The sequence below is a fragment of the Delphinapterus leucas genome, chromosome 10 (genome assembly GCF_059928025.1).
Source record: "Delphinapterus leucas isolate spDelLeu-1000000601 "Yukka" chromosome 10, BTC_Dleu_Yukka2, whole genome shotgun sequence".
NCBI lineage: Eukaryota > Metazoa > Chordata > Mammalia > Artiodactyla > Monodontidae > Delphinapterus > Delphinapterus leucas.
Genome location: NC_143138.1, coordinates 101,543,492 through 101,615,330, shown reverse-complemented (window position 1 = coordinate 101,615,330; position 71,839 = coordinate 101,543,492). Strand labels below are relative to the sequence as shown.

General features: G+C 48.5%; 1 long non-coding RNA gene across 1 annotated transcript; it reads left to right on the top strand.

The window, feature by feature from the left end:
- The first annotated feature begins 34,161 nt into the window (after positions 1-34,161).
- On the top strand, positions 34,162-67,000 carry LOC111168808 (uncharacterized). The gene is made up of 3 exons (XR_016394770.1): positions 34,162-34,343; positions 63,518-63,597; positions 64,445-67,000. It is a non-coding gene; the product is annotated as an uncharacterized LOC111168808 (long non-coding RNA).
- The last annotated feature ends 4,839 nt before the right edge of the window (positions 67,001-71,839 follow it).

Sequence of the window (71,839 nt, the reverse complement as noted above, 5' to 3'; positions counted from 1 at the left end):
AAATAAAGTTTTATTGGAACCCAGTCTTGCCCGTTCGTCTACGTAGTGTCTGTGGCTGCTTGCAGGCTGCAGTGGCAGAGCAGCATAGTTGTGGCAGAGGCCACCTGGCCCACAAAGCCTTTAGGTATTTTGATACTTGCTCTCTGGCCCTTTACAGGGTAGTTTGCTGACTGCTGGTCTAGTTGCTGCTGTCAGAGGTTATTCTGGCTACTGTGTGGGTAGCATCCTGGACTAGAGCTATGAAGCTACTGCAGGACACAGAGGACAGTGAGCCTTTCCCTTAGCATCTCTGGGTGCACACAGCTCTGAAGACAGAGAGCGTGTGCGGGGCGTGCTGCCTGGTGCACAGTGGCCAGCCGAGCTGATGCTGCTTCGCCTGGTGAACTTGGCAAGGAGTTCATCGCTGCTTGTGGGCCCTCCACCCAAACCATAACTGCCTGTCTTTTGTCTGCGGCACCTTGTCACCAGTTTGGGGCTTAGAGACAGTGCAGGCCAAGCAGCTGTTTCCTATTACCTGCTCGTCCCATTTCAGCAGCCTGTTGTGACTGCCAAGTGTGCCCACACCACTCCCAACAGACAGCAAGAGATACTGTGAGAAAGGGATCTCATTTCCAAATTTTAGGGCGATTGGTTTTGTTTTGTTTCTTGAGAAAAACATTAAATAAGTAAGATAGTTGAATACTGTGTGAGAAACCTAAACATCTAGGTTTTTTGTACCATGGGATCTTATTTTCATTCCTTTGGTTGTAACTGATAAATATTCACAGAATAATTGAGTTAGTACACTTTTTAACAAGAAAAACCCTTTGTGTTACCTAAAGAAATGGTGAAGATGAGGGCAGGGACAAGAAGAGAAGATTCGGGGTGACAGATCAGCTGTCCCCAAATAGCTGTCTGTAGGTGGGAGGTCAAATTTATTTGAACAGGCATTTATTGAGTTTCTGCTCTGTGCCAACCACTGCTGGGTGCTGGAGAATCTGAGGTCCCTATGTCTGGAGCTTCACCGTCTGGTAACAAATATAACAGTGACAATATGACAAGATAACAAAAGTAAAGCACTTAATAATAGTTCTTACATTCCCACAACATCCCTCTAACATAGGTATTATCACTGCAATTTTAATTGAGACTTGAAGAGTAAATGTCAGAGTTGGGATATGAAACCATATCTTTTTGTCATTAGAGCTTTTTGCTGCCCTCCCGATTGGAAGAACTAAACCAATCAGTGTAAGTTCCAGCAAGGTAAGTTTCAGCTCAGGAACAAAAGGGGCTACTTTGGAAGGTGATGAGCTGTGTGTCAAGGGCAGTGTGTAAGTAGGGGCTTACGGAGGCCTGGCTAGATCAAGAGCCTCAAAGAATGTTGTCAGAAATTAGTCTCTCTAGGGCTTCCCTGGTGGTGCAGTGCTTAAGAATCCACCTGCCAATACAGGGGACACAGGTTCGAGCCCTGGTCTGGGAGGATCCCACGTGCTGCGGAGCAAATAGGCCCGTGCACCACAACTACTGAGCCTGCGCTCTAGAGCCCACGAGCCACAGCTACTGAAGCCCGCATGCCGCAACTAATGAAGCCCACGTGCCTAGAGCCTGTGCTCCGCAAGAGGAGAGCCCACCGCAGTGAGAGGCTCACACACCGGGATGAAGAACAGCCCCCGCTCGCCACAACTAGAGAAAGCCCACGTGTAGCAACGAAGACCCAACACAGCCAAAAATAAATAAATAAAATTAATAAATTTATTTAAAAAAAAAGAAATTAGTCGCTCTCTATGCCTTGGCTCCGCTTTCCTCTGGTTTGGCTTCCAAAACAGGTAGGTCCTTCAGCTTCAGGCTAACATTCTGTCTGCTTGGTAGCCTCAACACAAAGAGGACACCTGTTCTCAGTAGTTCCAGCAAAAGCCCCAGGATTAACTCTGACTGGACTGGCATCTCTGAACCAATCTCTGTGGCTGTGAATGTGGGACTCTCATTGAGTCAACTCTCCCAACCACATGGACTGAGGGCAGCTCTCGCCCCCATCTCCTGAGCTCCCCCAGTGCCGCTCCTCCCAGTGATACAAAAGCACGGGCTCTTCGGGGTCTTTGGATGGAAGGTCATGATATCTAGCATAGTGGAAGGAGGGTGGAATTGGAGTTCAACAGGCTTGGCTGGTCACTTACAGTGTGACCTTGAGTAAACACGCTCCTCTCTCTGGGCCTCATCTGTAAACTGGGTGTTCGTAGCCCCTTCCTTCCTGGCCACAGGCAAGAGTAAACTGGTGCTTATGTAGTGCCTGGCCCAGGAAACGATGCCCAACATCCCCAGGGAGGGATTTACGCGAGAGGGGATGTGGAAGAGCCTGGGCTATTCTCAGGACGAGGATGCAGGGTGAGTAAAGTGTCGGTGGGTTGCCAGCGATTCGGCCAGGTTGACAGCCATGAGGCCAGGTCTGGCTGCACAGTGGATGCTAGGTCTCCACACTGAGCTCCCGGGAGAGGAGCCGCTCGGACGAGGCTGTTTCTAAAGACCCAGCCAAGCCTATTTCCCTCTCCAGCTTCTCAACCTCCAGCCAAATCACCAGAAAACAATGTTCCCAGAATGAACTGGCTCAGCTCCTTGCAGAAATGCTGCCAGAAAAGGACAATTAGCTCTGGGCCCTTGGCTTTTGTAGGGGTCTGCGTTAGACCCAACTGAGGGGGAGGAAACACACATTCATGGTCTTCTTCCTGGCACTGTCAGGAGAAAGGCGGGTCACTGTGGCTGCAAGCCCGAGGCCACCTGCATGTGAACCTGGCTCTGCCCACCACCAGCCGCGTGACCACAGGCAGGATCTCACTTTAGAACGGGGCAATGGTGGTAAAAACGGCATCTACCTCAAAGGTTTGTTGTAAGGATTACACAGGTCATATATTAGCTCCAGCCATTATAGGTCAAAAATTGGGCTCTATCAGCAATTTCATATGGTTCAAGCTAAAGTTCTTGACGCAGAGTAGGTGTTAACTATGGGCACATGCTATCTGTGGCCCTCACGACAGTCTTACCAGGAGGGCGCTGTTGCACGTGTGCTATGGGCGAGGGGGTAGCCAAGCAGTGCGGCCACCGTCCCGGAGCCTGTGTCCTGTGCGGCCAGCAGGAAACCGAGCATCTGAGAGAGACATTCCCTCCTGGGTCCTGCAGAGGTGACCTTGGCCTGAGACCCTGTCTGATGATTGTTCTTGGCTTACACGTTGCAGGCTCCTGCAGCAGCATTGAAGGCATGATCCTTTGTTCTCATCGGAGTCCCTTATCTGAGGATCCAGGTGATCAATTTCTCTTAGAAGTCAGTGCCAGGAAAAGAAATCTGTCTCGCCTAATAAACTGGTACATTTCCTTTTATCAGAGAACCCTAGGAGGGCAGAGCGAATACCTGGGCTGGGTTTCCAGAGATGGTGAATTTTTATTATTCTCTTTATTATACCTACCATGGAAGATCATTAATTATGTACCAAGACATCACACTAAGTGCACCACATGAACGTTCTCTTTGCTACTCAAAGTGTGGTCCTTGGACCAGCAGCAACGGCATCACCTGGGAGCTTGCCAGAAATACAGAATCTCTGGCTCCTCCTGAGAAGTGCTAAATCCAAATCTGTATTTTAACAAGATGGCCAGGTGACTCATAGGTACATTTAATGATTGAGGCATCCTGCTTTGTGGCATTTAATCCCCACCCCATTCAGGAAGTACAGACTGTTTTACCCCTGTTTTACAGCTAAGTAGTCGGGGGGTTCTGACTGATTCCGGAGTCTGCATTCTTGCCACTGTACTGCCCAGCCCTTGAAAAGTACGAGGAAACATCTAGCAAAGCCCTAGAGGTGGGTAAGTCTGAGAACCTTGGAACAGCCAGGTTGTTGACGGTGTTTCTTGGCCATCTTAAAGCTCTGGGCGCCTTTCCCAGAGATTCAAGGAACTTAGATCTGGCAGAACTCCTTAGGTGCTCACATTCGGGTGACAGCCGGCAGCACCAGAACCAAACCCTAGTGTAAAGGGGAAGAGGCTTTGGCGTCAAATCAAAACCCACTGCTGAGCATCCTCAGGCCTGTCGATATAACCTCACTGAGCCTCAGTTTCCTCACTCGTAAATGGGGTCAAGTGTATCCACTGAGTCAAATTATTGGAAAGATAAAACAATCTTATGACACTAAATTCCTTCATCCAGCACATGACAAGCTTGGTATGATAAATGTTAGCTAAAATGAATGAGTGAGTGATAAATGAATAAACACACACACACCCACACACAGGAGCCCTCTTCTTCATAGCATGGAGTTCCCACACTAGGCACAAGTAATTTGAAACCAACATAAGTGCTGAATTTTCCCCATGAAGTGGAAACTGGGCAGCCACGTGTTGAGGTGAAAAATATGATCCTGCTCTTGAGTCTGGTGGGTGGGTGGAGCCCAGCCCCATGGACCCTTTCTCGTCCCAGGACATGTTTCTACTGTCTTTGCCTGGTTTGGTATCAGGGTAATACTAGCTTTAAAGAATGAATTGGGATGTCTTCCCTCCTTGTGGTGATCAGCTTTATGTGTCGGCGTGGGCTAGACTGCAGTCCCCGTTATTCAATCAAACACGAGGTGTTGCTGTGGAGGTACTGTTCAGATGTGGTTAACATTCATAACCAGATGACTTTAAGTAAGTCATTTAGATCATCTACGACAGCCTGCTTCAATCAGTTGAAAGGCCTTAAGAGCAGAACTGAGGTTTCCTTGAAAGAGAAGAAATTCTGCCTTTGGGCAGCAGCTTCGGTTCATGCCCAAGAGTCCTGATAGCCTGCCCTGTGGCATTCAGACTTGCCTAGATGGCCCCCACAATCGTGTAAGCCAATTCCTTGCAATAAATCCATATATTTTTATTCTGCTGTTTCTGTTTCTCTGGTTGAACCCTGACTGATACAGACTTTGATACCAGAGTCTGCGTTGCAACAACATGGGTGGACCTTGAGGGCATTATGTTAAGTGAAATAAGCCAAACAGAGAAAGACAAACACCATATTATCTCACTTACATGTAGACCATCAATGGACATTTAGGCTGTTTCCACGTCTTGGCTGCTGTAAAGCTGCAAAGAACATAGGTGTGCATATGTCTCTGTGAAGGTGATTTCCTTTCCTTTAGATATGTACTCAGAAATGTAATTGCTGGATAATATGGTAGCTCTATTTTTCATTTTTTGAGGAACCTCCATACTGTTTTCCATAGTGGCTGCAACAATTTACATTCCCACCAACAGAGCACAAGTATTCCATTTTCTCCACATCCTCTCCAACATTTGTTATCTCTTCCTTTTGATGACAGCCATTGTACCAGGTGTGAGGTGATATGTCATTGTAGCTTTGATTTGCATTTCCCTGATGATTAGTGATGTTGAACATCTTTTCATGTACCTGTTGCCCATCTGAATGTCTTCTTTGGAATAATGTCTATTCAGGTCCTCTGCCCATTTTCTAATCAGATTGCCCATATTTTGCTATTGAGTTGTATGAGTTCTTTATATAGTTTGCATATTAACCCTTTATCAGATATATGATTTGCAAATACTTCCTCCCATTTTGTAGGTTGCTTTTTCGTTTTGTTAATGGTTTCCTTTGCTGTGCAGAAGCTTTTTAGTTTGATATAGCCCCACTTGTTTATTTTTGCTTTTGGTGTCAAATCCAAAAACTCATTTCCAAGACTGATGTCAAGGAGTTCACCCATATGTTTTCTCATAGGATTTTTATAGTTTCAGGTCTTATGTTCAAGTTTTTAATCCATTTTGTGTTGATTTTTGTGTATGGTATAGGATAGTGGTCCAGGCTCATTCTTTTGTATGTGGCCGTCCAGTTTTCTCAACACCGTTTATTGAAGAGACTGTCCTTTCCCCATTGTATATACTTTGCTCCTTTGTCATAAATTAGTTGACCATATATGCATAGGTTTATTCCTAGGCTCTCTATTCTGTTCTGTTGATCTGTGTGTCTGTTTTTATGCCAATATCATACTGTTTTCACTTCTGTAGCTTTGTAATATACTTTGAAATCAGGAGGTGTGATGTAGATTTTCTCTTTTTAATATCATTGTTGTGTGCTACTTATTAATTTATTCTTTCTGTTTGCTTTGGGTTTATTTTGTTCTTTTCCTAAGTTCTTGATATGAAAGCTTAAATAATTGATATTTTTATAACTTATGCATTTAATAAACTTTAACCTTTTATAACCTATGCTATAAATGTCTTTCTCAGCACTGTTAGCTGTCTCCCATAAATTTTGATGTATTGTATTTTTTCATTCAGTTCAATGTGTGTTTATTTCCTTTGAGACTTCCTATTTAACCCATGGATATGGGTTATCTTCTATATCCTTGCTGGTTTTCCATTAACTTCTAGCAATTGTTGACAGAGAAGAGTTGAAGTCTCCCACTATTATTATGGATTTGTCTATCTCTCCTTTCAGTTCTGGCAGTTTTTGCTTTACATATTTTGCAGCTCTTGTTTGGCGCATACACATTTAGGATTGCTATGTCTTCATAGTGGATTGACTCTTTTATCATACAGTGTTCCACTTTGTCTCTGGTAATTTCCTTTTCTCTGGGGTCTACTTTACTGGATATTAATATGGACACTCCTGCTTTGGTTTAAGTAATGTTTGTATGATATAACTTTTTCCATTCTTTTACTTTCACCCTGTCTATATCATTATATTTGAAGTTAGTTTCTTATAGATATCTTAGGGTTGGTTCCTGTTTTTCAAATTACTCTGCCAATCTTTGTTAATTGGTATAGTAAGGCCAATAAGTAATTTTCTGTTTATTCTCTCTGTTTTCAATTTTTTGGTTTGCTTTTTCCTGACTGCCTGTGGGTTACTTGAGCATTTTTTAGAATTCCATTTTGATTTATCAGTAGTGTTTCTGAGTATATCTCTTCGTATAGATTTTTTTTTTTTAGTGGTTGTTCTAAGTATCAAACTGTACAAACCTAACTTATCAGCCTACTGAAGTCATCATTTTACCAGTTGAAGTACAGCAAGCTTAGCACACTTTATGACCCTTTACCCTCACCTATTTATAATATAACTGCCTTAAATGTTTCTTCTACATACATGTAGAACCATGGCAGCCAGTGTTTTAATATTTGCTTCAACCATCAAGCATAATGTAGGAAACTCACAAGGAGAAGGAAAGTCTTACCCATATTTTTGCTTACTTGTTCTTTGTCTTTTCCCTGACGTTCCAAAGTTTCTTCTTTTGTCATTTCCTTTTTGTTTAGAGAACTTCCTTTAGCTATTCTTTTAGAGTAAGTATGCTGGTGACACATTCTCTTAGCTTTCCTGCACCTGAGAATGTCTTGATTTTGTTATAGGATTCTGAGCTGTCAAGTTATTTTCTTTCAGCCCTTGAAAAATACGGTGTCATTTCTGTCTGGCTTCCATGGTTTCTGTTGAGAAATCTGCTGTCATTCAAATTCCTTTTCCTCTATAGGTATAAAGTAGTTTTTCTCTGACTACTTTCAAGATATTTTTCTTTGATTTTAGTTTTCATAATTTTTTTTTAGTTTTCATAAATTTAATTGTGATATGTCTTATTGTGGATGCTTTGGAATTATCCTGTTTGATATTCACTAAGTTTCTTAAATCTATGGGTTTATTTCTCTTGCCAAACTTGGGAAATTTTCAGTCGTTCATTCTTTTTTCTCTTCCAGCTTTATTGAATTATAATTGATACACAAAAAAGTTCAAAAAATTAGTGTGTATAAGTTGGTGAGTTTGGATATATGTAATACAATCGTGTTACTATCACCACAATCAAGGTAATAAACATATTTATCACTTCCAGAAGTTTCCCATGTCCCTTTTTGTCAATTTGTTTCTTTACTTGTCTGTTTCGTGGTAGCAACTCAACATAAGATCTACCCTCTTAAATCTTTAAACGCACAATACCACATTATTTCTCCTAGTGCTTTTTCAGCCCCATCCTCTTTCTCTTCTCCTCTGGGACTCTGATAACACAAACTTAGATCTTTTTTTATAGTTCCCCAGATCCCTGGGGCTCTGTTCTACCACTCCCCGCCCCCACCAGTCTATTTTCCCTCTGTTGTTCAAATTGGGTAATTTCTATTGTTCTGTTTTCCAGTTCACTCATTCTTTCCTCTGTCCTCTCCATTCTGCTGTTGCGTCCATCTTCTCAGCATTTTTTTAGGTTATTGTTTTGAATTTATATCTTAAAGTTCTAAAATTTCCATTTGGTTCTTCTTTATATCCTCAGTTTCTTTGCTGAGGCTTTCTATTTCATTTATTTCAAGTTTACTCATAATTGCTTTTTGAAGCATTTTTAATAATGGCTGTCTTAAAATCTTTGTCAGATAACTCTACCATCTCTGCCGTCTTGGTGTTGGCATCTACTGGTTTTCCTTTATTCATTCAACTTGGAAACATCCTGATTCTTGATATAAAGAGTGGTTTTCTATTGAAACCTGGACATTTTTGTATTATCTAAACCTTCTGTAGATCTGTCTTTCTTTGACACCATTTCCACAGGGGAAGGTCGGGGGGCAGCTCTTCATTCCTGATGGGAAGATATGGAAGTCCAGGTTTTCTGCTTAGCCTTCGCTGACACCCAGGTTGGGAGGGGTCCTCATTGCTGCTGACTCTGTGTGAGGGCCCTGGCTCCCCATGTGGTCTCTATTGATGGAAGCAGCTTCATTACTGCAGGGAAATGGTGAGAGTCCTGACCCTCCACTAGACCTTTCCTGGTACAGTTTCTCTGATGTTTAGCTGGGGTAGAACTGTTATTGTCTAAAGGTTTTCTGTCTTGCTAAGCTGCTTTTTTCCTGGTCATTTGGCTAGAGAGAGCAAGCTTTTGTTGGGGCTTTTTCGTTTGTACCCATTAGTATTTCCAAGTCACCAGCTTCTTCTATTCCAAGTGTCTTCTCAGGACATTTTGATCCCTCTGAGCTTGGGAGGTCTGTGCCCACATTACTTGGGGGTACTGTATCAACACTGCAAGGCAGCCTGGATGAGCAGACTGCATGGGCTTCATGGGTGCTGTCTGCCTCAGGGGGTCTCCTGAACATGGAGAGAGATGACCATGATTTGTACAGGAATACAACATGAATGATAGAAAAAAAAAAGAGTAATTTGTACTTTCTTCAGGTATGTTTTTGATGTTTAAAGAGTGATTTTTTTCATGTATCCAAACTTTATTATTTTTTCTTGGTATTATTATGAAGAGCTCTCAGTCACTATAGGAAAAATGAGAAACTAATGTTAAGGAAAGAGAAAAAGTTAACCTAAATCCCACCACCAGAGAGGACTGTTAAATTTTTGGTGTATGTCCTTGCAGTCTTTTTTTTTTTAATATACATACACACAAGTATAAATCTATATGCATCTATTTTTAAAATGAAATAGAATCATTGTGTTGTTTTTTTAGTTTCATATTTTGAAATAATTTCAAACTAACAAAAAGTTGTAAGAATAATTCAAAGAACTTCCATACCCCCTTCACCCAGATCCACTTGTTGGTTACATGTTGACCCATTTCCTTTATCCTTTCTTCCCTCCCTCCCTCCCTCTTCCTTTCTTTCTTCTTTCTTTCTTCCTTCCTTCCTTCCTTTCTTTCTCTCTTTCTGTCTCTGTATACACATATGTATATATTATATAGCACATATTATATATTTAGTATACATTACTTACATTAGATATTATATATTGCTATATTATGAATTGCCATATACAATTTCGTGTTTTCTTAACCATTTGAGAGTAAATCACAGACATGATGCCCTTTACCCCTAAATACTTCACTGTCTGTTTTCTAAGAATAAGGACATTCATTTGCATAACTACGGTACGATTAACAGTGATACAATATTATTATCTAATCTACAAACATTGTTTACAACATTGTTTACAACATTTACATTTACAACATTTACAACATTGTTGTCTCCATAATATTTGTTTAGCAATGTTTTTTCTGGCCCAGTATCCAATCTGGAATCACGCATTGTATTTAGTTTTCATTTCTCTTTAGTTTCCTTTAATCTGGAACAGTTCCTCAGACTGTGGCTTGCTTGACTTGAGGCGTACAGGCCAGGTATTTCACAAAGTGTCCCCCAATTTGGGTTTGTCTGGTGTTTCCTCCTGATTGACTCAGATAATGCCTTTTAGCAGAAATACCTCCGTAGTGATGTTGTGTCTTTCTCTATACATCTTATCAAGAGGCGCTTGATGTTAATTTGTCCCATTATTGGTGATGTTAACTTTTATCTCTTGGTTAAAATGGTGTCTTCCAGGTTCCTCCACTGTGAAGCTACTATTTTCCCCTTTTTAAACGGTAGATAATTTGTGCAGTGAGAGTACCCACTCATAATGTAAATATCCCCTACCTCATCAAATGTTCACCCACAAGTTTAGCATCCATTGATGATGCTTGTGCAAATCAGTTGTTACTGTGATGGATGCAAAAGGTTATTTTCTCATTTGATGAATCCACTCTGCATTTATTAGTTGGCATTCTGTTAAAAGGATGTGATTTCTTTTTATGTGCTGTTTTCACTTAGAAAATTTTGATGCCTGTTTCAATATCACAGTGCAGTTCTGGCACCTAGAGTTATTGCAGATTCCACAGGTTAAGGGCACAGCCATCAACAAGGCTGCCCTCACTTCAGATGCCAGCCACAATTTGGGGGTCCCCAGGTCACTATTCTGACCAACTAGCTGCACAGTTGGGAGGTTCTTACGACTCCCTCATGTTTGATACTTTGCTAGAATGACTCCCATAACTCAGGAAAGTGCTATACTTGTGATTACAGTTGACTATAAAGGACCTAGATCAGGACCAGCCAAACGGAGAGACACGCAGAGCGAGATCTGGGAGCATTTTCTCCCTACAAGTCTTTAGGGGCGTCTGCTTGGTGCCAGGTCCTACGCTGAGTTGGGAGGGACCTGCTGCCTGGCCATGAGAGGGAGGGAAGACCACCCAGGCAGAGGGAATGGCCTTGCAAAGATGCAGAGTCACAAGCAACGTGGTGATGTGCCCAGCAGGATCGGAACATTGTGTGTAAGGCTGGGGGACGGTGTTGTGTAGATCTGAGGCTGTGCTGTTGGGCTGTGCACTGAAGTTTGCACCTTGTCCTTTGGACCTTGGGGGAGCAGAGCCTGTGGTAGGAAATGAGCACAGGAAAGGTAGGAAATTTGTGCACCTGGTGGAGGGTGGATTGCAGGGAGAGGCTAGAGACTGCGGGAGGTTTTTAAAGAAAAGGTGGGAGATGATGAAGATACACGCTGAGGTGGGAGATGTGGGCATGGGGAGCAGGGGTAGATCAGTGTGAGGAGCGATGTTCCAGGAGAGGCATCAAGCACCACGATGCGAAGTCTGAGCACCCTTTCCTGGCTCTGGGTTCTGCCGGTGAGAAGCCATCTCATTGGTATCAGTCTTAGAGACCAGTGTGCCTCCTCCTCCCATCTTATTACCTGGTTGCCAGTTTCCCCAAACAGGATAAGCCTAGAGAAATCCATACAAAGCCACATTGTAATTAAACTTCTAAAAACAAAAAAAACAAGCAAAATCTTGAAATTCGGTCAGATGCGATGTAGCTGATTTACAGAGTTAATAACTCCACCAGTGCACACAGAGCAGCACACCCTTCATTAATGCGCTATTTTTGCCAAGTTTTTGGTATCAAAGTTATGCTGGTTTCATAAAAGGAATTTGGAAGCTTTCCTTTTTTACACGCTGAAATGCTTTAAATAGCATTAGAGTTATCGTTTCTCTAAGGATTTGGTTGAATTCACTTATGGGCCTGGTTATTTCTTTTTTTTTTTTTCCTTTTTTATGACATCTTTATTAAGTTGTTCCTATGAAACTATCAACACAGCAGACATTCCCGTAACCCCCAAAAGTTTCCTTGTGCCCCTTTGCAATCCATCCCTCCTCCACCCCTGTCACCAGGCAACCCTGACCTGCTTTCTGCTATTCTAGATTAGTTTGCATCTTCTAGAATTTATGTAAATGGAACCTTATGTACTCTTTCTTTACCTGGCTTCCTTCACTCAGCAGAATTATTTTGAAATTTACCCATGTTGTGTGTATCAATAGTTCATCCATTTATATTGCTGAGCAGAACCCCATGGGATGGATACACCACTGTTTGTCTGTACATTCACCAGTTGAGAGACATTTGAGTTGTTTCCAGTTTGGAGCTATTATAAATAAAGCTGCTGTAAACATTCGTGCCCAAGTCTTTGTGTGGACATATGGTTTTTTTCTCTTGGATAAATACCTAGGAGTGGAAAGATTGGGCCATATGGTAGGTGTATATTTAACTTTTTAAGAAACTGTCAAACTGTTTTCCAGAGCGGCCATTCCATTTTACATTCCCACCAGCAGTGCTTGAGGGTTGCAGTTTCTGCACACCCTCGCCAACACTAGGTGCGGCCAGTCCTCCTATGAGTTTCTGAGTTGTTGTGATTTGACAACTTCCTCAGTTTCTTCTGAGGCTGGGTTGCCTAGATGACAGAGTTGGAGGCAAAGCTTAGGTATTGCTGTTTCACTGCAGGGCGGGCTGGGGAGTACAGACAGAGGGAAACGAGCAGGGAAGCAGAAAGGAGAGAACGCAAACACAGGTGTGCCTTGCTGAGCTGCTCACAGCTGTGCGAGAAAGAGCAGGAGGTCACTGAGCCACGGGATATCTCCAGAGGAGGCGTGTGGAACCGGAACACCTCGGAGGAGGAGCAGATGAGAGAGGAAGGGAGAGGAATTTATCGCTGACGCTTTTCTTCCTTTTTTTTTTTTTAATTAATTAATTTATTTATTTTGGGCTGCATTGGGTGTTGGTTGCTGCGCGCGGGCTTTCTCTAGTTGCGGCGAGCGGGGGCTACTCTTCCTTGTGGTGCGCAGGCTTCTCATTGCAGTGGCTTCTCTAGTTGCGGATCATGGGCTCTAGGTGCGCCGGCTTAGTAGTTGTAGCTCGTGGGCTCTAGAGCACAGGCTCAGTAGTTGTGAAGCACAGGCTTAGTTGCTCCACGGCATGTGGGATCCTCCTGGACCAGGGATGGAAACCATGTCCCCTGCATTGTTGGCAGGCAAATTCTTAACCATTGCGCCACCAAGGAAGTCCCATCACTGACACTTTTCCATCTCCCATCTTTCACGGGTCCAGATTTACCCCATGGCGCCGTAACTCCCATGAAAGTGTTGTGTGGCCCCTTTGGACAGCTTCTGGGGAAGCCAGATCCAACAACCCAGGGCACAGTGCTTCATCTGAGTCTGCAAACTAGAGCCTCTGCATGTCCAGTCGGGTTGGACCAGGGCGTGTGGTTCCTGCCGTGGAGGGCAAGGGAGGCCATGCCCAGGCGCAGACAGGACTGTGGGAGGCTGAGCCCCCAGCAGTTAGGACATACGTTGGCAGTGGGACCAGGGGTCCCCTGAGCAAACAAGGAGGCTGTGGTGAGGGCACAGGAGTTGAGCACAGCTGGAGAGGACTGTAAGTTAAGTTGGTGTAATCTTCTGAGAGAGTTTACATCCATTAGCTCCTCTGATCTGTGACACAGCCCAGGGGTGTAGGCAGGGATTTATAGCCCCGTGGTTCAGATGAAGGAAGTTAGGTCTTACCTGAGTGACTTGCCCAGGATCATAGGACATGTGGGTGACACACTTAGGACTTTGGTCTCTGGGCCTGGTGCTCTTTCCATGTGCTGTGTGCATGCCAGATATTCTCAGATGTACATATTGGGGACTGTGTCTGGTTTGGGGGCACCTCCTAGAGTGGGGGTCCCCAACCCCTGGGCCACGGACCGATAGCGGTCCGTGGCCTGTTAGGATCCAGGCCACACAGCAGGAGGTGAGCGGCGGGCGAGCGAGCAAAGCTTCATCTGTATTTACAGCCGCTCCGCATCGCTCGCATTACCACCTGAGCTCTGCCTCCTGTCAGATCAGCGGCGGCATTAGATTCTCATAGGAGCTCCAACACTACTGTGAACTGCGCATGTGAGGGATCTAGGTTGTGCGCTCCTTGTGAGAATCTAATACCTGATGATGTAAGGTAGAGCTGAAGCGGTGATGCTAGTGCTGGGGAGTGTCTGCAAATCCAGATTATCATTAGCAGAGAGGTTTGACTGCACAGAGACCATAATAAATCAATTGCTTGCAGACTCATATCAAAACCCTATCAGTGAGTGGCAAGTGACAGTTAAGCTGCATCTTACAGAGTAGACTGGACATAAGCAACATACTTCGGGTGTCACTGTCTCCCATCACCCCCAGATGGGACCACCTAGTTGCAGGAAAACAAGCTCAGGGCTCCCACTGATTCTGCATTATAGTGAGTTGTATAATTATTTCATTATATATTACAATGTAATAATAATAGAAATAAAGTGCACAATAAATGTAATGAACTAGAATCATCCCAAAACCATCCCCCCTGCCCCAGTCCATGGAAAAATTGTCTACCACGAAACTGGTCCCTCGTGCCAAAAAGGTTGGGGACCTCTGTTCTAGAGGACAGAGAAGCACATCCTGAATCTAGTGTTTCTTCTTTTTTCAGCCGTTTTGGGGGAGTGATGCAGCAGGAAGTCCTGATAACAGGGCTGCCATGGGAGGGACATTGGGGATGTGGAGTTCTAGTCCCACCTGTGTGGCCTTGGACTCATAATTTTTCCCCCTTGGGCCTCTTTTCACTCACTCACTCAGCAAACCTTTGGAAAGAGCGTATGTGCTGTGTGCCAGACACTGTGCTAACTGTGGGGAATTTCAAAATGAGTGTGGTGGTCCCTGCCCTCGTGGAATTTCTAATCCTGACCTGCTACGTGGCATACCCCGTAGGGCTGTTGAGAGAATTAAATGAGTGAATGCATGTAAAGCACTTAGAACAGTGCCTGCACACCACGGATGTTCCATAAATATGATGATGACGACGATGACGACTATTGGCCTCATGGGAGAGGTGCTTCCTAAAGTCTTTGTATGTAAGTAAGTGGGGAGTGGACAGTGCATCCTGTGGGTTAAGAACACACGTAGACTGTGGAATCATAAACCCTGGGGTTTGACTCTCAACTCTATTAATTATTAGCTTCTTGAGCAAGATACTTACTTTTGTGCCTCAGCCTCCGCATCTGTAAAATAGGACCTCAATTTGCATTTTTGAAAATAAAATGAGATGATTCCCTTGAGATGAATTGTTTGCAAAAATGGCCCCAATTTTTCACCCACCCGTATATCCACACCTCCTGTCAAGTGGTAGAGTCTCTTCCTCCTTCCTCTTGCATATGGGATGGCCTTGTAACTTGACTTGGCCAACTGAATATACCTTCAACTTTGAATGACTTTGAGTACTTTCTCACTCTGGGACCCCAGCACCACCATATGAAGAAGCTCAAGCTAGCCTGAAGGATGGTGAGAGATATAGGATCAGTCATCCCCATCAACCGAGCTGACAGAAGCAAAGCCAGCCTACTGGCCTGCAGTCAACCACAGACACATTAGAGAGACCACTCAGTACCAGAAGAACTGCCCAACTGAGCGCAGCCTATATTACCAACCCACAGAATTGAAAGCTAAATAGATGGTTGTGGTTATAAGTCACTAATTTAAGGCTGTTTTGTTACACAGCAACGACTAGCCCATACAACATGTAAGATGCTTAGCACAGTAATCATGGCTTAATTAATGGAAGCCATGATGATGATGGTGGTGGTGGTGGTGGTGGTGGTGGCAGGGCCCAAGCTCAGGCCACTGTTGGGAATATAAGAAAAGGTGGTTTCCCTGACCTCTGCCCTAAAGGAGCTGATGGCATGACATTACTCATGGGATAAGAAAGGCAACAAACAATTACTTCCAATGAATGCTCAGTCACTCATTTATTCTTCAGAGTCTTGACCAATTATGACCTCAAGCCCCTGCTAAGGAGATTTGACTTCACATCCACTGTGAAGCGCCATTGACAGGTTCTAAGCTGGGAGTGGTGGGATAAGAGCTATTTTAGGAAGATCCTGCAGTGAGCAGGAAGGATCAGAGTGAGGCAGCCTGAAGGGGAGAGAGTGACAACATCAGTCCCCTCCTTACACCTCTCATAGCACCCATGTCTCTTAGAATATCTGACTCCACAGGGCCTGGTGCGACTGCCCTCCCACCCTGCTGAACCTCTCTCCCCCATTCTCACTCTGCTCCACCACACTGGTTTCTCTTGGTGCCTTAGATATGTCCTGATTTGTCTTCCCTCAGTGCCTTTGCACATGCTGTTCTACTGCTTCCCCTCCCTTCCTGTGTCACTTGTGCTCATCCTTCAGATCTCTGTAACTCAGATGTCACTGAACCCTTAATCTAAACTGGGTCACCCCGATAACCCACCTTAAAACCCTATGCTTTTCTTTTGCAGCAGTTATGTGGTCTGTACTTACATAGGTAATATATGAGTGATGACTTGGGGCATCCATCTCCTCCAGCAGACTGTGAGTTCTTTTGGGTCCACCTTGCTCACTGCTTTGCCCCAGAGCCTGGCCCAATGTCTGGTGTGTACTAGGCATGAACAGAATAGTAGTAAAATGAATGGATGCCCTTGAGTGAAAACCCTTTGGGGCAGAATACCTATGCTCATCCAGAATCTCTCCGTCCTGATGTGACATGGGAGGAGAGAGAGGTCACAATCCTTAGAGCTCTTCCCTTGGGAGACAAATTGGTCTCACCCTGGAAGTGTCACCCAGGACCCCGGCACCAGTTTTATAGCCTGAGGACACATTTAATCCAACTAATAAATAATCCATCCCACCAGCCCTGGTGGCTGAGCAGAAGGTTCTTAAGGAGAGACCAACACTGATGTGGAACATTGAGTTCCCCAACTTCAAGGACACAGAATTCTCCTGCAGGGTTTTCATCATCTATTTGAACAAGGAATGCTTTCCCCAAGCCTTTCTTCGTAAACAAGTCTGTGATCAGAGGCAAACAAACAGCCCCTGTGTGGACATCTGACATCTGGAAGACTTCATCTAGGCAGCAGCAGGGAGACTTCACAGAGAAACACACAGAGCTGAAAGCAACAAAAACCCTTGTGGCCTTATTTTATTGTCCCCAAATAGGACAGTCACTGACATCCCTCTCCTTCTTCCAGAATCCCTCTTTTCACTTGGAGCTGGCTTACATATAGCTGTTTGTGGGCTTATGTGTCCATCTCACTAGATCATAAGTTCCATGAGGGCAAGGACAGAGCTTGCTCACCCATTGTTTTCCCACCCATAGCTCAGTGCTTGGCACAGGATTGGCTCCGTAAATGTTTGCTGATTGGATAAGCAAAGGTGAAATGTTGAGCTATAAGTGGGAATGGAGAGGGCAAAGAGTCTGCGAATGGGCTCATGTATACAGAAAGGTAAAGTTAAAAGCATAGTAGAGAAAAGGAGTAGAGGCTGGTGGGATTGGGAGCCTCTGGATCAAGCCATACCTGAAGCCTTTGCCATCACTGGAGTTTTCAGTCATTTGCACCAGGATATTCCCTTTGTTAATTAACCCATGTCCTCACAAAGAGTTTTTCATAAAAGTTCATAGCATCTTTATTCATAATAACTAAAAACTGGAAATAACCTGAGTGTCCGTCAACAGGTAAATGAATAAACCAGTGGAGATATACCCATACAACAAATTCATCTAACAGAATACTACTCAGCAACTCAGCAATAAAAGGAAACCACTGATACATACAGCAATATGGAAGAATCTCATAGACATTATGCTGGGCGTGATAAGCCAGGTTCAAAGGACTACATGTCATGTGATATCATTTAAAGGAATTTCTACGATGGCTTAACAAAACTGTGACGAAAGGATTCAGATTAGTGATTGCTTTTGGGAAAGTGGGAGTTGACTGCAAAAGGACATGAAGGAACTTTCTGAGGAGCTGGAAGTGTTTTCTATAGTAGTTACATGCATGTACACATATGTAAAAGCCATCAAGCTGTACATTGAAATGGTATGCATTTTACTGTGTGTAAATTATACCTTAAATTTTTTTGTGATGTATTGTATTTGATTCTCTCTGAAGTCTTTCTAATTCTCTTGAGTTTAGGATTCTGAGGTAGAGTACAGCTCACTATTACTCATTTCTCTGGGTTCCTTTGGAGGCAGTGCCCTCTAGCCAGAAGAGCACCAGGATAAGGGTCCAGAGATCTGGGCACTGGACACTGGCCAGGCCGAGGGGAGCAGATCCCGAGTAAAAGCAGAAGAAGTCAACTGACAAGGAGAAGCAGATGCACAATGAGAAGGAAGAGAGGGAGGAAAATAGAATGAGAGAGACAAAGGAAGACAAAGAGAAAGACTGGGAGAAGGGCAAGAAGTCAGAGAGCCAGAGAGAGAGAGACAGAGAGATACACAGAGACACAGAGAGACTGAGCAACAGAGGGAGACTGAGAGACAGAGACAGAGACCCAGAGAGAGGGATGAGGAGCGAGCGCAGGTTCCTGTGTGTTTTGCCCTTCGCTGGGCTCTCAGTGCTCATGTCCACATCCCTGTAAGGGTCACTTGGATGCCACACTTGTCCTTGAACCTCCCCAACCTCCAGCTGTGCCTGCTTGCCTCGTGCTGACTTCCTTGTACAGCCCTAAAAGTGTCCCCAAAGCTGTGTGGTCGTTCCTTCCTTGCGTGTAGGCCTCACCCCACGGACTGGGAGTGCCCAGAGGCCAGGAACCTGTTATCATCAGGCCCATCCTCCAGCCTCCACACCTGTCCCCAGTGGGCCTGGGTCCACTGGGTGAGTCGATTCATTAGAGGCATTTGGAAAATGGAGCTCACAGGACTCAGAGGGCTCAGACTGCTTAAAGCCAAGGTGTGGGAGAGACCCCCACTCCAGCAGAGGCTGGTGTGCTGAAGAGACCCGTGCGTGGGCTTGCTATGTGTCTGTTGCACAATTTCCCAGGGGTCATTGAACTTGGGCCGAGTAACCAAAACCAAGATCCTCCTGCCTCCGCCTTCCTTCCAGACATCCAGAAGCCCTGGGGTCTCAGCTGAGTGGATTAACTAGTAAATCATTACATAAGAAGTCTATGTAAGTCTTAAGGGATGGCACCAAGTCTGGGTTTTGCTGGAACTTCTCTCATCCACTGCCAAGACAGCTTCCTTTGAGGACTGCCCTAACCACATGTTGGCCATGCCTCAGTATGGTGTCTAGGATGGTGGGGCCCAGGGTCTCTTCAGTGGACTGATGCTTGCCTGACAGCGCAGCCCTGAGCTCAGGAACTTTTCCATCTCTTTGTTCCCAGACGCCCAGTCTGAAGCCCTAGACCTTTAGGAATGTGTTTTGCCTGAGTCCCAGGGAGGGGGCGGCGGGTGAGGCTAATGAGGTCTGAGTTCTCTTCCGTTCGCTCTGGCTGGGATGTGGTTCTGAGTGTGGGCGGAGGAATTTGTGAGCGTGGTTCTCATTTGCATCTTTGGTGACCCTCAGGCAAGAAGGGAGGCCGGAACTCAGTGTCTGTTCTAACGGGAGCCGAGCTGGGGGTTCTAGTCCACAGGCAAGTGGATCTTTGCAGAAGCGGGGAGGAAGCAGCGCTGGTTTTTACTTCTCCTCCTACCTACCTTTGTTTCACAGGCCACTGCCTGAACAGCTCTCTTGGGGTTAGTTAAAATCTTATTTTTGATCAAGTTCTGGTCCACCACTGACTGTGTGACCTGGGGCCACCCATTTGCCATCTTGGTGCCTCTTCCAGCTTGGTGACTGAGGGTCCTTTGAGCCCCAAACCTGCCAGTCCTCTGAAAGGAGTCATAGTTTTCCCCGCTTTTCAAGAACAAAGGACAAGAATGGATTGCTTGGTTTCTCAGGAGAGGGGGCAGGCAGGCGGGGGATTAGCATGATGACTGCCCCCTCCCCACAAGCTGTAGAGGAAGAAATCCCAAGTTTGAAAGGGATTTGCAGACTGAAATGCAATGCAACTGTATCTGTATCTGCAGTATCTGCCCCAAACCTCTCCCAGGTTCCACGTGCTGTATCCCATCATCTGTTCGCCCCAACACTCTCTCCTCCTCAGGTATGTCCTCCCTCTGTAGGGCTGGCTGCAATGGCCAGTCCTTACATTCAGAGGGCTCTGGGTGCACCGGGACCTGTGTTAACTGGGGTGTGTGATCGCATCAAAGTTGGGGAGACTGAAGCACAGAGAGTTTAGACAGTTGGGCTCGGAGGCTCTGCCCAAGGTTCTTCTTCCTCCCCAAGGCTCAGCTCTCAGCTGTGCCTTGTAGCTGGTGTGTGTGCATGTGTGTGCGTGTGTGCACATGCATGTGTGTTGGTGTGTACCGTGTTGGGTTTCCTGTGTGTAGAGGCGTGTGTGTGTATGTTGGAGTATGCGTTGGTGTGGTGGAGTATGTGTTTAGTGTGTGTGTGTGTGTGTGTTGGTGTGCCTATTGGTGTGTGTGTGTCAGTGTGTGTCTGTGTGAGTATATGAGCTACTGCATGTAAAGCCCTGGGCCTGGAACACAGTAAGGTCTTGATAAATGTGGCTCATTATGAAGGCTTGGGCCTTCTTACGTTTTTTTACCTTATTTTCTTTATTGAGATGCAACATTCGGTAAATGCACAGATCTTAGTTGTAGAGCTTGACCAGTTTTTGCATGTGTGTCATGCATGTAGCCACTGGCCATACTGAGGTGTGGGGCACCTCCAGCTCCCCAAACCTCCCTCCAGCACCGATTCCCCTACTCACTGACTGTCATCACAGATGGGTTGCGCCTGGATGTGGACGGCTCATGAGCGGAGCTGTACACTGTACACTCCCCATGTCTGGCTTCTTCAGTTCAACATATTTTGAGATTCATCCATGTTGTGTTTAGAACAGCTTTTTCCTGTTAAGTCGATGTGAGGTATTGCAGTGTACGAACCTGCCACCATGTATGTATCCATTCTCTTGTGGGTGGCCTTTTGGAAGGTTGCCAGTTTGGGCTGCCAGGAATAAAGTTTCTGTGAACGAGGCTTTTGTGGACAGAGCTCTGATTCCGGGAGGACGTCCACCCGGAGGAGAATTTGCTGGGTCACAGGGTGTTTGCATCTTTGGCTTTAGTACATGCTACCAAACAGTGTTCTGCAGTGGTGGTAAGTTCTGACCCAGACAGCAGTTATTGAGAGTTCCAGTTGCCCCGTGTCCACATCTTCCAGAAGCAGGTGCTGTGGTGGAGTTTGGGGTGCCAGGTGTCTGTTAGGGCTCAGCACCTGTGAAGAGAAAGTGGAGGAGAAGAACTGGGCAGAGGGAGAAGCTGATCTACAACACGGGCCAACAAAGCCCCAGTCGACCAGCAGGGAGACCTGGGGTGAGCACTGCCCATCACAGTGACCACTGTGGTGGAAATGGCAGACCTCTCAACCCTGCCTCTCTTGGTCACTGGATGTGGACCGCCCTGCGATGGCCATGGCCTCAGAGAGGGCAGCTCTCGGTAGCTCAGGCAGATGTTGGCAGGGCTGACAGCTCCCTGCGGATGGCACTTCCCGGGGCTGTCCAGCAAGCATCCCTGGAAGGGAGATCTCTCTGAGTCCACCGCACACACACTAGCCAGTGAGAGGGAGGGGTGCAATGATATCCTACTGAGATTTAATCAGCATTTCCATGATGATGCATGATGCTTTTCTGCTTATTGGTCATTTGAATATCCTCTTCTGTGTGGTGGCTGTGCAAGTTTTTGCCCATTTTTGCAATTGGGATGTTTATCTTTTTCTTACTAATGTATAAAAGTTCTTTATATATTCTGGATATGAGTTCTTATTCATAGATGTACTGCAAACATCTTCTCTCAACCTGTTTTCTTTGAGGAATTTTTGCATACCTCAAGGTCATGAAGATATTCTATTTTTTTTTTTTTCTGGGAGAATGATCATTTTACTGTAGATCTAAGGCCCATCTAAAATTAATATTTGTGTATGGTATGAGGTAGGTTCATTTTTTCCCCCATATGGTTATCCACCTGAGCTAATATTACTATTTAGACCCTCTTTCCCCCACTGCATTGTAGTGCGTCTTTACTGTAAATCAGTTGATTGAATATGTCAACACATATTCAAGCTCTTTCTGAGCTCCCTATTCTGGTCCATTTGACTATTGTTATGCCGTCCCACACTGTCTTACCTACTGTGGATTTACAAAAACTCTTGACATCTGGTAGTATAAGTCCTCCAGCTTTGTGTTTTTGTTTTCTGAGGTTGGTCTTACCTATATTCTAGGGGCTTTGAATGTCCATATAAATTTTAAAAGGAGTGTGCCAATTTTCTCAAAAATGCCTGCTGGGATACTGATTGAGTATACACTGAATACAGATCTTCCTCGCTTTACAGTGGGATTACATCCTGATAACCCACTGTTGAAAATATGGCTAAGGGGCTTCCCTGGTGGTGCAGTCGTTAAGAATCCACCTGCCAATGCAGAGGACACAGGTTCGAGCCCTGGACCAGGACGATCCCACATGCCGCGGAGCAACTAAGCCCGTGCGCTACAACTACTGAGCCTGTGCTCTAGAGCCCACGAGCCACAACTCCTGAGCCCATGCGCCGCATCTACTGAAGCCCGCACAGTCTAGGGCCTGTGCTCCGCAACAAGAGAAGCCACCACGATGAGAAGCCCGCACACCACAACGAAGAGTAGCCCCCACTCACCACGACTAGAGAAAGCCCACGCACAGCAATGAAGACCCAACATAGCCAAAAATAATAAATAAATAAAAACAAAATAAATTTAAAAAAAGAAAATATGGTTAAGTCGAAAATACATTTAATACAGCTAACCTACTGAATATCATAGTGTAGCCTAGCCTACCATACATGTGCTCGGAACACTTACATTAGCCTACAGTTGGGCAAAATCATCTGACACAAAGCGTATTTTATAATAAAGTGTCGAATATCTCATGTAATTTATTGAATACTATACTGAAAGCAAAAAACAGAATGGTGTCTGGATACAGAATGGTGGTAAGTGTACCGGTTGTTCGCCCTCCTGATCGTGGAGCTGACGGGCAGCTACAGCTGCCACTGCCCAGAATCACGAGAAAGGATTGTAACCACGTAACACTAGCCTGGAAAGAGATCAAAATTCAAATTTGGAAGTACAGTTTCTACTAAACGCATATTGCTTTCACACCATTGTAAAGTCAAGAAATCCTAAGTCGGGACCATCTGTATACAAATCTATTTGGGGAGAATTGACATCTTAATAATATTAAGTTGACCAATCAATGAACATGGTATAGCCCTCAATTTATTTAGGTGTCCTTTAATTTCTCTGCAATGTTTAGTAGTTTTTAGCATAGGGGTCTTGCATAGGGGTCTTTGATTAGATTTATTCATAAGATTTGATGATTTTGGGTATTATTATAAATGACTTTTAAAGTTTCTCATTTTCTAATTGTTGCTAGTATATAGAAATTCAATTAATTTTTGTATGTTATTATATCCAGCAACCTTGCTAAATTTGCTCATTCATTCTAATATTTTGTAGATTATTTTGTATTTTTTCCATGTACAGTTTTATCATCTGTAATATCATCAATGACAATTTGTTTCCTTTCCAATTCTTATTTGTTTTATTTTTTTTCATGCCTTATTGAAATGACTGGGTCCTGCCATACAGTCTTGAATAGAAATGTTAGTGGTTGACATCCTTTTCTTGATCCTATCCTTAGGAGAAGAGCATTCAATATTTCACTATTAATGATGATGTTAGCTCTGTGTGTGCACGTGTGTGAGTGTGTGTGTACGTGTCTGTCTGTCTGTCGGTATGTGTCTGTGTGTTTACCAGATACCCTTTATCAGATTAAGGAAGTTCTCTTTGATACTCTTTTTTCTGAGAGTTTTTATCATGAATAGGCATCGAATTTTAACAAATATTTTTCTGTATCTGTTGATTTTAGCTCACATCTACAGCTGCAGCTCTCAAAATCTGGGAAGTGGTTTGTGGCTGATCTCGGGCCAGAGGTTTCAGAGGGAGTGGTGCCCTCCTGGGGGCCGGATGAGACAGCTGCAGGAGGGCAGGGGAGTGCGGAACCTCTGCAGAGACAGGGCAGTGACACGTGCTCGCCTGCCTTAGTCCTTGTGAGCTGCTGCCCTGCTCACTCCCAGTAAGGACTTGGGCTCTTTTTTCTGAAGGGAAATTAGTCCCTTTTGTATAACCCCTGTGCCAGGCACTCTGTCAAGCATTGTGGGGGACACACGACACTGGTACTTACCTTCCAGGGCCCGCAGGGTCCCCATGTGTCATGCCTTCATGCAGCTCTTAGGAGGAACCCGATTTGGGCTGGAACCAGGGGCCTGTGTCTCTCTCCTCCACCCCCACAGCATCCCCCTGCCAGGGACCAAAGGCCCTCTGGAGCGGTCGGGCCATGCACAAACAGGGAGAGAGCAGTGGAAAATGCATCAAATGATCCCACCCTCACCATTTCATCTCCTGCCCAGTTGTCTTGCGGATTCTTGGCCTTCCCAATGCGGTCTGGGAAGACTTACAAAGTTTCCTTCCAAAACCACAAGAAGCCAAGAACGGGAGCTGCCCCAGGCCATTTCTGTCCCTGGGTATCCTTTCAAAGGATTTCTGGATAGACGAGAGAGATTGTGGCCTGTGGGCAGTCAGGGGAGAAGGCCTATCGTTGTTTCAGATTTCTGGCTTGGCTCATATGTTCAGACTGTCCAATTCCCACACTAGATGCCTCAATTCACTGGGAATAAAAGCCTTGCCTCCAAAAAATGGCCACCACATTTGTTGCTTCTGCTGCCTCTGCTCAGGCTCCCTCCCTGTTTTCCACAGCAAGTCTTAGTCCCAGCCAGACAAGTGTGGAAGTTAAAAATCTTTAGCTTACAAGTGCTAGAAACAAATGGCAAACTAGCCCAATCCTGAAAAGAGGGTAAATTTATTGGTTCACAGATCTAAAAATTCTAGGGGGAAATAACTTCAGGTGTGGCTGGATCCAGGTGCTCAAACATTGTCCTCAGGAATGTGATTCCCTCTGTCTTTGGCTCTGGTTTCTCCTGTATGGGCTTTATTCTCAGGCAAGCTCTTCCTTTGCAATGGCAGAGAAGATCTGGCGTACATCCTCCCAGCTTGGTAGCTCCAATACAAAGACAACTCCCCTTTTCAATAGATGAGGCAAAAATCCCAGGAAAGGCTCTCATTGGCTCAGACCAATTCATACACCCATATTGAGAATCAGCCTCACTGGAAACACATGGTCTGAGAATGTGGGAAGGGTGGATCCTGAGAGGAGAAGAGGGTTTGCAACCAGAATTAAATGTGCCAGGCAGACAAAATCCTAGGTGCCACTTCCAGCTGCCCCTGCCCACCACTATGCCTTTGTTCGCATGTTTTCCTTTCTGGAATGTTGTCCTCTTTCCCGTGCTTAATGTTTCCATTCCTCTGATCCTCACCTTCCTGGAAACCTTCCCCAGCCTTCCAGTCCACACAGACCTCCCCCTTCTTTGAACTCACCGTGTGCCAGTAGTCTGTGCATTTGAGTTTATTTTTAAATGAATATAATTTGACTTCCTTCTGATTATATCACAATAATACTTGTTCCCCAAACAAATCAGAAAGTACAAAGGTGAAATCCCGTTACCTCTGTGGAGGTGACACTGTGCCCAAGCCTGAAGTTTGAGTAGAAAGTAGACAGGAGAGGAGCAGAGCCAGGAGTGTTTCAGGGTAGGGAAGCAGCACATGCAATGACTCGGGGGGGCTTGAGGAAGCAACAGCAGCTCAGCGAGCAGGAATGGAGCGAGAGAGGGTCAGGGCTATGAGAGGAGCTTGGCAGAGGCCTGAGGGCCATGGCAAGGAGGTCGGCTTGTATTCTACATGAGATGGGAAGCTGCTGGAGGATTTTAATCGGGGGCAGCGTGGTCTAGCTGGCATTTGGGCCAGCTCTCTTGGCTGTGGAGTGGAGAAGGCAGAGGTGATGCTGGTTCTGCCCGAGGTGGTGGCACGGAGAGGGAGAGGAGCAGGGGAATTGGAGTGGGGGTAAGGGTGGGGGCGAGAGGCTGAGGCGATTGCCAAGTTTCTGGCTTGAGCAGCTGTGTGGATGGGGTACGTTTACTGCCATGGGGAAGATGTATCAGACATTCTCTCCTGGATGGACCCAAAGTGGATTGCTACTCACATTTACATGAGTTGCATAGAGTTGCTTGGATTAGTGCTCTTTTCCCCACTCAACTGAGTATCTTTCCATATCCATAACATGTCTTAATAGCATCCTTGGCAATGCTGGCGTACTATTCCATATAATGTACTACGATTTTTTTTAACCAATGATCCACGGATGGACACTTAAGTTGTTTCTGTACTGCCCATTTAGTACTTGATCAGCTGCCAGATTGCTTTATTTCTCAGTGTTTTGCCCCTTTATCTCGTCTACAATTTTCTCAAGTCCAAGAGCTGTCCCCTCTCTGCTCCTCTCCTCGGTGTCTTGCATTTTGGTCACTAGATGGTGCTGTTGCATAGCATCCCCTTGTGGTTCCAGCCCACTCCAGTCTCAGGGCTGAGAGCTCAGGAGAAGGGCACCCAACCTCCCAACTCTGACCTCCACCGAGAACGGGACTGCACAGCCTTCCTCAGAGACCCACAGGTTGGTGGACCTCACATTCTCAGTGCCCAAAGAACTGCCCTAGGGGTGGGACTTCCCTGGTGACGCAGTGGTTAAGAATCCGCCTACCAATGCAGGGGACACGTGTTCGAGCCCTGGACAGGGAAGATCCCATATGCCGCAGAGCAGCTAAGCCCGTGTGCCACAACTACTGAGCCTGCGCTCTAGAGCCCAAGAGCCACAACTACTGAGCCTGCGTGCCACAACTACTGAAGCCCGCGCACCTAGAGCCTGTGCTGGGCAACAAAGAGAAGCCACCACATTGAGAAGCCCGCTCACCACAACCAAGGGTAGCCCTCACTCACCGCAACTAGAGAAAGTCCACGCACAGCAACGGAGACCCAACGCAGCCAAAACTAAATAAATTTATTAAAAAAAACAAAACAAAACTTCCCTAGAGGTGACCTGATGCCCACTTGCAAACGGATGTTTCCATGCTTCCTTCCCTGCAGGAATGAGTGGCCGGCCCTTTGGACAGTGTCTTCTGAAATGTGGTGTCCACATTGCTGGTGGTGCCTGAGACGGTTTGAGGGGGCGCCAGGACCTACATTACCAAAGCTTCTTTGGGTTTTTTTTTTTAAGATTTTTTTGATGTGGACCATTTTTTAAGTCTTTATTGAATTTGGCAGAATATTATTTCTGTTTTATGTTTTGGTTTTTTGGCCCCAAGGCATGTGGGATCTTAGCTCCCTGACTAGGGATGGAACCCGCACCTCCTGCATTGGAAGGCGAAGTCTTAACCACGGGACTACCAGGGAAGTCCCTGGTATGTTTTTAGAAGAATAGCAGTTTGTATGTCAGATCCATGATTTCACAGATACTATTATTATTTAGAATAAGGTTAAATTAAAAGAAAAGTTTTTATATTTAATTTAAAATTTAAGTTTAAAGAAAAATCACAGTACAGGTAGCACACAAATAAATCACTGACTTCATTGAAATTATGGGATTCCAGCTATGGGTCTAGATGAGAAAGTATGATGGACTCATAAAATCTTACAAGGACTGAATGTAAAAGCTTAGACCCTGGAAAACGTCAAATCTTAAACTCTTGGAGCCTAGAAGTAGAATCTTTGAACCACGGTATCTTTGATTGGTTTTCAAAAATACCATGGAAAGACAATGTTTAATAAAGTATTCATAAAATTCTTGGAATCCATGAGGATCCTGGGAGATTAGACTTAGGGGATCCTGGACTCCCAGGACCCTCGTGTGAAGGAGTCTGCTTGAGGTCTCTTCTTCGGCAGAGGAGGAAATAGCAGTCTAAAACGAGAGGTGGGTGACTTGCAGGGAGCCCTGCTGATTGGTGACCCTGAAGGCTCTACTCCCACCTTCTGCCTCACCCTTCCCTGGTGACCTGGATCCCTGTGTACCCCACGATGCTCAGGGCTTCCAACAGCGGAGCCCCACCCAGGCATCCTCACACCAGCTCTTGCTTTTCTCTCATTTACTCATCCTGCCTCCTTCCCAGGAGCTCCTTCTCTATGCTAGCTAAGCTGATGGGCTAATGAATCCATACCCCGTCATAGTAACAGGCAAATGAGTGATATGTGTCAACACATATCCTCCCTCGCAAGTAACATGTGCTTCCTACAGAATGTTGCAATCGCCAGGGTGGTGCTGACAGTGGAATTTGAGGCAGTATGGCCAGTCAATGAGGACAGTATCTGGAGGGCCTGGCATCTTTGGGTGTCCTTCAAGTCACTACCTACTTAGAGCTCCAACTTTTGCTCTTTGTTCCCACCTGGAAATGAGGTGACTGGATTGGGGACTGCAGAGATTGGGAACCCAGGGAAAACTCCTTGCTATTATGTCCTTCCTGATCTCCATGTTCAGATGTCCGCTGGAGGTGAAGCTCAGTAGCTTCTAGTGTCCTGAACATTTACAAATCCTTCCCATCTTTCAAGACTCAACTCAGTGTCAACTCCTCTGGGAAGCCTTTCAGGATTATCCCCCCACAGAGCTGAACATCTCCCAAGGGCTTCATATAGGTACCCCTCATTTGTCTCCCAGCTGTATACTCCTGTTCACTGACAATCCCCATGGAGTGATTATTCCCCAATCTCTTTTGGTGCCTTAGAATTAGTGACCCAGACTTTGCCAACTCAACGCCCACAGGGGCCAGTTCAAAATGTGGGGGACGGCAGAAAACCAGAGGATTTACCAGAGCGGTCATTCCTCACCCCACCTAGTGAGGCCATCTGGGAATGAGGGCCCAATGTTACCAGATCTTACTGTTTTTCTAGAAATCTGGATTTTTTTCTTTTTAACATCTTTATTGGAGTATAACTGCTTTACAATGGTGTGTTATTTTCTACTGTATAACAAAGTGAATCAGCCATGTGTTTACATATATCCCCATATCCCCTCCCTCTTGCGCCTCCCTCCCACCCTCCCTACCCCACCCCTCTAGGTGGTCACAAACCACCGAGCTGATCTCTCTGTGCTTTGCGGCTGCTTCCCACTAGCTATCTATTTTACATTTGGTAGTGTATATATGTCCATGCCACTCTCTCACTTCGTCCCAGCTGTAGAAATCTGGATTTTTAAACTAAAACCTACTGATCAAAATATGTTGATAATTTTTTTTACATGAAAATCTTTCTTTTCAGGCTAAATAAAGCACATTAACAGGTTTAGCCCCTGAACAAATACTTTGGGGCCTCTGCCTCAGGCCCTTGTTGATTTGGGTTGGTGTCATCATAGATGACAAGGTAGTTTTTAGCAACCACAATGGCTGCCTTGGCCACTTATTTATCCGCTGCCTGTTACAGCATCTGGAACCCCACATTATTGAAGACTTGTTGCAGAGGTTAAGTTTGTCAGTCCTAAGACATGACTCCCAAATTCTTTGACACCCCTTTCATCAAGACACATAGTGTAACGTAGACCCTCCTCCCCCTTGAATTTGGGCTTTATTGCTTGACCAATGGAATATGGCAGAAGTGACGCTGTGCCAGCTTCTGGGACACTGGCTCTCGGAACCCAGCCACTCTTCCCTAAGGAAGCCCAAGCAGCCTGTGAAGAGGCACCGCGGAGAAGAACCAAGATCCCACCCGCATCCCTCGCTGAGCTCCCCCAACAGCTGTAGGCACTTCATCTTGAAAATGGATCTTCCAGGCCCCCAGTTAAGTGGACCCAGCTGACACCAAAGGGAGCAGAGACCAGCTTTCCCCACAAAAGACCTCTGACAGATGAGGAACCTGAAGGTCAGAGAGGCCCTGTAGCTTGCCGCAGGAAATGTAGTGGAGACATAGTGGAGCTGGGGCTTTGGGGAGTGGGGAGAAGAGGGCTGCCTTTGCATTGGCCTCTGCCCACCCAGCCATCCAGTCTCCCCTGACCACAATTCCTCCGACTCAGCCCCCAGGCTGTGGATCCCCACTGATGCCTGAGTCCTTCTGCAGGCAGGTTTGGCTGGGCAGGGCTCAGGCCAGATGGACTTGGGCTGGCTGGGAGGTCTGGGAGCCAGGCCTGGGGAAGCTGGGGACAGCCAGTGGAAGCCCTGAGGTCCTACGTGCGCCAGACCCCTTGGCACCAGGACTGCTCGCAGTCCCCGAGATAGGGGCAGTGGGTGAAAGAGCTTGCACGCTGGGTCAGGATGCGGCAAACACCTGCGCGTCAGCTCTGGCCAGGGCCGCGAGCCTCACACAAATCACCTCACCAGCTTCCCTCCCTGAAACATAACAGTAACAGCACACATCTGCTGGGTACTTACCAGGGGCCAGCACTCCTATGAGAATCTTGTGCATATTAATTAATGCATCCTCAACAATCCTACCAGGTCTGTCCTGGAGTTACCCCCATTTTTCAGATAAGCAGACTGAGGCACAGAGAGGTTAGGTAACTTCCCCAGGCCACACAGCCAGGGAACTGCGGAGCCAGAATTTAATCCCAGGAATTCTGGCCTGGAGTCCACACCCTAAAGCACATGACACAGCCCTGTCCTCACAGCTGTGTGGCCCAAGAGGCTGGGCTCTGATCACCCTCATTATGTAGATGAAGAGGCCGAGGCTGGACAGTTTCTGATGGAGACTCAAGGCTCACAGGCGCGTCTGGACCTCAATCCAGCTGCTAAGAGGGGGCGGGGAGGGGGCGGAGGAGCTAGAGGGCAGGGAGACTAGAATAGAAGGAGGGGTCCAGCCCACCATCCTATGGCCATCCCCACCCGCTCAGCACAGCATTGAGGGAGCCTGCAGGGGACGGTACACCTGCTACGAGAAATCTGCTTTATGATACCCCTGCTCCCAGCAGGGCCCTGCTTCCACCTCCCAGCTCTTGCCTTATGACAGAAGGGTCCAGAATAGAAAGAATGCAGATCCTCCTGCCAGGGGCTGTGCCTGAGAAATCTGTGGCCCCTCACTAAGTCACACACCGATGAGCTGGCCTGTGTGCTCTGTGACCCTCGCCACCCCCCAGACACGGCCGCTGCTTACATGCCCTTGCCAGGTGAGGAGACCCAGGCTCGGCAGGGTCCAGTCTCAGGTCCAGTTAGAGGCCAGTCCGCATTCCTTTTGTTTGCTTGTTTGTTTGTTTTTAACTGTGGGAAAATACATATAACATAAAATTTACCATTTTAACCATTTCTGAGGTGCAGTTTAGTGGCATTAAGAACATTCACACTGTTGTGCAACCATCACCACCGTCCGTCTCCAGAACCTTTCATCTTCCCAAACCAAAACTCTGTCCCCGTTAACCACCAACTCCCCATTCCCCTCCCGCAGCCCCCTGGGAACCACCATCTACTCGCTGTCTCTGTGGATGTGACTGTTCTATGGGCTTCATGTTAGCGGGACCATGCAATATTTATTCTTTTGTGACTGGTTTATTTCACTGCGCACCATGTCCTTGGGGTTCATTCATGTTGTAAGCATGTGTCAGAACTCCTCCCCTTTGAAGGCTGAATAATATTCCATTGTACGGATAGACCACATTTTGTTTATCCATGCATCCGTCAACGGACCCTTGGGTTGCTTTTTGGCTATGAGTAATGTTGCTAAGAACAAGGGTGTACGAATATCTCCTCAAGACTCTGCTTTCAGTTCTTTTGGATGTATATCCAGAAGTAGAATTGCTGGATCATATGATAATTCTATTTTTAGTTTTTTAAGGAACTGCCATCCTGTTTTCCACGGCAGCTACACCATTATCCGTTCCTACCAGCACTGCACAAATGTTCCAATTGCTCCACATCCTTCCAGCAATGGTTTCTTTCTGGTTTTTTGTTCTTTGGTTGTTCTGTTTTTCTAGTAGCCATACTAATGGGGGGGGGTATGACGTGGTGTGCCATTGTAGGTTGATTTGCATTTCCCTAATGAATAGTAATGTTGAGCATCTTTTCAAATAGTTCTTGGCCATTTGAATATCTTCTCTGGAGAGTTGTCTATTCAACTCCTTTGACCATTTTTAAAATCTGGTTGTTTGTTTTTTGTTGTTGTTGAGTTGTAGGAGTTCTTTATATATACTGGATATTAACCCCTTATCATATAGATGATTTGCAAATACTTTCTCCCATTATCTATGTTGCCTTCCTTTAGTTTTTAAAGTAAACCTCTTTTTTTATAACCTTTGGTTTAACATACACACAGAAACATGCATGGAACGCAAAAGCATGAATCATCACAAAATGAGCACACCTGTGTGACTGAAATTCTCTCCCCTTCACCCCTGCCCCCCCAGTCCCTTCCTCTCCCCTCTTCCCCAGAGGTCACGACGGTCCTGACTTCTAACCACATAGATTAGTTTTGCCACCTTTTAGACCCTGTACGTGGAATGGTGCGGCGTGTGTTCTTTTCTTTTCCCGGCTTCCTTTGCTCTTCAGTCTTCGAGAGTCATCACCGCACGTAACTGCAGCTTGGTCTCCTTCGTGGCTGTGTGATATTCCGTGGATGGCCTGCCACAGGTTCCCCTTCACCTGGTGATGGACATTTGGACCCTCCCAGGTTTTGACGAGGACGACTTCCTGGAGCTGCGTCGGCCAGGCGTCGGCTGCCTGTGCCTGCGGTGGCTGAAGTGGCCTGGGAGGGGGGCGAGGTCACGCTCCTCTTGTGAGAGGAGGTGGGGGAGGATGTGAGGAGGGACTAGAGCCCCCTGCTGCGGCCAGAGCTGGGGTTCCACCCGGGACCACCTGGCCTGCCGGCTCAGCCAGGCCTGCTCATAGACTCTTTCACGATCCCCTTCACATGGCATGCTGTTTGTCCTCTACCTGCCCTTCCCCAGCAGGCTCAAGAATAAGTGCAGAGCCAGGACGCTGCCTGGCCGACTCCACCGCACCTCTGTCTCCTCTCCATCAGCCCAGGAGGCCTCCAAGCTGGAACCTCCCCCTCCTCGCCCCAGGGCCCAGCACAGGGTCTGGCCCAGCATCTGCCCTGTGGATTCTGGTCAGGAGAGCCAAGTGGAAATCAGTCTGGTTTGGGCAGGGAGGTCCTGGGTGCTACAGAGCTGCAAACTCCATGGGGGACCCTGAACAGAAACTCCCCCCCGGGCCTCTGCGTCCCCCCGTACCCCACCATGCGATGATGTTGCTGCGAGGGGACGGGAGTTTGTCCCTGAGAAGTGCTCCCCTGAGGGCTGGGTGAGCGTCCACTGTCACGGTGGCTGTGTTTGGTACCTCCATTCGTGGTTGTCATGGACACGAAGGCGGCATCACCTCCCAGCCCTGCCAACTGGAGCTGGGTGCCCTCCCTGCCCCGTCTATTATTCTTTTGTGTTTCTAGCCTCCCTTGAGCTTAGTAAAATACTACCTTCCTGATAAAGTCTTGGTCTGCAGGACACTGCCCCCTCCCTTCTGGACTGTCCTTTGAGGCTCTCAGAGGCAAACAGATCGCTCCTGTCCCACTCTTAGGTTTCAAAAATTTAAGTAAAAAAGCTTTAAAAGATGATAGACACCTACAGTACAAAATTCGAACATTTCAAGGGAAAAATTGAAAAATCAGGTCTCTTTCTCGTACACCTGTGCCTCTGCCGTCCGGTCCCCTCCCATATGGCTCCTGTATTCCCAATCCCTTGTACCTGTTTCCCGAAATACAGTATTCTGTCACCAATAGGAACCCTGCATTTACATCACACAGATAGGACTCTCTCCACACACATTCTTTACCTTGTTATTATTTTTCTATAGCAAAAAAAAATCAAATTGAGCAAAGTAGCCTCCAATCAACACTACTTTAAATTTTTTTTTATTTTGAAATACTTTAAGACTCACGAGAAGTTGCAAAAATAGTCCAGAGAGCTCCCGTGCACCTTTCCCCCACTTCCCCCAGCTCCTCCCACTGATAACATCTTACATAATCATAGTGCATTGTCAAAACCAGGAAATTGACAGTGGTGCAGTATTATTAACTCAAAATCAGACCTTATTTGGATTTCACCAGTTTTTACATGCAGTAATTGTTTTGTTTTCTGGTACATAGTTCTGTAAAATTTTATCGCATGGATAAATGTTGTAACCATGAGGATCTAGAACTGTTCCAATCACCACAAAGAAATTCCCTCATGTTAATGCTCTATAATCACACCCTTTACCAACCCTGTTCCCTAGCAACTGCTGATCTGTTATCACTATATTTATGTCACTTTGACAGTGTTATAAAAATGGAATCATACAGTGTGTAACCTTCTGAGGTTGGCATTTTTTGCTCAGCATAATGCCTTTGAGATCAGTTTAATTTGTTGCTTATCACTAATTCATTCCTTTTTATTGCTTTGTAGTATTCCATTTAATGGATGCACCACAGTTTGTTTATTCATTCACCTGTTGAAGGACATTTGGGTTGCTTCCAGTTTCTGGTGAGTACAAATCAAGCTGATCCGAATGTTCATATACTGGTTTTTGCATGAGCCTAAGCCTTCGTTTTTCTAGGAGAAATACCCAGAAGTGCAATCGCTGAGTTGTATGGTAAGTGTATGCTTAACTGGCTAAGAAACTGCCAATGTACTTTGCAGGCTGCTGTACCTTCTTACATTCCCACCAGCATGTTTGAGAGTTCTAGTTGCTCTGCGTCCTTGTCAGCCCTTCCTTGATACTGTTAGTATTTTTTCATTTTAGCCGTTTCAGTAGGTTTGTAGTGCTATCTCATCAGAGCCCTATTTTGCATTTCCCCAGTGGAGAGCGATGTGGAACATCTTTCCTTGTGCTTGTTTGCTGTCCATCTATCCTCTTTGGTGAACTCTGTTCAAAATTTTTGCCTATTTTCCAGTTGAGCTGTTTGGTTTCTTACTCCTGGGTTTAGAATGTTCTCTGTCTACTCCAGATACGGGTTCTCCTTGGGATACGGGCTTTGAAAGTACTTTATCCTGGTTTGAGGCTTGTCTTTCCATCCTCTTAACAAAGTCTCCTGCAGAGCACACATGTTTCATTTTGCTGAGGTCCAGTTTATCCCTTTTATCTTTTTATGGACAGTGCCTTTGCTGTCATGCCTAGACACCTTGCCTTTACCTTACTGTGTCTCGTAGATAGTTCCATATCAACATGTAAAGAGCTTCCTCAGTATGTCTCTGTGGCTGCGAGTGTGCCAATGTACAAATCAAGCATAATTTATTTAACCATTCCCTGTGGGGACCTAGCCATCCAAACTTGTGCTATGCATCAGTGCCGCGGTAAGTAATTGTGAGCAGACATAATTCTTACGCTGTGGCTCCACAGGCCTGCGGGATAAATTTCCGGAAGTGGGGTTGCTAGTCAAAGGGTTCGAGCATTTGTAATATCCTGGTGTCTTTCCCCGGCCATCCCACTACGAAGCCTGCCTGATTACTATTCCCCCCACCTCTTACCAATGCAGGATTTTATCAGATTGTTTGGTCCTCACCAGTTTGAGGAGTGAAGAGTGGTTCTCCGTGTGGTTTTAGTTTAGCTGTCTCTTTAAGAGCTTCCTGTGTTTTCTTTCCTGTGACTGTTTGGTTCCTCTTCTGTGGGCACTTTCCTCCCAGGCTCCCGGACTGATTGATGAGAGGAGTCCCCCCTTCACTTTCTGAATGGGGTGGGCAGTGGGACGTAGGGACTCCCTCCCAGCCCAGCCCTCACTCACGCCTTGCTCCTGACCTGCTGCCCTGCGTCTCCCCCTCTGTGTGGGCTCAGTGTACCCCTCTGTGAAGTGGGGATAAGCACAGCACCTCCTCAGAGGACTGTGAAGGGGATTTCTTCTATGCATGAAGGCACTGAGAACAGTGCCAGGCTCAGTGAGTGCTATGGAAGTGTTAGCTCTGTGCTTAACTATAGTTAATAATACTGTGTTGTACATTTGAAAGATGCTAGGAGAGTAGACCTTAAACACTTTCATCACAAGAAAAAAAATTGTAACTATATGTGGTGATGGAGGTTGACTTATTGTAGCGATCATTTCCCAATATACACACATCTCGAATCATTAGGTTGTACACCTGAAACTAATACATTGTTGCATGTCTGTTATCTCTCGATTTTTTTAAAAAAGAAGTGGTAGCTCTTTTATTATCATCTGTAAGGACCATGACTTCAAACAGGTGTCTTCCTCCCCTCGAAATGGTCATCCAGCCCCTGCTGGACTCTCCCAGTAGGTTGTCTACAGACAACCACCAGACGGTTCCACATTGTCATGGGAACCTCTGTGAAGGCTGCATCCTGCTGCTGGCTGTAAACCATGGCCTTCCAATTGCTCCATTCCAAGGGAGATCCCTCTGGCCATCTCCCTCCTGCGTGCCCAGTTCTGTGCCAGGGACAAGCCTGTCTGGAGCTTGACCAAGGACAGGGTGGGGACAGGGAACTGTATAGTCAAAACCAGGGAGAGAAGCTGCTTGGATGTGGCGGCTCGGGGCTCTGGAAAGTGCCTGGGTGTGAGGGTGTTGGCCTGGGTGGCATCTTAGCACGAGGTTTGTAGTCTTCCTGCTGCCCCTGGTCTTTTTCTCCGTGACCTTCTGGACCCCTCACCCTCCCAGAGACGAGGGAAGGGAGGCCCAGAGAGGACCAGTTGGAGAAGCAAGCCAGTGTCCCCACCAAGAGTATCTTGATTTGACTCTTGGCTCCTGGCTGTGTGACCTTGAGAGAGTCACTTAACCTACCTGAGCCCCAGTTTCCCCATTTGTAAATAGGACTGACAGTAGCATTTGCTTCCTAGAGCAGATGTGAAAACTAAGTGAGATGGTGCCTGTGAAATACTTAGCCTGGCTGGGAGAGTGCCCACTTAGCAGTGGTGGTGGCGGCGATGGTGGCAGTGGTTGCTGTGCTTATCGAGGAGGGGTCTCTTTGTACCTACTGTGTCCTCCACCTGGAGCACTTTTCTGCTCCCTCCACCTGTCCAATCCCTCCCACAGTCGGCATCCAGACCACAGAGGGCACACAGCCCCTTCCTTGTATGGTGCTGTTGGGCCAGGAAATTCCCAAGCTGCCTTCACGAGAGCCTGGAAACAGAACGGCTCTTTCTGGCATCTCTTCTCTGCTCTGTTCTCCCAGGGGTGTCAGCGAGAACACCCAGGCCTCATTAACTCACGGGGCCTCTACATCGTTTCACTTGCCAGAAATTCCTCACCGCCTCTTCACCAAGTGGTTGATTTCATGGGAAGCTATTACAGTGGCCACATCTTTATCAAGGTGAGCCTTCATTCCCGAGTTGCGGGAAGGACTCAAGCATCTGAGAAGCATCCCTTCTACCAGGCAGTGAAAGAGTTGGGTTTATGCTCCAGCTTCTCTCTTGCATGAGTTGAGTCTCTTGCAGTTTGTTGCTTGCGACAGAAGACCTGGTCAAAGGGTAGAGGGACTTACTAATTCCTATAACTGGCAAGCCCTGGGGTTTCAGGTATGGCTGGAACCAGGTGCTGAAACGATGTCCCCTATTGACAGATGAAGAAATTGAGGCATATAATTCACCTGGGTGCACAGCAGGACTGTCCCTTTGGTTCACTCTGGTTTCCTCTGCGATGCTTCATTCTCAGGAAGCCTTACCTTGGTTGATGGGAAGGTAGCCGCCAGCAGCTCCAGGCTGCACTTGACGAGCAGAGAAAGAATGCATGTTTCCCCCAAGCGTTTCAGGAGAAGTGTCACCAAGAGTTGTCACTGACCATGCTTGGGACACCTGGCCATCCCTGCACAGTGAATGGGCCAGGGGATCTGGGCTGTGAATGGTCACACCTGGGGCATCCACTCACCTCTGATGTAAAGGTTGAGTGAGGGCTGCCCTGCTTGAGTCACCCAGAGAGCTACATTAGGGGTCAGCTTCAGAGGTCATAGTGGGAGGCGTCCCTGGGAGTTGGAATCCTTGGGCTGGCTATGCTGGACAGCAGAGGCCCAGGGGTGGAGCAGGGAGGAAGGGGACTCTGCTGACCCCACGGCTGGCTTGGGTAGGGGCAGGTGGGAGGAGGTGGCTGTCCCCACCAGCCCCGCACCACCCTCTCACACAAGCTCACCAACCAGGGTGCAGCCCTGGCCCAGAGCTGGCATTTTCAGCCACCATTTATTAGACACCTACCACGCATCAGGGACCTTGGCCTTGTTTGGAATCTTCGCAACAGCTCTGAGAGGGAGCAGGTATGTGGCCATTTGGCAGATGGAGAAGTTCAAGTTCGTAGAGCTGGTTTGCCCAAGGTGGTGAGGGGGTAGAGCCAGACCCAGACACGCTGTGATTCAGTGTGGGCCGGGAACAGAACTGGAGTAGTTAAGCGTAGGGCGGGTTTGCAGAGGAGGGCACAGCTGGTCAAGCTGGGGCTGGGCTGTATGGGACGGGGTGAAGGGGGTCATGCGAAGTATTCAAGAAGGACAGGATGCTTCAGCACAGTCTGGAAGGATTTCCACTAGAAAAATGGCAGTGAGGATGGTGAAGGATGTGCTAAGCAAGGGCCCAGGGTGGACACAGGCCCAGAGATGTGAGGCTGCACGCGCACATGCACATGCACCTGCGCTGTGTGGGGAGCTAGGAGCTGCTGGGTATTTCTGGGGTAGAATGCAGAGTGGAGGGAGAAGCTGAGGCTGGGCCCAGGGAGGGACTGAGTCCGAGTCCTTGGCCCTTAGATCCCCACGGGGGTGGCCTGTAGTGACAGAAGCTGCTGGCCAGGGAGGGAGGCTAGTAGCTGGAGCAGGGGATTCTCAGCTCATTGCTAGGACGGGAAGGTCAAGGGACAGAGACCCAAACCCAAGAGCTCACCTGTGTGGCATTTCCAGATCACCCTCCAGTGTGGGTGGGATGGGGAGGGTCCCGTCTTCCCCAGCAAGGCCCTTGGAGAATGCCCCAGTCACCAGTGAGCGTCCACTCTAAGTGCTCACTCACAGGTGCCCTCACTCCCCTGGCCCTCTGAATACGCAGTAGAGACCCATAAGGGGGAGGGTAATTATCCGAATTCTTTAGAGGGGAAGCTGAGCATCAGAGAGGGAAAGCAACTTGCCCCAGGGCACACAGCCAGGAAATGGTGGAGTGGGATTCAAGCCAAGGACTCCCTGACTCTTTCTCCTCCCGGCCACCCAACACCCCTGAGCGAGCTTTAAGCCAAGCTGGCCCATTGCCACTGGGCCTCTGGAGATATCTTGAGAGACTTTCATTGAAAATGTTCGCCCTATTATTTGTTTGTTTTTTAAAAAATTATAGACCCGGGCTTCCCTGGTGGTGCAGTGGTTGAGAGTCCGCCTGCCGATGCAGGGGACACGGGTTTGTGCCCCGGTCCGGGAGGATCCCACATGCCGTGGAGCGGCTGGGCCCGTGAGCCATGGCCGCTGAGCCTGCGCATCCGGAGACTATGCTCCGCAACAGGAGAGGCCACAACAGTGAGAGGCCCGCGTACCGCAAAAAAAAAAAAAAAAAAAAAAAAAAAATATATATATATATATATATAGACCCAATAAATACTCATGGTAAAATACTAAAACAGTACAGAAGGATCTAAAGTGGAAAATAAAAGTTTCCTACCTCCCTGGCCCCCATAGTAGACACCGAGGTGCCCAACCCAGATGTCCCCTGGGGGAGGGTCCTATAGAAGTGATTCTGGAGAGGTCTGAGTTTGCTCAGTCTGCCAAGCATCACCTGGGGCACAGGTTTACGTGCAGATTCCTGCCTGGGCCCTGACCCAGAGGTGCTGGCTCGTGGAGGGTGTGGGAGCATGGAGAGGGGGCTGAGAACCTGCATTGTAACCAGTGCCTCAGGGAATTCCCATGGGAACCACTGGCCTGGGAGCATCTGGGAGTTCTTCCCAACTCTGAGGTTCTGGGAAACAATCTGTGCCCAGAGGCTAGGATCAGCCACGATTACCCAAGAGCTGCTTGGTCCTCCCCTTAAGGCAGTTCCGGGGGTGGGGTGGGGATTGTAGTGTGGGCTGAGGGGTCCGATCCTGGGGAGGACCGTAAGGGGCAAGGGGAGGGGCCAGGTGAGTGGGTGGAGTGAGGGTGGGTTCCTTTAATTCCGTGTTAGTGACTGCGGAGGGATGGGGGCTGCTGGTGTGCTCCCTGCAGAGATCATCACACTAGTCCTGCCTTCTGGGGACTGGAAGTAAAGGAAACCCACGTTCTGGGTTTGAAACCTGAGTGATGCAAAGGGAGCTACAGGCTCGGGGAGGGAGGGAAGTCTCGAAAGTGAATCCATTCGCAGAGGGAAACTGGCCCGGCCAGCACCCCGTGGGTGAAGGCCTGGAGGGGTGCCCTTCATGTGGGGCAGTGGTGGGCTGGCACTAAGGGTGTGTGTGGAAAGAGGCATGAAGCGTGTGGGGTGGTGGCCGACAGGACGGATGTGGGTGTGGATGTGGAAGGCACGAGGAGCAGGGCCAGGGGCTGCCTGTGGGGGAAGGTGAAGGGCGTTGGGAGGTAAAAGTGTGAGCACTTTCCGTGTTGGTTACAGCTCGGCTGGACAGAGGCCTGAGACTCTTGTCTCTTGAGCCCAGACCTTCGTATTAACAGAGAATATCTGCTGAGTACTTGCTGTGTTAGGATCGCTGATGCCTTTACACAGTGTGGCTAATGATGGACTTTCTGGCAGCCTGACAAGCCATTGCAGGATATGTTTTGGTCCAGGAGGCTGATCCCTGCCATCTGACCACACCTGGGCCCCGGGGACCTGGGGCCAGGAGACTGCCCGAGGTCACACAGTAGCAGTTGGCGAACTCTGAATTGGAACCAGGGCCTCTCAACTCTGAACCAGCCACTTGGCAATGGGTGGCAGATGCATAGCACGGAGCACGGCTTTCTAATCAATCCTGCTGCCTTGGACTTGGCCTTGGATCCTTTATAACAGGGGTCCCCAACCCCCAGGCTGTAGCGGTCCGCGGCCTGTCAGGAACTGGGCCGCACAGCAGGAGGTGAGCGGCGGGCAAGCAAGTGAAGCTTCGTGTGCTGCTCCCCACCGCTCCCCACCGCTCTCCATCGCTCACATTACCGCCTGAACCACCCCACCCCAGGCCCCCCACCACCCGTCCATGGAAAAATTGTCTTCCACGAAACCGGTGCCTGGTGCCAAAAAGGTTGGGGACCGATGCTTTATAACATGTGCACGGGCAGCCTCCACCAGGCACTGAACGCTGGCTCTGGAAGCCAGATCACAGGCTGAATTTTTAGTGACAGGTGCCAAGATGCAGGGGCAATGGAGCAATCCCTCACACAGGTAGTGGTGGCTGAGATGGTCCAGCTGTGGCACAGGTCCAGTTGTCGCCCCTTCCACTTTCTCTGTCCAGGCTCTTTCCTGTTTCTAAGCCTTTTCCTCCAGTCTTCCTAAAGATTCCATGAGTACCTGACATCCTTCCCATAAATTCCTTTTCATCCTACAATGGCCAGTCTTGGCCTCATTGCCTGCACCCGTGAGCCCTGCTGGTGCACATGGGAAGTGGGTTACTTAACCTCTCTGTGGCTGGGTTTCCTCATGTGAGATACAGGAACAATCATAATAGTGCCTCTTTCACAGTGCTGAGCCGAAACAATCCATGCAGAGAGCTCAGCACGGTGCCCACACACAGCAAGTGCTCAATGCACATTAGCTGTCAGCATCACATGTACTCCAGCTTCCAGAGAGCTCCAGGGAAAGACAAAACTAAGGTTCTTAAAGCCAGGTGTGTCTGTGCCCTTTAAAGTTACCCTAGGGAATTCCCTGCTGGTCCAGTGGTTAGGACTCGGTGCTTTCACTGCCAAGGGCCCAGGTTCAATCCCTGGTCAGGGAACTAAGATCCTGTAAGCCATGCGGTGTGGCCAAAAAAAAAAAAAAAAAAAAATAATGATAATAATAATAATAGTTACCCCATAACCCCAAAGGGCTACACCCACCTGTCAAGGGACGCTGGAAGTGGCAGCAAAGACGAGACTGATGGTGGTAAAGATGACGGTGACAACAGCTAACACTTCGTGGTATGTTTTTACTGCCAGGCCCTGTTCTAAGTGCTTTACAAATGTATCTCATTTAACCCTCATAGTCACACCAGGAGAAAGGAACTATTATTTCCTCATTTTACAGATAGAACATCAAGTAAGGTGCAGAGAGCTGACTTGCCTGAGGTCATGTGAATTGTAAGCAGTGCGGTGGGGTTTGACGCCAGCATTCCAGATCCAGAGTCTATGGCAGGAGGATGAAGCTGTGGAGACCACAGCAGATGCTCCATAGTGGTTGCTTGTGTGCAAGGCAGCCCAGATAGAGGGGAAAGTCCCTGCCTCCATGCCCACGGGAAGCAGCAGGCCTGGCAGCCCTGGCTGAGTCGCCAGCTTTAGAGACTGGGAATTCGGGCCCATGGTCAGAGCCATCCTTGGTGGGAAAATGTGGTTCCGGGGGGACTGCTTCTGCCCCCCGTGGCTGCTGCCCTGTGAGGGCCCAGCAGTCCCGCTCCAGGGCAGGAACACAGCCTCCCAGAGAAGGCGCCCACCTGCCCCAAGCCCCTGGGCCTGGCATGCTGCCGTCTGCCCTGCAGACACTGGTTTGTGCCCAGGAAGTAGCCGGACGTGACCACTGTGGCTCAGAGGGCTGAGGTCACTTGCCTGGGGCCGCACAGCGACTTGGTGGTGGAGCCAGGACTTGAACGCACGCCTGCCAGCTCCAGGGCCCCTGGCTGTAACCGAAAGGAGCATGTGGCGTCTGTTAGGCTCACGTCTGGCTGACAGTGGCTTGTCTCTGTGTCCTCTTATAACAAACAGTAAAAAAGCCCATCACTGACATTTATGGGCTGTTAGTTACCGCGAGCAGGCCCCGCACGGTGACATCATTTAACTCCCCCAACCACCCTCAAAGGGCCGGAACATTTTTACGCCTGTTTGCAGAGGAGAAGACTGAGGCACGCGACAGCATGGTAGCAGAGCGGATGCGTGCTTTCCTTGCCTGCCTAGCATTCTTTACCCCTTTTTCTGGGAGGGGCACCCCAGTTTCCACAGCCTCAGCGTTGGCTGCCTGGTCAAGACTGTCAGTCAGGTGCCCTGTTCTCCTCTTAAGACATGGGCACGTGACCCAGGCTTGGCGGGTCGGACTCTCTCTCGGGGGATTCTGACTCTTGAGTCCTGTGACACGTCTTCTCCCTGAAGACTCTGTCTGCAGGTCCTTGCCCCTAGGCCCCCTCATCTGAGCCCCGCTGATTTTGAGACTTTGATTCCAAGAGTGACCTCCTATCCTTCCAAGAAGGCCCCGTATCTTTGGCTGGAATCAGCTGAGCCTCTTCTGTTGCTTGCAGGCCAGAGTCCTAGCTAATACGAGGGCACGCCCGAAGGTCATGTGGGCAGTGCAGGACTCATACCAGATGGCCTGACACAGAGTCCAGTCTTGGCCGCTACTGGGCTGGGGCCTCTCAGGTACCTGGGTCCCAGGGACATCACCCACAGCGTCTGTGACATTTGCATTCCCTACCACAATAAAGCCACACTGCCTTTGTAATGGGAAATGTCTTAAACTACACAGAAGCGGATTTTCATTGTCCTCAGTTTTCAGGTCTTCACAAACTGCACAGACCAGATCCTGGTACCCAAGGCGGGTATGTGCCCCAGTTTCAGATACTCACCTGAAGGCCATTTGTCTCCTTGTCACCACCCAGACCTTTGCTCAGAGCCCCCCACTGCTCCGGAGTCATTCATTGGCAGAACCGGGGCCAGCAGGACCCTCTCCAGGGGTCGGGGTGGATGGGGTCCAGCGTGACAGAGCTTCTGAGAACCCAGGAGATCTGCTTGCTCTGTCTCCATAGCTTTGGCCATTCTCATCCCAACTCCACATTTTTGTCATACCCCCGTCGCTCCTGTACAATCATTTTCTTAATATTTTGTGTTCAGTTGTCATTTATTCATTCTTTACTGAAGGTCATTAAAAAATTTAGAAGACTCCATTCATACCTCTGCTGGAAAGGGCCCTGGCACACTGTGCACAAGTAGAACGCAGCAGTGCCCAGAAAACCACGCGCATCACAGTCCAACCCGACACTGAGGCTGCCCAGGGCGCCAGGCCAGCCAAGTCATTGCCAGGGAGGTCTGCAGGGTTTAGCGAAGTGTGCCAGATGCCCAGCACCGCACCAAGCCTTCCTGCCTGGGTGTAATCAGAAAGGAGGGTTCAACGGGAGTCAGAAAAGAATCGCTCTCTGCGTGCGCACTGATGTCATCTAAGGCCATGTTGTGTGCTTCACATTTCGGGACACATGGTCCTCATGCCTGGTGAAAACAGAGAGGGAAAGCATCTTATCCAAGTCTACACAGCACATCAGAGAACAAGAAGCTGGAGTGGGGCCATCCTATTTACATTCTGGCTCTTTCTGTGGCACCTCGGTTTCTCCCTTTAAAGCATTTCAGATGCTCCCTGCAGCTCCTGATGGTCTGGGACCACATTTTAATCTCCAGCATCCACTCCCCTTCCATCTGTTGGGTTTGGGCCCTCCCCTGCGTCCCCCACACCCACAGCACGCACAGCACCAGTTGGTGTGGGCTCTGCAAATGCAAACTCATTTAAATGTCAGCTGGAGCAACACGAAGCTAGCAAGACAAACAGGTGACAAAAATAGATGTGACAATCACAGTATCCTAGACTGTCAGCGGGTGCTTCCAGGCCTTCTTAACCCTTCCTGGGGCAAGTAGCCCTTGAAGAATCACGATAACTCGGGCCTCCCACCTAGAGAGCGCTCGCAAACACACTCACACACACACACACACACACACACACACACACACACACAATGTTGCCAGTGACTTTGGAGGGGTCGTGGGCCCATCCCACCTCGATACCTCACGTTTCTTATTTGTCTCATGGCCTGGGGTTCCAAGAAAGAATTTGTTTGCAAAAAGCGACCTGATGCCAAGTATTTGGAAATGACCAGTCTCGGTGACTTTTCAGGCAGCTCCCCGTTGATGAGCCATGCAGAAGGGCTCAAGTCCTTGAACCAGAGCAGCCGTTCAGAGTCCACCCTTTGTAACCAGAAACTTCACCCCCTGACTTATCTCCTATGGATGAAGAGCCTTGGGGGTTTATCTTAAAGGCGGGGGCACTTCTGTAGAGTCTGTAAAACTCTGACCACTTTGAAGAGGATCCAAGGTGAGGTGTCAGCAAGGGAGGGGACACCGGTCTCCATTCCCGGCCTCCGGGGCCATGACCCCTCTCCTGCCCGCACAGTCCCAGGACACCATCTGCACAGAACACAAAAGCAGCCACGCCCTTGGGCTTATGCAACTTCAAGGTCCTGGCCAAGGTCCTGAGTGGCCTTCATGTGTGTGCCTTGCCTTTGTTCTCTCAGTCCCACATCTGCACACAAGGAGAGCGCCAGCAGTTGGGACTGCAACCAGCCCCACACCACGCTCTCCTCCTTGTTCTAGGACTTCCCATGCATCAGGTCTTGGCATGGCCCCATTTGAAACCTTCTCTGTTGTCACGTGGCTTTGTTTCTTAGCAAGGATTTGGGTAAAAAGATGTCCCCCTCCCCGCGACAGGAAGTGGTAGGGACAGAAGCTGAAAAATAGGGCTGGAGAGAGACACCCCTGGGACAGGAAGGATGGAGGAGTGATGAGAGGGGAGTGAGAGATTGTTGAAAGTGGCCTGCAGGGAGAGGAGAAGTACCCACGATGGCAGCTGGCCAGGTAGCCACAGTCTGAGGACTGAAGGAGTGGGGGACAGGTATGGGGGGGCCTCGTGGCTGGGAAGGGGCAATTTCAACTTGAGACTGGGGGCCGCCATGAAACCCAATCCAGAGGCTCATGGCACGGTGCTAATGTCCTCGGGGAGCTGGCATGGTGCAGGCTGGGCTGAGAAGCCAGCTCCCGTGGCAAGCTGGGCCAAGAGGCACACCCTGCCTGCTGGGTCCCTGCCATGGCCCCTTTATCCCCTTGGGTTTCCTGCACTGTGTTTGCTGTAGAATGTGTTCCCGGGCCAGGACCATTGGGTTCTGATGTACCACCAGGCTCAGGGTCTGAGGAAGACAGATGCCCACCCTTGGGGGCCTCAGTTTCCTCATCATCTCCAGTAATGCTGGGGGTCAGAGATGGGTGCTGGGTGTGGAGGGTCCATCCAGGGTCAGGGAGTAGCCCACGTGCCTCCTCCTCGCAGCCTGCCGACCCAGAAGATGCCCTCCTTGAGCCCACGACTCAGAGGCTGCAAACGCAAATGCCTGTGTCATTTGGGAACAAGGGTACATTGCTGGCTGGTGGTGCATATTCAGCCCCGGGCCCATTCCTCCCATTGCTGAGAGGCAGGCAAGCATAGACTATGGAGCCTCTGGGTCCAAATCTTGATTCTGCCGCTTACCAGCTGTGAACCTCTGCATCTCAGTTTCCTTATCTGTAAAGGGGTGGGTAAAGCACAGGATACATCATCGGCAGATAGCACCTTCCGTTCTCTTCCTGTGCGCCCATGGCAGACATTACTAATTGATTAAAACAGCAGTTTTCTCCTTTCTACCGAGGAAACTGTTGCAAAATGATCAAGAAAATTCTTTCTCACTGAGCCTCAGAATCTTGCTCTGTGTCCAGAGCTCCAGGTAGCTACTCCCAATAGAGAAGATTTGGCATTTGAGATGAAACCATTTGCCATCCCTCTTATAATGCCTATAGAGCACAATTCCTGGCACATAACGTGTTTAAATGTTCTGTATACGTGTCAGTTACCGTTCAGAATCTACTCATTGCAGAAATCCTTGTCCAATATCCCTAACTTCTGCTTACTCCCTTCCAGTGACAGGGAGCTCACTACTCACCTGGGCTTGCCATTCTATTGCTGGACAGTTTGGATGATTAGGAAGTTCTCAGATCTCCCTCCTTGCACCTCCCTTTTCCCTTCAATAGTCTATAATTTTATGGCTAAGTGCTTCCTCCTTTCCTGGATTAGCTGTCATTACGGATTGAGGTGATTTATTTTTAGGTGATATATTTGAACCACCTGATGAGTAAAACCTCTCAGCTTGCATGCATTTGATCCCAGACTAGCTAAGCAGCTTCAGTATTTGATGGACATGTTTGGGGGAGTGTGTGTGTGTGTGTTAGAATGTGTGGGTGACGGGGAGAGATTGAGAGAGGAAAGACAGAGTGAGAGAGAGAATGTATTTTAAAGCCTCATAATACACCAGGCCAATGTCACTTCTTATATAAGCCTAATAACTTCTCCGAGGATTGGGGCTGCATTCAGGGCCCCATCATTAGCCGATTAAGCCTGATTATTCCAAGGGGAGGGACAGCAGAGAGGGATGTGAAGTTACATAACTCTCCATTTATTTGGATTTAATCCACGCTTCTAAATTTAGGAGCTGAAAGGCTTCAAAGATGAGCCATGTCGTTTGGAGGTGGTGCTAGCTACAAGGGGGCCCAGTGAGTGTTGGAGACCCAGGGTGCCCACAGGCGAGCTGGGGCTTCTTTGCAGGGGGCAGCTCAGGGGCCTCATCTCCTGGTGCCGGGAGAATGTGTGGGAAGCCAGGGCTGCCGGGACATTTCACACCCGCAGCAGGTACAGAGGCAGTGGCCAGGGTGGGGGAAGTGTGACACTCGGGGTGGACAGAGTGGTGATGACAGGTGAACCAGAACCCAATGTCCTGATGGGCGGGGCAGTTCTAGAAAAACCTGGACAGTCGTGGTCACCCCTGGGCTACAGCCATGTTCATATGTGTAGTTAAGTGTGGCCACTTCCAAACGGATCTCCTTTCTCTGGGGCTCAGAGCTTTCTGCAGGGGCCTGGAGAACTGCCGCCCCCCTCTCCCCCGTCACTCAGGTTGTGCATTGCACAAGGGCACCGCCGCTAAGTGCGCACCTCTCACATCAAAGAGAGCACAGAGTCACATATGTATGAGGACAGTTTTTAACAGGTGGCCTCAAAGGATGCTCTAACAGAATTGTTATTACAGCGCTTTTCTGGAAGCTGGAAGTCAAGTGTCTTGAGCAAAGGGAGCCCTTTTCTGATTTGCACAAAGGCAGTGGATGGGCAAGCGGCCTCTACTTTCCACTGGTGCTGGCTGGATCTAAACTCGGAGTTCAGGTCACAGCGATCCTGCTCAGAGGGAAGACGCTGGAAACCAAGGATAAAAGGCAGCTACAGAGCCGTGACTAGTCATTCAAGGTCTCAGAAATATTTCCCAGGCCATTGAAAAGAGGTGATAACATTCATGTAGCACAGGAGATAATAAAGTGCAGACAGATCACTTTATTAACGTTAAAGAATTCACACCCATTTTAGGAAGGGCTGTGAAACTGTGTTCTAGTAAAACATGGGCCAGACGAGGGGTCAGCCACCTTCCAGCTCTCCCACACAGGATGAATCATGTCACCTCTCTGGGCTGCGGTTGGATCAGCTGAAAAATGGAAATCAGGTGGCTCCATCGCCATTTAAGAGGCAAATGGAAAAAATGGCCATGAAGGACCCTGTGCCAAGAGTCTGGATCACAGTGGGTGCTCTATAAATGCTTGATTTCTCTCCCAGCACCACTTTAAGTACCCAGGCCATCTGAACAGTAGAATGTGGTATTTTCTTTGAAATCCTATATATTTAAAACAAAAATCAGTCAATATCCTGGCTAAAAAAATCCTGCATACCTGACTCCCTGCCCTCCAGGCTAAGCTTGCGCCCATGCCCACCCCCACCCCCACCCCCGCCAGTCTCCCCCAGCTGCCTCCACTCCACGTCTTCCCTCAACATGCCAGGCCACGGCCACCTCAGGGCCTCCGCACTCGCTGTTCCTCTGCCCGGCGTGCTCTTCCTTCATCTTCCCAGGATCGGCTCCTTCTCACTGGTCAGGTCTCAGCACACATTTTGCCCCTCAGTGTAAAGTAGCCCCTGGCGCCTCCTACAACCTCACTCTGTCTTCATTTTCTGCATGTCTTTATTGCTTTATTTCTTTGCTCACTTGTTTATTTTCTGTCTCCATCACCAAAATCTAAGCTGCTTGAGAGCAGAGGCTTTTGTCTGCCTTGCTCACTGCTGTATCCCAAAGCACAGGTGTCTAGTGAATAGCTGTTGGCGCAGGAACAATGTCTGGGGGGAGAGTGAAGAGAGCTGCTCCTGCAGCCCGCACACTTCCCTCTCTCCCCCAGGGACTGATGCTCTTTTTGTCCGTTTCTCTCCTCTTCCACTAGATGACCTCCTATGTTCCTTCTTGATTCCCTTGCTTGTCCTACAGAGAGCTTAAAACTTCTCATTCTTTCTGTTCTCAAGGTTAGTGTGACTTGAGCCTCCATCTTTCTCATCTTTCGGAACCTCTGCCTGTTGGGCTGGGCCCTCTTCTCTTTGACGGCGGAGGGGGCCACAGGGAGCAGATGTGGGAGTCATGTGTGGGAGGAGCCCCCAGATGCAGTGGGATCCTCATCCCTGAGGCTGTGAATGGAGGCTAAATAACCACATCCTTGGGATGCTCCCAGCCCCACCCCCTGGGAGAGCCCCAGCCCTAGCTGCTGCTGTACATAAAGTTACTTCTCTTCTTAAAACCAGGTTTTGACAAATCTGCTATGCAAGGGCTTCAGTGAATTGGTCTGGCTTATGCCAACTGTTAACTGGACTAAAGAACTTGAATGGCATTTACTTTACAGTTTACAGGTCTCTTTCATCAGTCGTTCATCCAGCGAATGTTTAATAAGCACCTACTATATACCAGAAACGGATCTAAGTGCTTTGCATATAATAATTTGTTCATAACACAGGTACTTTTATTATCATAATCCCCACTTTACCAATGAGGATCCTGTGTTCCGGAGCTGGGTTTACTATAAAGCCCAGTGTCTTAATCTGTTCTGGCTGCTATAACAAAATACCATAGTCCAAGTGGCTTATAAGCAGCAGAAATGTATTGCTCACAGTTCTGGAGGCTGGAAGTCCAAGATCAAGGTGCCAGCACGGTCGAGTGAGGGCCCTTTTCCAGGTCTCAGACCTCTCGTTGTGTCCTCACATGGTGGAAGGGGCTAGGGAGCTCTGTGGGATCTGCTTTATAAAAGCACTAATCCCATTCATGAGGGCTCCACCCACATGATGTAATTACCTCCCAAAGGCCCCACCTCCTCGTACTATCAGGTTTAGGGGTTAGGATTCAACATATGGATTTGGGCACGGGGGACACATTCAGACCATAGCACTCAGAAAATGTTTTCAGGGTTTCTCCTGTACACGGGCTCCTTGCTTGTTCCCAGGTGGGGCCCCAACGCTATGTTCACCGGTCATGTGTGCAAAATTTGCAAAAGTAACATATTTCACCTGCAAGCAGCCAAGCCCTCTCTTTCTACAATGAATCTCATCCATCCCTCTTTCTCTCATGTTTAGTGGTATTGGAGAGGCTGTGGGTATTTGGGGGATCCAGCTTAGGGGAAGTTAAGTTGGAGATACATTTAATTTGAGTTTACTGAGATAAACCTATGTGGTTAAAAGTATGGTTAAGTTATTGCCAGCCATCCTGGTGTAGAAGACAGCTTTCAGGAACACCCTACAGCTGCCCATGCCCACTGGCCTGGATTGTAACTCAGAGATACTGGTCCAGAGTTCGTATCACCATATGAAGATGCTCTGTGTCACCCAGCACAGAAAGCATGCAGAAGGTGAAGGAAAACCAGGCCTGAAATTCAAGGAGCCAGAAACCATTCTGTAGAAAATTCTTCCTATCATCAGGCATGTGAAATTGTAAATGGAGGATTTGCTTCTCGGTGCTGTTGTGGACGCCTGGTCCAAACCAAAGTTTTCTCCTGCAGGAATAGACTGGATAAAGCAGCATATACAATTAAAACACAGCACATTTTTTTCCCTCTTTTGGGATGACCACACGAAATGCAATTTATCAGAATTTCTGTGTTTTTAGGGCACAAACTTATAGCTGTGCTACGACCAAGCAGTCTGTAACAGGTCATATATGAACCTGATGGGCGTTTTTCTAAATCTGACATTGGTGCTAAAATCTATGTGTTTATATAAAACACAAGTACACGTTGTGAAACTAAAAGAAATGTTCCTGAACAGTCTGTAGTAATAAAAACAATTCAACAGGGCTCATCATTAGAGAAAAGGCTGGGTTATCTTTTAATTCCTTATAGATAATATGACGAAAGTGTCATCATATAAAGGTGATCAATGAAATGCTGGGGGGAAAGGATTATAAAGGCATCTCAGGTAGTTAATTAATACAAATATTGTGTTATTTTTCTGGGTTTTGTGATGTTTGTGGCGTTTGCCAGCTTTCCAAAATTTCCAGTTTTCTATGATTACTTTTCTCATTCTAAATCTCACCTATTGTACCTAATTTTCTATTCTTTTTCTTAAAGGGGCCCCCAAACGCTATAGGCTGTGGGCTCCACCTCTAAACTGTCTCCATCATGTCGCTACCAGGACAGGGTGGCTTCCTTACGCAAATACAAGCTCAAACAATCCGCACTCTTTTTCTGCCCTTTTTCTGTTGTAAGGTAGCTTACAACAAATACACCGGCAGCTGTGGCAGTGCCAGCCGCGTAGCGGGACACGCGTGAGAGCGGGGACAATACTGCAATAGTCCAGGGGAGAGAGGATGGTGGCTGGACACGCAGAGTCCACGGGGGTGTGGAGGAGCGGCTGGATTTGGACTCGGTTCTGAAGAGAGTCAACGGGAGTAACTGACGATGTTGGGGATGACAGAAAAAAGAGAAGACATCGAGGACGATTTCGCGTTTCCCCGGGACGCTATGACCTGGGGAGTCGGGGTTCTGGGAAGGTGGCTGTAGGTGGAAGGAGAACCGCCGCTCTGGCGAGCGGGGAGGCGGGGATTCGCTCCCCCGCGCTGCTGTCCCCTAGCGCCCACCGGGCCGACGCTAACGCGGGGCCGGCCGAGACCGCCCAGAGGCGTCCCAGGCCCGGCTCCAGCGGCGGCCGCGGCCGGCCAGACCCTCCCCGCGCAGACGGCCGGGCGCGGGCGGCCACGTGCGGCCCCGCGTGCTCCCAGCCCCTGCCTCCCCGCTCCCGGCCGCTGCCAGCTCCTGGGCAGGAGCAGATGCTTGCAGATGCGCAACTGGGCTGGAGGAGGGGAAGCTTGACCTGGTCAAGGGACCTCTCTTCCCTGAACCTCCCTTTCCCAGTGTAAGCGCATGAGTGCGTCCTTCCTGGAGGAGACTGTGGTGGCTTATTGGGCTTTTCCGGGGCTAAGAAGATGACAACAACAACAGCGATGGTGAAACAGTAATAGTAAAAATGCCAGACATTTACTGAGTGCTCACTCTGTGCCAGGCACCCTTTCAAACACTCTACTCATAGAATCCCCCCAGCAACCCTGTGATGTCAGCCCTTTTACTGTCCCCATTTTACAGATGAGGGAATGAAGGCCGAGCAAGGGGCTCATGTGATGATTACTATTACTGCTCATAATCATGAAGCAATGGCTAGCAGTGATCCTGATGGGGCTATGGCTTACTGAGGGCTTGCTCTGCATAAGCAATCCACATGCAGGATCATGCTAAAGCCCTGCATCCCTTCTGTGGAGGGTATTTATATCATCCCCATTTCACAGATGAAGACTGAGCCTCAGTGGTGTGAAGTCACTTGCCCGTGAAGACACAAGCTGGTCAAGTGGCAGAGACGGGACGCGAACCCATGACTGTCTGAACGAACTCCCAGACATGATTGCTACTGGCCATTCCTGAAGGGGTCTCTCACCTGTGATGAGGCATCTCCTCACCCATCCCTGTCCCTAAATATGGTAGGACAGTTATGGTCTGTGACCACAGGGTGATCATTCTGGCTCCAAGGCTACGCCAAGGAAGTGGCTGCTTTGCCCAAGGGCTCACAGCTGGCAGCGGACAAGAGGACTGTAAGTGGGGCTCAGGACCAGCCCCCCACCACTTGCATGGTGTCCTGAACCTGCTTCCTGCCTCTGGGCTCAGATGAAGGAGCCCAAAAAAGCCACTTCTTGTAAATGTCCTTCTCTTGTAGATTCAGGCTGGTCAGCCTGCTGAAGACACCTGTCTTCCTTCCCTACCAGGTGCCTGGCAGTCTTGCCGTGTCCCCTGGATCTGCTGGCCCGACCCTTCATGAACTGTGGAGGCCTGACTAGGAGGCTCCCAGGGAGGCCTGCTACACTTCTGAGGGTTTGGCACCTTGCCCATTCGTCCGGAAGTCTCCCAGTCCTGGCCCCAGCCCACCTGAAAACTCCCGCTTCACTCCCATGCCACACAGACCCTCAGCCCCAGTCCTAGCCTAGAGAGCCCCCAGGGCTTGTCAGAAAACTGGATCATCAGGATCTGTTGGGACAGATGGGGGTGTCACGCAAAGTCACACAGCAACTGAGAGGCTGAGGCCGCTGTCTGCCACCTGGAAGGGGGTGGATGGGAGGCTCCTGCCTCCCCACCCTGAAGCTGGCTGTGAGGCCCTGCAATGCTGTGCAGCCTCCGTGTGCCTGATATCAGCTGTGTGGCTCTCTCTGACCCACAGTGCTGGGCTGCTGGGACACGAGTTGAGGATCAGCCTGGGGGTCAGCTGGGGCCCTTAGGCACTGGCCCGGGACTGGCTGGCTGGGGTCCTCTGCACTCAGATATCTTCCCCCACCCACTACTGTGGCCTTTACCTGAGACTCAGAGGTTCCAAGGATAGTGTTGGAGTTGGGATTCAAGCCCAGTGCTCTCTGACTGGGCTACCATCTCTGCTACACTTTTCTCAGTTTGAAAAGTGGGAGGCATCTTGGTGTGTGATAAATTCCTCTCTTGCATCCCGACCCTGGGGATAGAGACTCCGAGCCAGCATGGGAAGGGCCTGAGGAGACAGCTCGCCTGGGCCCCCAGAGGTGGAGTGTGAGGCCTCAGCAGCCTTCAGTGTGGCCCCTGCTTGTCTCAGGCATGGTTCCTAGAAGACCCAGGAGCCTGAGCCTGGGAGGGGACAGAGTGATCGTCCCATCTATTTAGCCAGTGTCCACAGGACATATGTCAGCAGAAAGTCCACACTCTCTTAGAGGAATGCACTGTCACATTCTGTACGCTCAAGCATGCACACCCTTCTCACCCTAGAGAGAGCTAGATCTCTCTCCCCACCCCTTAGCCCATTTCAGCCTCACATCAAGGCTGCCTCCTCCAGTTGCCTATGCTGTAAACTGCACAACTCCAAGGGGCCCCAGTCACATGGACAGTGCTGTGAATGGCACCCACGGAGTTGACTAACACAATGGCCCTGCTCACAGTGACCTGGGAGTGAGCCAGGGAGATTTGTCCCATTCTGTTGCTGGTGGAAACTGATGCTCAGAGATAGCCAATGACCTACCCTTGGGTCAAAGAGTGAGTCAGTGGTTGGAACAAAATCTATGTCATCCTTTGTCTCCCTTCCCCCAGGCATTTTAAATAGAATTATTTCTTTCTAAAACTTAAATTTACTTTTTTGTTGTTTTTTTGGAGTCCTCTTTTATATATATATATATATATATATATATATATATATATTTTTTTTTAGTAGACATATAGTTGATTTACAATGCTGTGCCAATCTCTGCTGTACAGCAAAGTGACTCAGTTTTACCCGTATATACATTCTTTTTACAATATTCTTTTCCATTATGGTTTATCCCAAGAGATTGGATATAGTTCCCTATGCTATACAGTAGGACCTTGCTGTTTATCCATTATAAATGTAATAGTTCACTAGATTTGCTTTAAAAACAAATCATTTTAAAACTTCTATCTATTTTGGAAGAGGAGCCATATTCATGTGACAAGAATCATAAGGGTTTGAAAGGATGTGAAGAGCAAGCTGCTCCCTCTCCATCCCTGGCCCGTGGGCAGCCACTGCTGCTGTCTTGTGTACCTTCCAGGGAGAGTTTATACACCCTTCACATGAATGGGCACACACTCACTGTTTTCACTGCATACGTCCTGCAGTTTAGCAGAACATTCCAGGCTGTCTGATTCTTTGTTTTACGGTAAACAGAACTCCATAATGTGGAGCCCTCGATGGCTATTTAAGCAGGACCCACTGGTGTTCACTTAGGGGGCTTTGGACCTCTCAGTACAGCAAACAGTGTTAGATGACACCCCCAGCACCCTCTTCTCGGCACATGTATCATTTCATGAGTCTGAAAAAACACCTGAAGGATAAATTCTTTATTTCTTTTAGGTCAAAATGTTTCATTTTTGAAACAAAAATAAAACATCATGAAAGGACACACGCTAAATACAAGAGAAGATCCGAATTGCCCATCCCTATCGATTCTACTCCCTGAAGGTGACCAATGTTTCACATGATTTCACAGCTTGCTTATGTGGCTTAATAGATGTGGTTGGTTGCAGAAATGGCCACAATCCGTCACACAAGCCTGTCTCCGTGCACTCTCTCGTGCCTTTGCAGCTCCTCCCATCAAGAGGCAGAGTCTAGTTCTCGCTGCCTTGAACCTGGGCTTGCCCAGATGCCTTGTATTGGCCAGAAGAATGTGGTGGAAGAGATGGTGTGCCAGTTCCGAGCTAGGCCTCAAGAAGCTTTGCATGCTTCTGCTAACTCTTCTGGAGCCTTGCTGACGGTGGGAATAAGCCTGGGCTAGCCTGCCGGAGTATGAGAGACACGTGAGCAGGGGTGTCAGCTCAGTCGCCCCAGTCAAGGCCCCAGAGAGTGGAGAGCCCAGCCATGACCAGCAAAGCCGCCCACCCAACCCACACCTGGCCTCAGGTGTGTGTAGGAGCCCAGAGAACTGCCCAGAGCAGCCCAACCTTCATTGCTGACCCTCAGGTTCTCAGAACCATTAGCTAAATTTGTAGTGGTTTTTAGCCACAGAGTTTTGGAGGATCTGTTTTGCAGCTTGGTTGTTGTAATAGGTCACCGATACAATGTATCTTGGAGATACTTCCCCTACAGGTATCTGAATCAAGCTCATCTTTCTCATAGCTACAGAGTATTCCATTTTTGTGGAGGTGCCATGGTTTATTTTCCCAGTGTCTTCTTGGTGGACCTTTGGGTTGTTTCTTTGCTCCTGTGCTTCTGTCTCTTCATCTGTAAAATGAGACTGACGACCTTGCCTTAAAATTAATTTTTGAAAGTTGGCATTATTTGGTGTAGAACGGCTGACGCTTAGAAAGTGCCCAGCACGTGTTTTCTTTTCCTCCTTCCTGTGGGACAACTTCCACTCAGACGGGAATAGCAAACAGGTTGGTCTCAATGCCCGTTGTCTGGTGGGTGCTCCCAAGAGCTTGTTCTGAGCAGGACTGTGAGCCTGTGTCTGAGTCAGGGGCAAACACTGCCATGATTGATTACTGATGCCTGCCATGTGCACCAGGGAGGATTGGTGAGAGGGACATGTGCTCTTCTTCATACGTGTCTCCATCTGAGCCTAAGAGACCCTCACTCCCATTCACTCAGAGACTCTGAGAATCCATATGACCTTCAAGACCTAAGAGGAGGGCACTGGGAGGATTTGGACCCAACTCGCTGTGTGACCCAGGACAATAGGCCCTTTCCTCCTGTACTTCAGTCTCCCTGTTTGTCAAGAAGCAAGTTGATGGCAAAGCTGGGACACCTGACAGGTCACCTGACTCCCACCTGACTCCCACCCTGTCCTCAGTTACTGGAGCCTGGACCCTCACATGGTGGTCTGGCCTGGGGTGGTTACAGCTGGGAGTGTGCCCCACCCATGCTATGTGTCCCCAGAGCCTCCTGAATATCCAATAGGTTTTGGCTGTGGTCTCCACAGGACACGTTAACCTGGGAGGCCATCTGCTGGGGATGGCAGCCAGGTTGCAGACTCTCAGGAGGACTGGTCCCCTTCCCATTATACTCACCCTGATGTATAGCCCTTTGTGGGCAGGGGAGATGCCAGCTTTTTGTGGTGAGGGTCTCCTATTAGACTGTCCACCTTGAGCAGTCCTGAGCTTATTTATATTTATGTATTACTTTTTCCAAAAGTACCTACAAGTAAAATTTACTTTAAATTCCCCAAGAAGGTTAAAAAAAGAAAGAATAGTATAGGATAGCAGGATAAAATAATTTATATATCATGAGAGAAGGTTGAGAAAAAGACATCCCTTCTCCACTTTCTCACTTACTTCCCTGCCCCCATCTCCTGACTCAGAGCTGGGCAGGGCAGATGAGTGGTGTTCGTGCCTCTGCTTCTCCTTCCCTTGCCCTCAGCAGACATTGCTAATCAATTAGAGGATTTTTCCTCATTGAGTCTAAACACAACCTCAGGATCCTTTTCAACACAGTTGTCCAGATAGCCATCCTCCACACAGCAAAGTTGAAAACTATTTCATCTGTGGTTTAGAGTTATACCCTTCCTAAGGATAAAAGTATCTGCGGGAGAAAAAAAATGAGTGCCCTGCCCCTCAGAAAAAGTATATGAGGGAGAGGGCTGAGGCTTTAGTGGTAGAATTTCTAGCATTAGCCTACGGTTGGGCTAGAATTTAGGATTAGGAGAGAGATGCATGATTTAACTGTGGAATGTCCGTGCTTCTAGAGATATGATATTTCTCTCTCTCTCATCTTTTTTTTTCTTCGCATACATGTTCTTCTGCCTCAGTCTTTCTAACAGCTTCCTTGTCCTCATTTAGAACTGGAAGTGTCCTTAGAAATCAACTTGACCAACCCTATCCTACAGCTCTAGTGGTAGATGGAGATTCTGAAGGACAGAGACTTCACCACACACATTTTACCACACTGGTTTAGTGCCGTCTAGACATAATTCCTCCTCCTCCTTCATCATCGTCATCATCATGACTTCCCCACGGGCTCTGCCTGCCTTTCCCGGGGTCACCTCACTGGAGAAAAAAATTCCTGGGAGTTGGCCATGTAGGGAATGGTGGTAGGAACCAAGCAGATAAGAGCTCCTTGAAATCTGACTCAGACCTCTCAACTCCAACCCCTCCCCGCCTCTCATGGCAGCATCCTTAGCAAAGTCACAGCGCCTGCATTCCCCCAGGCCCGACCACTTCTGCCCACGGCAGGGCCAAATGCAGGGACCTCAGGGCTCTGCAGAGGTGAGGTGGGGAAGGTAGGGCTCAAGGCTTAGAGGAAGCCATATGCCTGCTCAATTTGTGTGCCGGAGAGGAGAGGTCTTTCCAAGTGTGTCTTTGGGAGAAGAGTTATAAGATGGTCAGCGGACACTGCCCCTCATCACTTCCTACCTGCTCTGCTTGGTCTTTTGTTCAGTTGGCACCCTTTTATCGAGCACATACTACAAGCAGGCACTACTCTAGGGGCCAGGGTTACAGCCATGAGCAAAACTAACACATTCTCTGCAAGTTACATGCTGAATGGATGAGACAGAAAACAAGCATATGAACCCATGAGTATGTAATATGTCAGGAAGTGACAAGTGTTCAGAAAAAAAATAGAGCAAGATAAAGAGACGAGATGATGGAGAGCGTGGGATGGCCGAGCGTGGCCCATTGGAGCGGGACGCTTGATCAGACACTGGAGCAGTAACAAGGAGCAGAGATCAGGGGAAGAGGAAGAAAGGGTGGTCCAGGCGGAGGCACAGCAGGGACAGAGGGAGAGAGGCAGGACGCAGCCTGGTCTATGCTGAGGACCACAAACGCTGGTCTCACCAAGAGTCCCCATGACTTCATCCACACGCCACCTGGACTGTTTTGACCTCATGACTTTCTCCCAAGAACTCACTTATGTTTTTAAACGCATAAATTTATTTCAGAAGGAAACATCGTGGTGTTATGTCAACTAGAAAGTGAGCATCACTTTGCTGGAAAAAGAGAGGTGACTGGAAGTCAAGATGCTGAGACAAAGGGAAGCTACTACCTTCCAGCTGGAGGCTGCTGCCTGCTGGGGCTCGAGCCAGACCTGCCCTCTCCTACACTGAAATAGTTCCACGATTGTCCGAGAGGGGTTAGAGACACAGCAGACCAAATAGAGACTTAGCCTTGCTGAGGTCTGGCATTCTGGGGGAGTCGGGCTGTGGGATCCAGTGTCTCCATGGGAGCCAGCATCATTTTATACACCCCAAACTCTATGGGACACTGAGTCTGGCCGGGTCAGGCTCAGGGGCTTCTGGGGAGGCCGGCTGAGGAGCGTGGGCTTTCCCACAGGGCAGAGTTGCAAGCAGGGGTGTGACGTGGTACATCGTTGTTCAGGTTTTGGTCGGGCGGTGCCTAAGGGTCACCTTCTCACGTAGGGGTACCTAGGACTGTCTTTCTTCCCTGGAGTCCACGTAGATGAATTGATCCCTCACCTTCCTAGGGAGTGTGGTCTGTGTCCACAGGGAGAAGGCATTCTCTAAACCTGGAAAACTGCCTACGGTGGGAGCGGCAGAGCTGGGGGCAAGAGGTGGGGTTCTTCAGACAGCTCTCAGAGTTAGGGCACCACACGACTCTCAAAGTCCCCGGGCACGTGTGCAGATTGAAGGATCTCTGAGTTGTCCAAACGCTAGAGATGGTGAAAGAAATGCAATGGATTTGGGAAACCAGAGTTCCAACAAGTGGCTTTGTTCTAGTTTCCCCTGCCTTCCCTCCTTCCTCCCTTCCTTCCTTCCTCCCTTCCTTCCTCCCTGTCTCCTTCCCTTTCTCCCTCTTCAATCTCTTTCTCTCTCTCTCTTTCCCTCTCCCCCTTTCTTTTATTTTTTTAAAAGTATTTATTTATTTATTTATTTTGGCTGCACCGGGTCTTATTTGCAGCATGCAGGATCTTTAGTTGCAGCATGCGGACTTCTTAGTTGCGGCATGCGGACTTCTTAGTTGCGGCATGCAAACTCTTAGTTGTGGCACACAGGCAGGATCTAGTTCCCCGACCAGGGATGCAACCCACGGCCCCTGCATTGGGAACACGGAGTCTTATCCATTGGACCACCAGAGAAGTCCCTCCTTTTCTTTTATTTGAATACAAGCCATATTTAACAATGTTTCATGACCTAAAACATTTCTTTGGGTAGAGGTTTTCCGGAGTACGTGTCTTTCCCATTTTATGGATAGGTCAGTAGAGGCATAGTGAGGGTGACGTAGCTCCATGGATACTCAAGGGAGAACTGGATCTCACATATTTGGAATCTCTGTCTCATACCAGTTAAGAGACTGTTGGAATAATCCAGGAGAGATGGTGGTAGCTTGGACATGGTGGTCACTGGGGAAGAGGAGAGAAGTGGTCAGATGCTGGATACGATCTGGCTGTGGTACAGGAGGGAACTAGAGGTGTCAAAGGTGACTCCAAGATTTTGACCTAAATGAAGGAAGAGTAGATTTGGGGTCGGGTTACTGAGGACAAGTAAGGTTTGGGATGCCCGCTAGATAAGGCAGGGAGATGTCCTGGAGGCAGCTGGACACACAGGTCTGGAGCGGGGGTGGGGGGTGGTAGGAGATGCACACTTGGGGTGATCACCATGTAGACTCAGGAGGCCACTGAGAGGTGCATGTGGACAGAGAACAGCAAAGGACCGTGGACTGAGCCCCAGGGCTCCTGACAAGTGGGGAGCAGAGAGGAAACCAACAAAGAGGGGGAGAGGAGCGATCCTAGAGCTGAAGGGAAGAGCTGGGAGGGCTGCTGGGGTGGAGCTGCTCTGAGAGACAGGGAGCAGGGAGAGGGGGCTGCAAAGGAGGGGGGTCCCATCCCAGGGAGCCTGGAGCACCTGGAGGAGAGCATGCAGCCCCCAGCGGCTTGTAAAGGCTTAAACATCATATTCCTCTGGTACTCAGACCTCAGCGTTTTGCTGTAAATGCTTCTCCTACTCCCTCCCCCACAAATGTACACCTTTCTTTTTAAATAAATTTATTTGTCTATTTATTATTTATTTTTGGCTGTGTTGGGTCTTTGTTGCTGCGTGCGGCTTTCTCTAGTTGTGGTGAGCGGGGGCTGCTCTTCGTTGTGGTGCACAGGCTTCTCATTGCGGTGGCTTCTCTTGTTGCGGAGCACAGGCTCTAGGCGTGTGGCCTTAGTAGTTGTGGCACAGGGGCTCAGTAGTTGTGGCACACGGGCTTAGTTGCTCCGCGGCATGTGGGATCTTCGCAGACCAGGGCTCGAACCCGCGTCCCCCTCAGTGGTTAAGCGGATTCTTAACCACTGAGCCACCAGGGAAGCCCTGTACACCCTTCTTTAAAATGTTTTTTAACAAGAAAAACAAATGATGATCAATATTTTTCCAAGGGATTAAGTAACTAAAAACCAGCTTTTACTTGATTCGGAAGTTGATATCTTCAACACATCTTTCCAAAAGTAACGATAAGCAAAAAAAAAAAAAAGTGCCAGAGGTTTCAGCAACCAAACTGACACCTGCATTGGCTTCCAGATTCTAATCAGAGCTGAGCAATGGAGTGAAGAAAGGCCTACTTTCCCAGGGGTGCAGGCGCACCTCAGCAGATGAATTGGTGGGGTGTCTGGCCTCCTAAGCTGAGCTGGTTCATGCTCCAGGCTGATGGGCAAAGCGACTGTCGGTAGTTGGTTTCGTGGTTTGGGTTTGCATGGTCTGTGCTTCCCTCCAGAAGCACATGGTCTGTGCAGCCCCCTCCTCCAGAAGACCCCTGATTTGACCACAGGGGTCCAGTCTCACTGGACTTTGGCTGAGGACTCCTAACAACTCGGACTGTCATTTGAGGCTCTTCCCAGCCTCCCAAGACTCCGTGTCTTCAGACTCAGCCCTTCCCTGCATTATCTGGTAGTTTCCCACCTCTGAGCCTCCGCAGCTGCTCTTCCCTCCATCTGATATACTCTTACCACCACTCCTCCCATCCTTGCATATTCAAATTCTCACCATCTCTTAAGACCAAGGTGACCATGGAATCTGACTGACCTACCACAGTCCTGGTTTACACCTGTTGTCCTAATGTGATTATTAATAACATCCCCTATAGACTCAAAAATATCCTGCTTTATTTATTTATTTTATTTTATTTACTTATTGTTTCTGGCTGCGTTGGGTCTTCGCTGCTGTACGCAGGCTTTTCTCTGCTTGCGGCGAGTGGGGGCTACTCTTCACTGTGGTGCGCGGGCTTCTCATTGCGGTGGCTTCTCTTGCTGCGGAGCATGGGCTGTAGGTGCGCGGGCTTCAGTAGTTGTGGCTCACGGGTTCTAGAGCGCAGGCTCACTAGTTGTGGCACACGGGCTCAGTAGTTGTGGCTTGCGGGTTGTAGACCGCAGGCTCAGTAGTTGTGGCGCACGGGCGTAGTTGCTCCGCAGCATGTGGGATCTTCCCGGACCAGGGCTTGAACCGGTGTCCCCTGCATTGGCAGGTGGATTCTTAACCACTGTGCCACCAGGGAAGCCCCAAAATATCCTGATTCAGACAACAGATTCTATAGTCACCTGACAAGAGGCCCAACTCTAATGCCTCCTCCAGGAAGTCATCCCTGCTTCCCCCAGCAAAGGTCTCCTTTATCCTGAACTTTCACAGCCCGAAGTCCCTCTCCTGAACGTATCACACTGTCGCGGGCACCTTCCTTGGCATGTGGCCTCTCTCCTCTGCTGGGCAGATACAGTCTCCTTATCAAAAGCATTTACAGACTTAGTGTTATGGGTTAGATTGTATCCACCACAAAAATGCATTGAGGTCTTAACCTCAAGTACCTGTGAATGTGACCTTGTTTGGAACTAGAGTCTTTGAAGATTTAACTAGGTTAAGATGAGTTAATGCAGCTGGCCCCTGATCCAATATGACTGTGTCCTTATAAAAAGGGGAAATTTGGACACAGACACGTACAAAGGGAAGGTGATATTAAGCCACACAGGGGAAGAGGGCCGTGTGATTGGAGTGATGCATCTATAAGCCAAGAGACAGCAAGGTTTGCTGACAAACACCAGAAGCTGGGAAGAGGCAGGAAGGATTCTCCCCTAGGGCCCTGCTGACACCCTGATCTGGGAGTTCTAGCCTCCAGAACTATGAGATGATACCTTTCTGTTGTTTTAACCCACCCAGTTTTTAGTACTTTGTTACGGCAGGCTTAGGAAACTATTAGGTATAGTAACTACTCTTTTAAACAACTGTTATATTGAGATGCAATTCATATATTATAAAATTTGCCCTTTTAAAGTATACACTTCAGGAATTCCCTGGGGGTTCAGTGGTTAGGACTCCGTGCTTCCACTGCAGGGGCCCTGGTTCGATCCCTGGTCGGGGAACTAAGATCCTGCAAGCCACACATTGTGGCCCCCAAAATAAATAAATAAAAATAAAAAATTTTAAAGATATACAGTCCAATGGTTTTTAGCATATTCACAGAGTTATGCAACAATTACCACTATATAACTTTAGAACATTTCGTCACCCCCAAAAGAAACCCAATATCTATTAGCAGTCGCTCCCCATTTCCCTTTCCCCCGGCAACCACTAATCTGCTTTCTCTATCTATGGATTTGTCTATTCTGGTTATTTCATACAATATATGGCATTTAATGTCTGACTTCTTTCACTTAGCATAATGTTTCCAAGGTTCACCCATGTTGAGCCTATATCAGTGCTTCATTCCTTTTTATGGCTGAAAAATATTCCATTGCAGGGATAGACCACATTTTCTTTATCCATCCATTCTTTATGCATTCATGTTGATGGGCATTTGGGATGTTTCCACATTTTGTCTAATGCTAGACAAAATAATGACTAATGCTGCTGTGAACATTTGTGCACAAGTTTTTGCACTGACATATATTTTCGATTCTCTTGGATAAGTAACTTTTTTAGTTAAAAGACAAGGCCTGCACATGGTGAACAAAACTACCAGCGGCAAAAAATATGTTTACAACTAAAAGCCAGACTCTTTCTCTCCCTAGGTGGACTCTCCCTCCCCGGAGACCACCCGTTTGTTTCGTTCCTGTCCTCCCAGAGATATTTTCTACACATACACACTCAGGTAAGTGAACGCTTATTTTCTCTGGCATGAATGCCCCCAATGGTTCTATCTCTTGTTCTTCTCGCCTGCCAATACCTCTGGATCCTTCTGCATTGGTGTGCAGGACTGCACTCCATTCTTTTTGTTTATTTATTTATTTCATTTATTTATTTTTGGCTTCATTGGGTCTTCATTGCTGCGCACGAGCTTTCTCTAGTTGCGGCGAGTGGGGGCTACTCTTCGTTGCAGTGCACGGGCTTCTCATTGTGGTGGCTTCTCTTGTTGCAGAGCACGAGCTCTAGGCGCGCGGGCTTCAGTAGTTGTGGCATGCAGGCTCAGTAGTTGTGGCTTGCGGGCTGTAGAGCGCAGGCTCAGTAATTGCGGCGCATGGGCTTAGTTGCTCCACAGCATGTGGGATCTTCCTGGACCAGGGCTCGAACTCGTGTCCCCTGCATTGGCAGGCGGATTCTTAATCGCTGCGTCACCAGGGAAGTCCTGCACGCGCCTGCCTCGCTGAATTGTTTGGACATACCCTTTGTTATTAAGCCATTTGAAGGTCATTTAGGCTGCTCTTGATCTTTGTCACTGCAAGTATGCCACCCTGAACTTGCTTGTGCACCCATGCAAAATTTTCTGGGGGGTAGACCAGAAGGCCCAGAGGTAGACATGCTGGGACCTAGAATGTGAGCTTCGTTTGGTTTGAATAAGGAGATGGTCCTGAGTTTCTTGATATTGGGGCTGAGTCTTATTCACTCTCCTGCCCCACAAAGACTCATGAAAAGCACAGACATGTGCCCAGTGGGGAGATGGGCAGAGCTTGCCCTGGACCCGTTTCTTCCCTTGAACTTGTGTGTCTTGAGCCCCGCAGGGTCGGCGGGAAGACATGCTGGATGGTAACTGCTAAGTCATCAGCCAGTTGGTGACCTCGAGTAGCTGTTTCAGCCCACCTACAGAAACTGTAGATCCTTTGCCAAACCGTTGCCATAAATGTTAAGAACAAAGCTCAATTATTCTCTTAAAAATAGTAACTTTAAAGAAGATGGAAGTCTTCAACTTTAAAACCAGCCAGATTAATAAAAATAATCTTTCTGAATTATGAACTTGGTATCATGGTATAAAGAGCCTTTTTTTTTTTAATCTTGCTGACTCAAAGATAGGCTTTGAAAACAAGCCTCGTTGACTTTGCGCCCGTTTGTTTGCCAGTTCTACAAAGGTTTTATTGCAAATCAATTTTATTGTACAGTGTGCCTTAAAAGTTGACAATCGAGTAAGTCAGCTGTATCCCAACCCTGACCCTAAATTAGCCAGGTGACCTTGAAAGTGTTCCTTATCTTTGCTAGGTGGCAGTTTGCTAGCAACAAAGGGAGGGGCTAGATAAGACTGAGACTTTGGGATTTTACACTTGGAGATCTAGCTAATTTCTGTCCTTTGATAGCTGTCAGGTGCCCACAGGTGGTTGTGAAACCTTACCCGAAGATGAAGGGTTAATGTCAGATTGACTATCTAAAGCTTGTTGGAACTTGAAGTGCAAACAAAGGGTTAATGGCACGTTTAACCATCAAAATGGGCCCTTTCGGGCCTTGTTTGCCTAGCTAAACTCAGAACCAATCCTATTAGCCTGTGCGGGGGACCTTTGGCAGAGGTTTCTGGGTGGACATGGGGCTAGGGAGTGGCCCAGGGAGTGCAGATGAATTAGCATCTCTTCCCTGGCTCATTACCGGAGGATAAAGGCGCCTCCCGCAGCTCCCAGCAGGTTGGGAGCAGGAAGTTGGGTGGTTTGGACAGCAGGAATCTGGCTCCACAAAGGCTGCTGAAAAGCCTTTGTTCCAGGGCTTAACAGGGCCCCTTTCGTGGGCAGCTCACATCTCCACTGGAGCCAAGGTCCTCACCCAAACACTGATAAACAGCACAGTTGTGCCAGAATAAGCTTCATGACACTCCCCTGCCAACCAGTCACTCCCCTGCTCAAGAACTGTCAATGACTCCCCATTGCCCACCCACTCTCTGCTGGGCGCTCCAAGTTGACTACAGTCCAGCCTAATTACCTGGCTGACCTTAATGCCCACCACTTCTCAGAGTTTCATTTTAACCAACGTGTGTCCAGCATCCAGTCTGGGCCAGGCACTGTGCTAAGTGCTGTGCAAGCATCTCATTGCATCTTGATGAGTGTTCTTAAAGAAGGTCTTAGTGGGAATTCCCTGGCGGTCCAGTGGTTAGGACTCTGCACTTCCACTCTTGGGGGCACAGGTTCAATCCCTGGTCGGGGAACTAAGATCCCACAAGCCAAGTGGCAAAAAAAAAAAAAAAAAAAAAAGGAATGTCTTAAACCCAAGGTGCAGAAGTGGAAACAAGGTCCAGAGCAGCTAGAGCAGCCTGTCTAATGCCACACAGCCAGGAAGCAAAGAGCCAATGCAATCTCCAGTCCTGACTCTCCCTCGCTGCCCGAGGTACTGAGCACTGTGTGGGCAGGGCAGTCATGGAGGGGGTGATGCCAAGTGGTGAGAGGGAGCAAGCTAGGCAATGAGGCTGGAAGAACATTCCAGACAGGGGGAACAGCAAAGACAAAGGCGTTTCTCTCTCTGGGCCTCAGTTTTCTCATAGGTCAAAAAATGTGTTTGTGTGTGTGTTGCAGGAAAGGGGACCCTTTCCAGGGCCCTAGAGTGGGGTCTTTTTTTTTTTTTTTTTAGAGTGGGGTCTTGTCTATCACTCGGAAATGAATTGTCCAAGGAGACACACGTGCTGACAAAGCAAGAGACTTTATGGGGAAGGGGCGCCCGGGTGGAGAGCAGCAGGGTAAGGGAATCCAGGAGAACTGCCCTGCCACGTGGCTTGCCGTCAGTTTTCATGGTAATGGTTAGTTTCCGGGTTGTCTCTGACCAATCATTCTGACTCAGGGTCCTTGCTGGTGGCACACGCATCACTCAGCCAAGGTGGATTCCAGCGCGAAGGACTCTGGGAGGTTGGTTGGTAGGACATATGGACTTACGTCTCCTCTCTTCTTTTGACCTTTCCCAAATTCTTCTGGTTGGTGGTAGCTTGTTAGTTCAGCATTCCTTACCAGGACTTCCAGTTGTAAGATAACTCATGCAAGTGGTTACTATCGTGCCTGGTCAGGGTGGGTGGTTTTGGTCAGTGGTTCTCCTAACGTGTGTCTGTGTGTGTCTGTGTGTGTGTGGTGTGTGTAGATGGAAGGTGTTGCCTTCTGGTTCTCTGATTGGACTTGCACAGAAAAGCACCCTGGATTTCTCTGAATTTCCCCAAAGAATCAGAGAGGGGGTGGTGGGTGCCTCTTTAAATTTCTGCCCTGGATCCCTTGCTTGTCTCACCTCCAGCCCCATCAGACTGCTGGCTGCACTCCCCATGCAACCTGATTCAGGAAATCAACAAACAGACTGGCTGAGACGGCTGAGACGGCTGAGATTGGGGTGGGGGGTGGTGGGGAAGGGGTGGAAATGGGCTTTTCTAGCCACAGGCAGCTGGACCTGAGCAACGGCTGCCCCCTTTGGACGGCGCACCGTCTCCACTACTCCTTATGCCTTGTAAATCTGGTCGGTCTTACTTATTCTTGTCCTCTGCAAGGCCCCTGTAGCAACTTGAGTCTGTGACTCCTGGGCAGCATGTTTCACAAGGCTGATGAAGACCCATGACTCAATTTCTGGTGTACTTAACATCTTCGGCAGCCATGTGACATCTCATTTGCTGCTTTTTTTTCTTGCTTGCTCCTTGCTTTCTCCCTCCATCATCTCCTGGTCTTTCCCTCTACGTCCTCTCTCCTCAGTCCCTAGCAAATCTCCCTTCCATCCCCACTTATTTCTCTATCACATCATGCCTAAATCTGCTTTGACATAAGAAGTCCATCAGGGGCTAGGGAGGGCTTCAGAAAGGTGGTAACACTTGTGCAGGGCTTTGAGGGGTGAACAGGAGTTTGTTAGGCAGAGAAAGAGCAGACTAGCATGCTTAAGCACTGGGCTGGATTCACACTGGCAAAGTTTGAGTCCTTGCTTCTCCGCCCTCCAACTCAGTGATCCAGATTGATACATCATGTCATCCAGCCTCAGTTACCTCATCGGCACAATAGAATTTCTCTAGCACCTACTAAAGTCCTGAGCTCAGCCTTTAGTGAGAAGATTTCTTGGTGCAGGCCTGGTGCCTGATTTACAGAAAGCACTCAGTAGATACCTGTTGAATAAATGAATGAATGGATATGCCAGGGAGAGGGGATGGCATCAGGAAAGGTCTGGAGGTGAGACCACACACAGCATGTTTGGGGAATTGTCTCTGGGTCGGAACCCGTGGCAGAGCCTGATCTTACTAGCTCATGAGAGTCCATGTGCATGTCTCTTTCCAACTCTGTATTCAGTGATGTCACCCAGTAGCTTGGAATCCACCAGTGGACGTCTTTGCACCACGGAAATTGGCAAACACTGCAGGTCAGAGCTTTCTTCCTTCCAGGGAGCCAGTTTACCAGCCCACCAGCCCCTGCAGCTGCGAAGATGGTTACAGTTAGATTCCAACGGACCTTGGGCAGCAGGGCCTGGTGATAGTCTGTTCTCTCTGTTCGCTGAAGGATTCAGAAAGACAGTTAGTTCAACACTACCTGACCTGAGAAAGATGAAACAAGCCCAGAATTTGAGCTCCTAAAAAATCCCAAACATATTCTATTCTTTCCCATAACTCTAAAATTAAAAAAAAAAGATCCTCAGCTTAATTAGAAAAAATAAAGACCATTTATTTCTACTGAATTAGCAAAACTTGAATTAGAAAATCACTTAATTTCCCAAGTTGAAAAATCAGAGATTTTTATTTATGAGAAACGGAGTGTGGGGAGCCCCACGTGAGAAGACAGCAACAGCCAGTCCAATCTGTACATGATTTTGCAGGAAAGGGTGTTGGCCTTTATCCTGATAGCAATGGGAAATCACTGGAGGGTTTGAAGCCAACAAATGATATGATCAGATCTGGCCTTGGAAAAGATCCTTCCTGCCGCTCTGTGAAGAGCCTGGAGGGGACCAACATGGATGCAGGGAGCCCAGGCAAGAGATGAGAGGGTGTGGATAAGCATGTTTCTGGAGAGTCAAGGTTATGTGTTCACCTTACTTCCTGTTCCTCCCGGGCACTCAGCTGGACTACACTTCCCAGCACCCTTTGCAGTCCAGAGGGACCATGTGATTTACTTGTAGTCAGTAGAATGTGGTAGGAAGAGATGTAGGCCACTTCCCACCCGGTCATAAAACCCTCCCATACAATCCTTCAGATTGTTTCCCTTTGCTTCACACCTCGTGCCAAGGATCTGGGAAGGACTCCAAGGTCCAGGGGATGACAGAACCACGAGCTGGAAGGAGCCTGGGCTGCTGAATGGCTGTGTGGAGCAGAGCCCCCATCATCGGACCACGCTAAGCCATGAAATCTGGGCTGTTTGTTACAGCAACTGACCTGACCAATGTAGGGGGATGGAAGCAGAAACAGGTGTGCAGAGCTGAGAGCTTTTCAGGGGTAAAATCATGGGACCTGTGATAGATAATGAGTGAGGGAAGAAGAGGCTCTGCCGAACATGCCCAACCTTTGTACTGAATGGAGGTGCCTTTTACTGAGAACACTGTAGGGAGACCATCTCTCTGAGTGATGGTCACTCACTGAGTGGAGATGTCAAGGGGTGCTTCTCTTGGGCTGTACAACCCAAGACAGTCCAACAGCTCCTCTGGGAGCCCATCATGGTGGTGAAGGTCACCTGCTGTTCACAGGGAGAGAGTACAAGGAGTCATCGTGCTGCCCTTGACCAGAGCCTGCCCATGACGGTTGGGGGTTACTGACTGCTTCCCTCCCAGGCCAGCACACAGCACTCCATGTCTTTGGACTCCAAGCTATAGCAAGGCTAATGTTAGGGCATCATTTTTTTTTCTCTTTCAACAATATTTCCTGAGTATCTACTATAATAGTAATGTTAAAACTACTACTTATTGGGCTTCCCTGGTGGCGCAGTGGTTGGGAATCCGCCTGCCGATGCAGGGGACACGGGTTCGTGCCCCAGTCCGGGAAGATCCCACATGCCGCGGGGCGGCTGGGCCTGTGAGCCATGGCCGCTGAGCCTGCGCGTCCGGAGCCTGTGCTCCGCGGCGGAAGGGGCCACAGCAGTGAGAGGCCTGCGTACCGCAAAAACAAAAAAAAAAACTACTACTTATTGAGCACTTACCATGTTCCAGATCCTATGCCAAGCACTTTATTACATGACTTCATTTAATCTTCAGTCAACAGAGATGAGAACTGTTAGTGGTCCCATTTGACAGGTGAGGAAACTGAGGCTCCCAGAGCTGAGCCTGGCCCCCTCCTGGGTTCTCCTAGTGATGCCCCTCCAGTCCCTCACAGTTCTTGCTCCTCTCAGTTGGGAAGTGGCTGCTTTCTGCCACCCGACACACTGGCACATCCTGGAGCCCCATTCCTTTGTCTTCAGGAAGCCAGGGGCCAAGACACCGTATTTCATTTCCCTCCCCCAGAGGGACTGTTGCTATGCCAGGTCCCAGGGCCCAGATTAGTAGCCCAACCATTGTTGGCATGGTAATGTGATCACATGACCCAAATCATGGCCCCTGATGGGCGCAGGCTCCCAGGCAGATGCTGCCTTTAGAAGGGGGCCATGGACCTGGCTTCTAGAGTAGCTCCTGGGCTAATTTGAAAACCCATTGGAACCAGCTTAGTCCAAAAAGTAGAGTTTAAGGCAATCGCAGAATCCACGGGGTTGGGGGGAGGCTGAACCAAAACCTAGAATCAGGCACCCAGTTGCCACCCTAACTCTCTGTGCATCACTCACCTCTGCTTGAGGACTGTCACAGGGCAGAGGTGGGCACTTGTCCACCCAGCATCCCTTCTTATATAAAAGAGCCCTGATTTGGTTCAGCAATATGCTCAGCTAAATGTTCTCTCCCAGCTTCCTTTGCTGCAGCCATGAGACAAAGTTTTGGTCAGTGAGACATAAGCAGACATCTGCTGTGGGTTCTGGAAAAGTTTCTGGGTTTTTTGATAAAAGGCATAAAATACAGCTGGCCTAGCCTTCCTCCCCTTCATTCTTCCTTGAGTGCAGATATGATGCCTGGAGCTGTAGCAACCATCTTACAGCCAGGAGGGAAAGGCAAGAAAATCACAAAATTCCAGCTCTAATCCCACTGAGTGACTGAACCAATGCCTGTGGTCACCTCCCTCTAGATTTCTTATCACATGAGAAAAATATAACTTCATCAAGCCAGATTTGTTTTGACTCTGCAAGTGAAAGCTCTCCTAATGGAGACAATTGTCACTTTCACTACAGCTGCATAGGTGGAAACATAATTGCCCCAGCCCCTGAGTTTCACATTTTAGAGCATCTGAACTCAACTTTCTGGGTCCCAAATTCAAAAAAACATTCCTGAGTTGGGACTCATTGGCCCAATTTTGATTGCTTATGCCTGGGCCAATCATTGGTGACCAGGGAGGGCAGGCTCTGATTGGTCCAGTTAGTGCCAACCCCTAGACCAATACACCCCTGCCAGAACAGCAGTGGGATGGGTGCCGTTTGACATGACAGTAAGAAAGCGTCTGGGGCAGATTGACCTATCAGTATCTGTTCCAGTCACTCAGCCAAGGGCACTGACAGGGGATCTCCGCTCACCCCCTCTGGCTTCCATGCATTCCACCCTGTTCATAAGGCATTCACTGTGTGTGCTGCCGGTGCAGGCCGCAGGGCAGGATGGGAACCGGGTCCACAGTCTGGCCCATTTCCACTGCTAGACCCCAAGGGCAGCCTGGCTCTGTAAAGCCCTTGGACTCAGTTCACATGCTTGGGTTTAAACCTGGTCTCTGCCTCTTACTGGCTGGTGATGACCATTTCCCACCTGGACAGCCTGCTGAGCTGACTCCCCTTCCTGGCTGTGTGACCTCGGGGCAGCTGCCTCACTTCTCTGCGTATGATCCCCCATCTGTAAACTGAGGGGATAATCCTGACCTCTCAGTTTGTTGGAGTAAGATTTATGAGATAACTCTGGGTCATACAGGAGGTGCTCAGTCAATCCTAAAAATAATTTAACAGCCCCGAGGGAAGGTATGACAAGTCAGAGTTCCCTGAGGCCAGCCGCCCAGGAGGAGGTTGGGCACTGGGTGGGGTCCAGCCTCCTACCTCCCACCCAGAGATTTTGCTGGAGCAGGCAGACAGCAAAAGCAAAGGGGCTCCAGACACCTGCCTCGGGCCTGCGTAATAAGCCCATGGGATGGGTTGGCGGATGTGGGTCAATGGTGC